Genomic DNA, 72,089 nt, shown 5'->3' with positions numbered 1-72,089 from the left:
TCCAAACAGTACCTGACACCCATTACTGCTATAGGAGGTGGGACACTGTAGCGGTACTGGAGCGAAAATGATCATTCCCAACTGATTTGAGGCATTGCAATAGGTATGTAATGCAATTCTGGGAGGGAATCAGTGTGGGGTTTTATTGTGTTTGTACACTGAATCCAGGTTAACCTGCCGGTATGTTTCCCTGGGCTTCATTGTTTTGATTAACCTAGAAAGCAGGTATTTTTAAGTTTAAGCAGAACTTTATTATTTTAAGTCTTTGTTGAGCATCTGATAATAACTGCTCATTATTCATGTAAAGGCAAATAATGCATAGCTAAAACTCACATAACATAAAACATTACCATCTTGACTCGATACATTTATTTGCAGAATGATTAAACAACCAAGATAAAATCAACATTAGCAGTCAACATCTCACAGTAAGCGTCTTTATAGTAATTTAATATTTACTGAGAAGAACCGTAATACCTATTTGAAACTAATATACTGAAAGTTTCAAAATACATTTTTTAATATAACTGACATGTATTTCTGCAATACTTTCTTCCAGGAAAATAACATCAGCCTGTTTTTTAGCATTGATGGCAGATAAACAAAAATGTTGTTGCCAAGAACTTTATTGCAAAATTAAATGTCTTGGGAAATGTATTTAATTTGCTGCTTTCCCTAATACTATGCCAAGCTCTCCTTTCAGGTACACCCATGTAAACCTAAGCTGAGTTGAGGTTTTACTAGAAGGCTAGGTTTTCTTACTTTCTGTTGCATATATACTGAAACTAAAGAAACCCATGAGCTCATGGACAAACTGAGAGAGCACTTAGGTACTTCTTTCCCCTTTCTTCCCCTTCTTGGCTGAAATGCAGAAATATGAACACTAGATGAAAAGAAAGAATTCAGAATCTGAGCGTGTTTCATGCATCCCACATTTATTTGCTTGGTGCAACGCTAGTTTTTACTTGAAAACCATCAGCCACTTCTGACTCCAGAAGGACAATAAATATTTACGATATGAAATATATAGACCTATAATAATGGCACATTCATGTTCTGTGGGTCAATTGATAGGGTTGGCCATGAAATCCATTGCAAGCAGCCATAACCTGCCCATGGTATGATGGTATGGGGAGAAATGGGTTCAGCTCGGGTGCCCAAGCAAATACAACAAAAACCCATGGTGTGAGCTGAAATATCTGGTTGCAGCTTTATTTTTTATGGTGTGCAATAACCATAACTATGTGTAACTTTGTCCTCCCGTGCATTGACAACTCAGAGGTGGCGCAACCCAGAATCACTCTAGAGGCATTTGGGGGCGGGAAGTGAGGATATGGAGCCTACCAGGCATACAGATGTTGGCGCGGCTTCTAAAGCTCAAAGTCCACTAGCTCATGGGCTTCTCATCACTGGTTCTTGCCACTGGCACAGGGTCAGCTCTGCCCATCTCATTCACTTCCAAGGGCTGGACTGTGGTTCTGCTGACAGGGACTCATCACGCTCCCCTAGGAGCTGCTTAAAAAATGAGTAAAATGTTAACATTATCCAAATGGTTTCCATCGCCTAAACACTATGGGAAAATATGAAGTACCAGCATTTTGTCAGGCAGTATCTCTGCTGGCCCAGGGCAGGCAGGGGAGGGGTAGGTGCCAGTGCAGCCCACTGCCATAGGCAGACGGCCCCAACCCTGCTCTGGCAGGGCACGCTGCTATGAAAGCACAATTCATCTTCCAGTGATGGACACTTTAGAGCAGTGTTTCTCAACTGTTTAAAGTTGAAAAAGCATCCATCCCTTTTGAAGAAAACCTACAGATCACCTTGGAAAGTGTCACCACAACTGTCTCCCTCTGCAAGCCAGGGCCAAACCTTTGTGTGCTCGCTGCTTGCCTTTGCTCCCTTTTCAAGCTGTTTGGCTTTTTGTACATGTGAGAGCACATGGGCACATTTGGTCACCCCAAACAGCTCCCCAGATCACTTCTCAATGTCATATGGCTCACTGGTGGCTCCGGGATCATGAGAAAATAGAAGTGGGCTGCAGTATTGAAAAAATTATGTATGTCCACATTTATACCTAAGGAAATCTTAGGCATGACAGACTTGATCCTTCACCTCTTTTCAGCACATGCATAGTGGTCTGCACTTATGAAAATCCAGAACAAAGTCAACATTAATGCTACCTCTCCAACGGGGTAGTTTTATATACTCAATTACCACTGCATTATCTTTCATCTCTACTATATGTGAAAACAATAAAAACCAAATATATTTCACTTACAGTTCCTTCATTCAAAAGAGTTTGCCTTTGTCTTCCTTTACCCTATTCACTGACAGCAAACTTCATGAATTAACTGGCTCATGGTATAACTCATGCATGGAAATCCAATATAACCTCTTGGCTATAAGCAGTAACACTTCACTTATTGTACACTAAAAGAATTTTTACTAGTTAATTAAGATTTGTTTGCTTAATTTTTTTCAGGCAGTTCGGGATGTTGCTGTTCTGTCATTTGGCTGGGAAAATTGTGATGTATACGCTGTATAAAAGTGCCAAAATAAGAAATGTTAGACTGCAGTGTCTATGGTAGTAAATCTTTTTTTGTAATCCTAACTTCATATTTCCATTGAATTGTTCCTCTCGAGCTGTGCAGACAGTTGAAGTATTTGAGTATAGTCACATATGCTTTGCTGCTACTAACAGCCTAAAGTTAGTAATCCAGAGGCACACATACAGTGCAGAGTATGCTGTTGGCACTCCTCAGGCTGCAAAATATTACAACACACCTTATATAGTGCTTGCTTTCGAAATTTCCTTTGCACTTTGTTTACTATATATTCCAATAGTGTAATATTAAACAAAAACAGTGTGTCCTGTGCCAGAATGATTGATTACTACACCGTGGCAAGGTCACCTCCTAGGAACAGGCTGAGTGCAGTAAGGGCTGTCTGACTCATACAGTTAACACTATATCCGCATTGTATGAATGTCACCAGCAATCCAGTGATTTATTGCTTGGAAGGCTCTGTTCAATTTTTTCTGCCTGACCAAATTGCACATTTTCTAGAAAAAGAAGCAAAAATATTTCAGCACATGGATTACCCCAAGTCCTCATTTCTCCCACTAGGTTCAATGAGTCTTTTCAAAGATGCTGATCATCAAAACCTCATATTTTTCACTTTTTTTCCACTCTCTTCTGCCAGATATTTGGCAAAAATTATTATTACACTAATGAAAAGGTGCAGCAGAAGATTAAGGGTTTTTTAATCAGATTTTGGTAACATCTGTGGGCCAGGAATAAGGGCAGCTGTATGTTCTGTTTCTTAATTTTAGTAAGATTTACTCTGGGTATAAAATGTTAGCCTCAGGCAAAATTTAACTGGCTTAAAAGAAAAGAAATGATAGTCTTACAGAAACTACCTAACTCAAACTGTTTGAAAACAGTGACTGAGATTAATCCCTTTTGCTCTGAGAAATTCCTACTTTCTGACAAAGAAGATATAATTATAGATTGAGAGAAATGACTTTCAAAATTAACATTCCAGCAGACCCCAACATAATAGATACATTCATTCCTCGTGTATCTGCATGGAAATCAAAGGAGATACATCATGTTTGAATCCGGGCTTTTATTTTTAGAACATACAGCACATTTGCAGCGCGCTGGCTCACTCGCACCCTGTGCACAGAGGGAGAGATGTAACGCAGCCCCACACCCAGTGGGGAAACCAGACTGGGGTCCCACCAGCTGGGCTGTCCCAGGCTCCGCAGACCTGGGACCGTCAAAAGGGGATGGGGTTTGGGAAGACATATATGGGTGCCTAGAAATCCAGGCAGATAGAGAAGAGGTGTGTTGCTGCATTTTCAAAACCTACCGTTTTCTGTAGGCATCTGCATCTTTGGGTGTTTCTTCCATACCTCCATACCTTTAAAATCTACTTTCTGTTTCTCTTTCCATCTCATGCCACCCTTGTATCACCAGGCCTCACAGGGGAAAAAAAAAACAAACCAACAACAACAACAAAAAAACCCAACCATCAACAGAGAATCTGAGTTTAATAAAACCCTTTAACTCAAAGAACAATAAAAAGTAGCTAGATAATGTATTTCCACAAATACGACATAATGCATCAATTAATACTGCATCTAGTGAACTGTACCTGACACAAGAACTGAGATATATCAGGTCTCCTTAACACGTTACAATTACCCCGTTCTTTCTATTATGACAATAAGTGTATCTCTACAATGAAACTCCCATTACCCACCTGCCCTTCAAAGTGCTCTCTGAACATCAGCTCAGAGACCATGATTTAGGAAGCATTGACTGGAACCATCCTGAGACATTAAAGAGTGTCTTCCACCTCTTCTAGTATGGTTTTCATGCCAGGACCAATATTTTGCCCAGCAGCCTTCTCCTGCTCTTGTTTATACCTGTGGACTAATTAAATTTTAAATGGGAAAGAAAATTAGTTTGAGGTGAAAGAGAGCAAGGATTTAAACACAGACAGGTATGTCATACCTTTGGTCTATTAAGTCCAAAAGCGTTCCTGATCAACAAGATGAGTTCATTGCTTCAGCTCACTCAATGAAACAAACAGAAGAAAGCATAATGAAACAAAGCGTAAGTCAGCTGCCTGAGCTCAACCCACCCAAAATGCTCACAGCAGAGGGTGGATCGTGGAGCCACCACACCACAGTGCTGCCAGGAGCTGATTCTGCAGCAGCTCCATTACCACCTGCACGTGACTTCAGTCATACTTCATCTTCTAATTGATATCTGCCGTTGCCTCATAACTGATGACTAATGGTAATATCTAGAAAGACAAATAAAAGCTAATGCAAAACTATACTGTGGTGCAGTTCCCTTTGGAAAGCTCTCGGGCCATTAAGAAGCAATTTGAAGTGGAGATTGATGTGCCCTGGGGGTTGCTCCCAGGGATGCGGCGTATCTCCAAACCCCCAGGGCCTGGGGGCAGCTCACCCGCTGCGCAGCTCCGGAGGAGGGCAGGCTCTCCAGCCCTCTCCAGCTGTGCCAGTCAGTGCCACACCGGAGCACAGCCAGGCCAGGGCACCTTGCTGGCTCTGCCAAAGGCAAATGCATCCCAAGACACCCAACTGCACTAAGATGTGTGGATGCCACTGCCATGCTCAAGGACGGCAGCATCCCGCTGCGATCACAACTGACTTTCTCTATTGTGGCTTTTTGTATTTGGTTTGTGTCGGGTTTTTTTAATCCATCAGGTGCTGTGCCACAGCGTAACTTCTTGCATGTAAAATATCAAGGAATTACATTCCCAAGCACTATAGACAGACAGTAACAGTAAACACAGCTTGTTTTCAACAGGTAGCTCCTTGAACATGCAAAACCATACTCAGTTTGTAACAACGTAATGCCTTGATTAAACATGCTGATTTTTCATGAGAGTCATCTACACCGTTTCAGAAAAGTTATGCTCTTTTAATTACAAAGTTTATGTCACCCAGTGCAATTTTAATGTAATGAAACATTAAACTGGACCTTGTGCTTGATGTAAGATAAAATTATTCATTGAATATTAGACCACTAGGCCACCTACTGTTCTTTTACAAATGGTTGAACTATCACGGGGTTACAGAACTTAACATGTAAATTGCAGCAGAAGTTATAATTTCTGTTGCAAATCCCAAAAGACTGTCATTTAAGTCAAATATATGAGTGAAATTTTGCCTCTGTGCCATAATAATGCAGGGAAAATGACCAAAATCTGAACATACCTAAAGTAATTATTAACCCAATAATAATGCACTTTTAGTTATTCAATCAAGAGCCTTAAAAATTATTAATAGCAAGTTCTTTTTTATAAAAATGGAGTTTTAAACACTGGCATTTAATTTTAGCGATAGCCGTACTTGATCTAGCCCATTAGTGAGATCTTTTGTAAAGCCAAGTGGTCTGCACGTTTCAGAGCAATTCCTGTTCGTCTTTGAGTTCATTACTCTCACGTAAGCGAGAACAGCTTTATAAAATAATCTTTCTTAAAGTGAATTTAATATTTAACTGAAGGCTCAAAATCTTGAGTAAGTTCAGTTAGATTAAAAAAATCAGGGGCTGATAACCCTGCAAGGAGCAGTTTTGCATGGATCCGGCTCAGAAGCCTGTTAAAATCCACCAGATCGCTTCACTTCATCCCCAAAGCGTTTGGATCGGGTGTATAAATAGGAGAGGGCAGTTGCAGGAAAATTATTCGCAGTGCCTGAGCTTGCCTCCCAGCCGCTGCTGAAGAGGAATCTGAGCAGTGACTGCATCACCCTGAATCTGTAATAATAGCACCTTTCCTGTCACTCTTTGTCCCTTCATTTTTAAATGTGATTGGGTCAGGAACAGGCAATTTACATTTTTATATAATCTTTGCTCAGGTGATTCAGCCACTCTGACGTTTTAGCATTTTGTGTGCAGCTTCGGGTTTCACCTACCCTCCTCTTGCATTTCCATATGATGGGGGTCTGCCATCCTCACAGCTGATACAGATCTATTTAGCTTCTCCCCCTTGCCATACCTGCAGCCTGTAGCAGGTTGTCAGGGAATGAATTTTCATTTTCTCCCCCGTGAGTCCATCACGTGGCTGTCACCAGAATTTGCTCTGTCTGAACTCCTCCATCCCCCTGATTTATCGCTGGTTGATGAGAGGTTGGAGGGCTCTCACTGTAGCAATAATCTGCACCCTGGTCCAGCACCCATCTAAAGTTAGGATTTTGGACCTAAATATTTAGTCCCCGCTGTATGGCAATCATTTACAAAATTATTAAATAACTTTTCGTCAGACCAAACACCTTTGGGATATTTTTCTAGGTCAATATTCATCAGCAGACCCTGAATGTAAAGGTTAAGTGCACATTTCCTCTGCCAAATAAGAATGAATTTCAAACCTGATTGATTCTGGTCATGGAAACCGTAAATACTAACTCCAAATGGTAGATAGGTTACTAAGTCCACTCATTTCCACATCTGATATCGATAATACTCTGCTTCCCCCTTATCAGCCCCTCTCATATTTCACCAAAGCGAGCGGCGCGCGGGGAGCCGGCCGTGCCTGTCGGGGCTGGCTGATGGCCCCTGCCTTCCCCCGCACCATTCTTCAGTGGTCCTTGAATCTTTCACCCCTGTCACTCCTCTTTCATCATTATCTGAGGTGATCGGTCAGCCCTGTGCCACCACCTGTCTCTTCGATCCGATGCCAACAGTGCTCCAGAAAACTGTCACTCCCGAGCTCCTTCCATTTATAGTGAGTCTCATTAACACCTCTCTTCCCTCTGGCCATGTGCCACTACAATTTAAGATGACTGTTGTTACTAAACACGCACAAAAAAATATGTTAAAATAGCGTTAAAAGCCTGATTTAAATCTATTAAAGCCTGACAATTTGGGTTTAAAATCTCCCTCCATGTCTGCGCGTGGTTAGGGGGTGCACATATTTTGTATTAATGTATTTATACCTGTATAAATATACATATATATATATGCATGTATTCCCCCTCCCGCAGTTTCCCCTCAGCCTCTGCATTGGACCTCGTCTGGGAACAAACGCCACTGCCGGCCCCCAGACACAAAGCCCGAGTAAAGAGGATTTATGCCGGGGACATAAAGGCGGCTGCGGGAAGGGAGAGGAGAGGTGGCGGAGGCACTGGAGTGCTCCTGGGGAGAGCTGGCTCCGGGGCAGCCCTGCCCCAGCCGCCCCCATCCCACAGAGCAGCTAAGCAAACCTGCATTTAAATGTAAGGATGTGGGCAATCCTGTTCAAGAGGACAACACATACAGATTAACCCCACGCGTGATACTGCCTTCGTTGCATTTTGCCTTCATTTCTCTGTCCATGAACAAATGGGAATAATAATATCTAGATAACAACCACAGTCCCAGAGTGCTTCCTGGGAAGGAGACCATGAATGTACCCAAGTTACCTTTAGAAAAAAATGTTCTTAAGCTTTTAGGCAACCAAAGATGCTTTAATGACTGAAATGATATAAGTAGTATCAGGAGAGTGGGCAACCTCTGGGCTGTGTGGGCACATGGTACACATTTTGCTGCTCCGTTTCTGTAATTTCAATCCCTTTCATGAGCTACAAGAGCTATTAAAGACCACTCAGATGTTTTTTAACCGACAACTGTTTTCACTACAATACATTCACCCTTAAAACGAGACGGGATTTTCTTCTCCCCAACTCTTTACACAGTACTGATGAGAAAAGGGTATGAGCAAGCACAGAGAATGAAACCAAAGTGTTTCCTCCATTTCAGGGGCTGGGCCAGCATTTTGTAGAATCAAGACCTGCTGCCAGCGACAGGCAACATGTGCTCCCATGTCCTTGCATGTGGATGTTTCTGTGGCTATCACTGCTGCTGCCAGCCCCCCCCAGTTAAAGCACTGCTGGGGATGCCCTGGAAATAGACACCAAGCTGGGTGAAGTGTTGACCTGCCGAGGGGCAGGGGGCTGCAGAGGGACCTGGACAGGCCGGGCCGATGGGCCGAGGCCACCGGTGTGAGGGTCACCTCGGGTCCGTGCCGGGCCCTGCCCCTGGGGCACAGCCGCCCCCGGCAGCCGCGGGCTGGGGCAGGGGCTGGGAGCTGCCCGGCGGGAAAGGGGCTGGGGGGCTGGGCAGCAGCGGCTGGGCATGAGCCCCCCGTGTGCCCAGGGGGCCGAGAAGGCCAGCAGCACCCTGGCTGGTAGCCGAAGCAGCGTGGCCAGCAGGGCCAGGGCAGCGCCCGTCCCCCTGCGCTGGGCACTGGCCAGGCCGCCCCTCGAAGCCGGGCTCAGCTCTGGGCCCCTCACTCCCAGACAGACCCTGGGGGGCCGCAGCGTGTCCAGAGCCGGGCAGGGGGCTGGGCAGGGGGCTGGGGCACAGGGCTGGTGGGCAGCGGCTGGGGGAGCTGGGGGGGCTCAGCCTGCAGAAAAGGGGGCTCGGGGGGCCCTGATGGCTCTCAGCTCCCTGGCAGGGGCTGTGGGCAGGGGGGGTCGGTCTCTGCTCCCAGGGAACCAGCCACAGGACAAGAGGGAACGGCCTCGAGTTGCGCCAGGGGAGGGTTAGGTTGGGTGGCAGGGAAAGTCCTTCTTCACCAAAAGGGTGGGCAAGCCCTGGCACAGGCTGCCCAGGGAGCTGGTGGGGTCACCATTCCTGGGGGGGTATTTAAAAGACATGCAGATGTGGCGCTTAGGGATGTGGGTTAGCGGTGGTCTGGGCCTGGCAGTGCTGGGTTAACGGTTGGACTCAATGATCTAAAAAGGTCTTTTCCAACCTAAACAATTCTATGATTCTATGACATAACCACAGACTTCTTCAGGATGACCTGGTGCTTAGGACTAAGTGCCTGCATAAGCCATGACAAGGTCTGGGGCTTAAGGAGCTTTCAGAGCTCGCAGGGTTGTTCTGCCAAGAAAACAGCATTCAGAAAGCTAAAATTCAGTAGGGCAGGTAGCCGGGGCCTGTCTGTGGCCACCTGCTCCCATGAACAGATGACCACCTGCATGTGATGTTGCACATCTGAACTCTTCTACTGCAAGTAACATTTTACATGCAAAATAACGCTGGCAAAATTTTAGTGGTTCTTTTTAAAAATATAGCCTAAAATGCTGGAAGCTTTTTAGGAAAAATCCATATTAAAGTCAAGTGATGGGAAAGTTTTTATCTTTTTTAAGTCTCAGCACACTCAAAAGCATAAATATATATAGCAGTTTGTCAACTTCAAAATAAAACACAATGCTTTTTTATTGGGTTGGGTTCAACCCAAACCCTCAGGTTTGACCACCCCAAACTCTAAGAAAGTACAAAAAGCTGAATTTAGAGCTAAAGCTAAATTTTGCTACTGTTTTTTTGTTTGGTTCGTTGGTTTGGGGTTTTTTTTACTATTCAGCAATGTTTTAATAATAAGCCTACTCCTGGACACCCAAGCTTTGATTGGGTTTAAAACATGAAGGCTCCTCTTCAGCAGGCAGCTGCCTGCAAGCAGAAGGGGCTGCCTGTGCAGAGCTCCCTGTAGATTAAGGTCTCAGTGAGGGAAGGGCAAGGAGCATCAAAAGGCAAGGAGAAAAAAATAATCTTTTATTTGTTTGAGCTTTTTTCTCTGTAATTTAGATACAGCCTAATTTTGGTATTTTGATTTGCTTTGGTTTGTGTTTTAAATCTATCAAACATTTACATAAAGATTGAGGTACTGAATGCCAAGTCTGAGTGTGGAGTGAATTGTTTTTGCCAAGTTACACACCGTGGAAGATAAACCTTTGTAGCAGAAGCACTCTTATGAGCCGCTGCATGAATGGGGCTGTTGTAGCAGCATCCTCCAGGTAGGCTTCTGCTTTTTCCAAGCTACTTTCCCAATTTTCAGATGTTCCATTCCTGTACACAGTGTTTAACTGGATAAGGTTATATCTAGTAATGCTGCTGTTAGTTATAACGCTGAGATCGCTCTCAGTGCGCAGGCTAAACCACTGGAATAAAGCATTTCCAATTCTTCCTATTTACTGTCTATCAAAATGCTTTCTCAAGCGTGGAGTTAGGGACCACCTGTGCCCACAAACTCAGCGGAGCAAAACATACATACAATGGATGGAAATGAGAGATGAGTCAAGCCACAGCTCTCAAAGTAGCACTCAAGCAATTCACATAAATTTCATCAACAGACGGAGATGCTCTTTCATACCTTCATGTGTCTCTACAAACTATGAAACTCTGCTGCCTCTGATGCCAGTTTTAGTGTCACTTACATATTTGCCAAGTGAGACCTTTTGAAAACAGATTGTGAGGTGTACTGCATCATTCAAAATAATCTTATTGAGAAATTTAAAATGTGAACGTCCAAACGCATGATTCATTTTTTTTCTGATTATTTTCCTTTTTTGATCACTTAAATGCATCTAGAAGTTATGAATATAAGCAAAAATGTTTTAATGCTTTCATATTAAACATGCCTTGTACAAAGCTGCAGCATTTCTTCTCCTGGCTATGAAATGACATCTCCAAAACATGTTGGTGTTACAGGTGAGGAAAACATGGACACTCAGAAAAGCAGCACGGTCAGATGGCACCTTAAATACTATTTCTGAGGGTACCATTCCCCATACGTACACCTCTATGCTGTACTGTATCACATGGAAGTACAAAACCAACTCTAAAATGAAACCAGAGCTGAGCACCTGGAAGCAAGGCAGAGCATTAGTGGCATCTCTGCACAGAGCCCTCACTGCACCGAATGTTTAGTGGCACCCTTCTGTCATGTTGATGTCGGGAATTGTATTTCTGGTCCTGAAGTTTGCTTTCAATGTTATTGATCATGCAATCTTGTTCTATGACCTGGAACATGTCTGTCAACAGTGTTTCTTTGTCTTACAATGTCCAAAGTTGCAAAGGAAAGTTACTGTCATGAGCCTGGGGAGAAGTCATGCTTTATGGCTACTCCAGTGCATTAAAGTGTATTAGATTTGTCCATTTGCCAATCATCACTCATTTACTTTTGTGGCATTAAATAATCTAAATGCAGTGACTACAGGTCACTTGCCAGGCTCGCGATACCTAGTTATTGTTTCCTTGGAGCAGCACAGGCGCTGCACTGTCAGCAGGGAAGCCCAGGCATGGTGGGGCACAGCAGCCCAGGCTCAGTCCTGGATTGTCTCCTGCTGAGCTCATCACAAAGGTCTGACCTGATGGAAATCAAGCCAAAAAAAGAGGCTTGAATATGCTTATAAAAAGCATAGAAAATGCTTTGTGCTTTTTGTCAGCAATGTTACTTGTCTAATTATGAACAGCATCAGTTTGCTATTTTTTATTATTTTCCTTTCATCCTGCATGCTTCATATTCCACCTTAAAAGTAACCTCTGTTACGATGCTGACACCAAAAGAAAAATCTGTGAAGGTTACGAAGCTATTGTACTGTTAGTGCTGCTTATCCTGCTCATGGGCTTCCCCTATGCGGCCCCTGTACCTGTGTGCCCAATGTGCAGGTTTGCATGTTGTCAGAAGCAGGGCTCTGCCTTCGCTGTCAACATTCACAACACATAATGCAGTGAGATCCTGGATCCCAGTACCAGTAAGTACAAAAAAACATCCAAAGCCAAGCCAACATGCAGGTACTTTTCTCACATTTCCTTTTTTTTTTTTTCCAGATACATAAGAAGTTGTTAAAGCTAAAATTGCAAGCACAAATCATTCTTCAGCAAGAAAGGAAGGAACAACAGTATTTGAAAATGACAATTTTAATTATGCATTTCTGTTGCACAGAATTCATTTTTAAACCAAGTTTTCAAGTTGCTTCTAATTACATATGTCATGTTTTAGATATATCTCAATCCAGAATGAGTTTGAAATACTGGCCTTGCATATACCAGTCCAAAACCTCACCTAAAATCTGTTGTTATATATCCTGTGAATAGTATTTTTAAAAAGCAAACAAAATCCTCATTTGCAGTCTATGGCAAAATCATCAGCAGGTGATCATTGCATACCTGTGTAAGTAAGCTCTTCTTAAACACAAATGAACACAAAAAGAGTTGCGTGAGCAGCAAACTCCAGCACTCCCATGAGCATTCATGTCTTAGTGTTTTGAGACTAAACAAGGCTTAAGTGAAGGTATCTCCCTGCCTTTACAACCTCTTCACAGGTTTTAAATAAAAACAAAATAAAAAGGTTGTGCTTGGCTCAAAATCACCTGCTATCAAAGGGCAAGGGGTTTCATGGCTGTTGGCATACCAGATTTGCACAGTCCCTCACATTAAGCTATAGGGGTGAACTGCAATTACTTTCTTTCATTAAATGGGTTATCAAGACATTTTTCCATCATTTCAGAAAAGGAATTTTCCAGTAAGCATTTATGTGATGCTTAGTGTAATAAAGTTTTAGATCCAACTGTACTACAAGTTAATATCAGCAACAGCAGTAAATAATAATAATATTCTCCACACAGCAGCAAGATCTTACTTGCCTTGACAAAAAATGTTTACGCTGACCATAGCTCACGTATGGACAATGAATTTGTTGGGAACTGGGCATGTGAGAGTCTGTCTGCAAAATTTCAGATATCTAGGAAAACGCAATATTGTAAGGTAATTCTCTAGTCATAGACTGTACGTTAACAGTCTTCCGCGAGGAAGAACTCTGAAGCAAACTCGCTTTTCTACATTTATGTTCGCGTTTTGTGCAGATTTTGTGTGGGGCCGCACGTTTGCGTGCCACAAACTGCCGCAGCTCCCAGCCCCTGGTATATGCAGGTGCACAAGCCCTGTTCACCACAACAAAATTCTACAATGTTTCGTAAGGTTTTCCTTTTTCTTTCACATTGTCTTCAAATCAGGGTGTCAGTAATGAAGCTAGGTCAAAAAAGCATATCCAGAGCCCAGCTTTTTGCAGTTTGCGACTGTCCATTTCAGTATAACATGCATGGCATCTCCACCCAACTGTGCCTGTAAACAAGGCTTCCAGGAGGTGCCCAGGGAGCTTCAGCATTGGGGAAACAAAAGACGATGCTGCAAACATGTAGCTCTAACTGGAAATTTAGAATAGAAAAAAACCACTTCGTTAATGGCACCATAACATTATCCGAAGGTGCTCAAGGGTGCTGTGCACATCGGGACATTGGGGGATGGACAGCCTTTCCGACTTCATTTGCCCTTCCTTGCAGCTTCCACCAAAGTGCCTGCTCCAAACACGCTTGTTCATCCCTGCGTTCGAGCCTCTGACCTGCTGATTTGTTTATTTTTGTGGTTGATTTGCCCATCTGCTAATGTTTGTTTTGTCATTTGTTTACTTCAAATTAATGTTTCTTTGATTTTATTGTGGAGCACTATGAGGTCCTAAATGATATGGGCATGTATAAAAATAAATGATGGCTATTTGTCATTATCATTATTGCACTTGGCCAGGCCTTTAGCTCACTAAAGACACTGCTGTCTTCAGGGCGTCTGAGATTTTACTTTTAATCTTGGGGAGATTTCTAATTTCTAGGATATATCCCTAATAATGATCTGCCTAAGAAAACTGTGATCTTAATTTTCCTGAGCATGTGTTGAGACACATTACTGATGACAGGTAGAAACAACCCAGCCCCCTAAATCTCCCATTCCAATGCAGCATTGGACTCTTTGTACCATTTAAGCTATTAATATAAAAAGCGCAAAGAGCGAAATACACATGGAATTTCTGAAAGACTTGTAGAAATTCAAGCTGCCCTCAACTAAAGTGGGAAAGAAGAGCATGGGTTAAAGAGGAGGGAATACAGTAAGTAAAGTACTTGCCTGGCACAGGGAAATGGAAGAAGGTTAACCAAGTTAATCTTCCCCTATTTCCTCCACTCCTCGCGCAAGGCCTCCTGGCTGAACCATCATTAGGAATCATATAATTGACTCATCCACAGGATTTCCTTTTTGTGTTCTGAATTATAGCAGATTTTCCACATTCTTCTTTTTTTTAATTTTAAACATTTGAAGCATTAAAACAGCAGGAATCCTTCATCTACAGGTAGAAGTTTTGTCCTATTAGTGAGAATACAAAGCCATTTCTAATTCAGGACACTGCTACCACATATTCCCCAGCACCATTAAAATCTGCTGATTAACCAATGGACCAATGGATCTCCGTGTGCTATACAGCTGTCACATCAGATGTTTTCTCTGCTACAATTCGTGTGTAATTTTGCTGGGTTTAAGTGCAGAAGAGGGGAATTTCCTTGTGATGGTACAAATAATTCATCATGGGCTATGGCTCAAGATTGTTATGAGGGAAAGAAATATCTCACAGTTATACTGTAGTTCATCCTACACCTGACAAGAGAGTGTTTGGCACATATAGTGGAAGCTTGATAAAATGTTTTAAAATCAGACACCGAAAAAAGAATTGCAAAAGAAATTCTTCTTCAAAATCATTTTGTGCTGAATTATTTCTTTTTACTTGAAAGCCCTGTTAATACACAGAAAGCATAGCAGCTCTGCTATTAAATGTGTGTGAAAAAACAGCATAATCACTCATTTCATAGAAGGATGCCTTCGTTTTTGTTTTGTTTTCCAAACTGATTTTAAAAACAGAGAGAAGCGTGTCCTATAGCAAACAGTGTAAAACAAATGTTGCTAGCTTTGCTTCATTATGTGGTACATTGTAGTTTTATGCATGTACGCTGTGTGAACAAGAGGGTTAAAAGTTAAACAGTAGCCTAGGGCTAACACACTTGCAAGCTGAACAGGTACAAAATAGGCTTTTGTTGCTTTCAAACTATTACTGTATGTCTTTAGCCGAAACTAACAGAACGGGCATCTATGTGCAAAAATGTATTTCCTTACGGTCTCAGGTATTGTGGAATGGGACTGTTTTAATGGCTGACATGCCCATATGACCTTTAATCCAAAGTTGTAAATTTGTCAGTGTCTGAAACTGGCAGGATATCATTCCTAATGAGGCTAGTTCTTAGGACTTTGTATATCAAGAGTACCATCGGAGAGTAAGGCGGAAAGTAACCTCGCGTGAATTTGGGGGTACGGTACCAGTAAATCATTAAAGGGAAATAAAAGAGAGCGCTGTGGCACGAGCGTCATTACAATTTTGCATAAAGTAACAAAGAAATAGCGAAACATGGCAAGCTCAGGTTATCCTATATTTCATAAAATGATAAATAACTACTAGTCATGTTTATGTATAATGAATTACAATCCTGCTACATTTACCTTAGTAACATTTTACAGAGGTTGTATTTTACTCCCAACTACCAATTATGTCATCATCCTGGCATTTACCTGGACGTAATGATACACAGCAAACCCATTCTTGTAACATAACTCATTGCTTAAAAGTGTTTGTAAAGCCATACGGCATCCTATATACTCATAATGACTTGGATATTGCTATTAAATTTTACAGATTAAAGTTTACTAAATCTTAAAGTCTTGCACCGGTTCCAATATTTCTTATTAATCCTAAAGGAAAAGATGCTCGCTATTTAAATGTCAAAAACTATGTAGCCCTCTCTAAAAATAAAAAGAAACAACCCAAGCCGGGAACAGGGTACTTATTAAACAAAGACACGTGGCAATGTAACTAACCCTGCAACTTCAATATTAAGCTGTACGTGAATTTTAATGGTTCATTTGACCCGTCACGGGACATTCCTCACACTATCGCTGTTGTTTCTGTGGAAAACAGGCTGGGAAGGGCTCTCACACTTCCCAACATCTCAGTGCAGGTTTCATTTCTGCAGAACTCAAAACCTCAGTCAGAAATGTCTACTGTAACATTATCTTACATTTATTCAATTTAATTTCAGTTTGAGAAGGATAGCATATAGATCTTTTTATAAGCTTGTAAGGTCACCAAATTTAAATTAAAGTGACCTCTTTTAAAGTACATTAATAAAAGTACTATGTGGAGGGAAATTTAATATGAATGGTTAAAATGCATGGAATTCAGATTTTACTGTCAAACAGCTCAATTAAACAAATTGAATTTTTAAGCAACAAAAGGGAATTGAATCAAATTAGAAACAGAGTGGGATCTGAAATGTGGACATTTATGAGTGATAGTCACAGGGCCCTCCAGCAGTGAGTTTTCTTTATTTGTTGCCTCAGCAGTTAGAAGGGTTGGCAGGCTGCAACACAAAAGGATAAAAATGTTCACCATTGAAACACAGTTTTTGGCTCCCAATAAATCATCTGTCACTTCATCACAGCCCAGTAGATAATGAGCAATAAAGTTTTCACACTCAGGCAATGAGGAAGCAGACACAAGAAATACAGCTAAAGCTGCTGTCTTTCTTTTCTGTAAACGCAAGGTGCTTTGTATAATAAATGACCTCTGGATTTCTGGAAAAGAACAATTCCAGCCTCAGTAAAATAAACTATTTGATGCCCTAAAAAAAAGCAAAATCTAATAACATTACTTAGTTCCTTTAATGAAAGAAATAATCACATTATATATATGATCTACAGCCATCTATAACAGGAAGAGATTCCAGGGTATTACCTCTGAAGTTGTCTCTCTACTGCCAGCAAAGCACACTGCTGAAAATACAATAAAGCTGCACAGTAATTTGAAGTGTGATTGTTTGCAGAGATTCAGGAGACATTTGTGTTTGGAGCCCAACCCTGTGAGGTTTTCTCAGCCGTACCTCCCTTGCAAGGCTGGATGCCCAGTGCTTCCCCGGGGCCACGCCGCACCACAAAGAACCTCTGAGGGTGCCCCAGCAAGAAGATGCAATATCATCAGGCCAAATTAATTGCAAACAGGTCTCGCCTTGACCCAGATTTTTTTTTAATGCTATTTTTTATAATATTTTATCTTACTCTAGTACTTTCTAACTGCTGATTTGGTGAGTATTTTGCAGTTGTTATGCCACAACCTAACCAAAGCCAGTTGCTTTTAAGTTCACTTTTTTGTTCTTGTTTTTTAATTCAAAGTTTCAATCCATTTCAGCTTCCTGGTAGTGCTAAGCACACTCGTAATTCAAATTGCGTATCAAAGACAAGGGAATCTGGGGTGATTGCATACAAAGCCTAGTTAACATGCAAAATGTATCAGTCAAAACATAGCAACGCAGCCCATAAACCAGGTTAAAAGTATCATATGTTAACGCACATTTTTGCTTTATATCAGAATTTGAAGGGACCTGAAGTAATGTGATATCAGATATTCTTGTCATATGCAAATAACAACTAAATATTTGCATAAAATGTCAAGGTATAAAAATGTAAATAAACTTTAGTGAAGTCTGTATTTTTATCATTGTCTTGTATAGCTAATTAGCAACTTAAATTGAAAGCTCCTCTTTTTCGAACTGTGTGTCAGCTAAAAAAAGGCTGACATTATTTCTAGAAGACTGCTTATTTCTAGACCATGTAAGATGAACAATTAACATATCCATTTTATTGAACTGCTAATACTGATCCATAGCAATAAAGGTTGTTTATCGGCTTCGGAAGTTGAATACCAGGATACAGTCCTGGCAGAGTAAAGGTCACACAAATGTAAATTAAAAAGGCCATATTCTGCTATCAGAATGGTGTAAATCCAAGCGACCTTCCCTGAGATAAATGAAAACTTGGATTTACCCCAGCGTATTGTAAAGTAGAACCAGGCTCCAAAAAACTACACAGATGGACCTTCACAATGACAAATATGTGAAAAAAGGCTTTTCAGTAGCTCAAAACCTGTTTTAATTAATTACAAGTTCTTAATACTCTGTGCGAAGGTTTATACTGTATTCTTTTTACAATATTAAGGTTGTATTATTTATACCCACTGTAGCCACACCATAGAATACATCAGTAGAGTTTGTTTAGCAACGGAGTGAAAAAATATTTGCTACAGGGGCAGTCTGGCAATATTGCTTGTTAAGGCATGCTATTTGTAAGCAAATTTATATGAAAAGTATGCAATGTCTAATACTAAACTACTCCAGCCCCAGACTGAAGGGTGATTTTACAAACGTCCTGCAGCACTCAATCATTCCTTCATTTTAATGTCTTTATTTTATGATTTTGTTGATGAAATACTACTTACCCAGTGCTCAAAATTCCTTTTAGGCTGCAGGCACTGGCTAGTTGACACGGCAAGCCATATTTTACAGCTATATATTTCAGCTTTCTCTGTCCAAGTTGGAGGACACAGTAGCCAAGATGGTTTTTCATAGTAGAAATATATTTTCATATTTATTTATTGATTTGACTAATGTATCTATTTTTCAATTCACATGCTTATGTTTCAATCCATTAAAGTGATTCATGGTCAAATAATATGTTATTGCAAGTACAAAGAGGAGATAAAACCACTGTACACTGGCTATAACACAAGAATAAAAATAATAAAAATCCATTGCATGATTAAATATAGGTTTTATTCCCCAAATGATCAAGACTAAACTGATGGTTTTAATTATTTTTCTTTAAAATTAGTTGAGTTTTTTCCAAGTGAAATGCAATTACCAATTAAATAAGTTCTCAGGAATAAATATTCTTACCCAACCTAAGTGCTCAGTGTAAAACTAACATAAAGCATCAAATTACTATCAAAATAAAAAAAGTCAAAAGTCTTTTAATTAGTTAAAATGAGAACTAAGTGGCAATTGGCAAAGGAATGCTGTGCCTGTCACCTCCAGGTCAGGGCTGGAGCGAAGCCTGGCATGGTGGTGGCCTGAAATTACAGCTGTGATGGCTGGTGACTGCTCACTACCGCACCTGAACTTGCTGAGCTTGGTCCAGTTATTTTGGAGACAGATAGAAAAGTCCACAAAAAAGCCAAATAAGCCCACCCACCAGTGCCCAGCCCCAGCTGTGGGGACATCACCAGCCTCCAGCACAGACACCAGCCTCGCCTTTGCATGACTACAAGATTTTTCTTGCTGTTTCTTTTTCACAAAAAACTTCCACCTTTTCTCGTATCCTTCACTCCTGAACTAAGAACCTTTATGGCAAGCAAAGCCAGTGCCAGAAGAGGCCTCGGGGGCTGGCCAGAGAGGGATGCTGCCTCTTCAAACAGAGGTTAGCGCGCCTGCTGCCCAGGCTGAGGAGCCAGGCTCAGCTGTGGGATCATCCACAACACAAACATGAATTTGTCATGTCAGGGTCAGGAGAACAAAACCTTGCCGAGGACATGCTCTGCTCAGACCGCCTGCTGCAGTCTGAAGAATGCAGCCACTGCAGGGTTTCGTGCTCAGGAAGGATCATTTATTCATGAATGTGCACCTTCTCCAGAGCTAGAAAATATTTTGCTTTTTCCAGAGGAAAGCTGCTGTGTTTTTCAAACCAATACCCGGAAAGAATTTATCAGCATAACTTGCAGATTTCACCCCCTGAAGCCCTGAAAAACAGCACTTCTACCAGATTAAGACATCTGCATTGTTGTTGATAGGGCTAGACAACAGAAACGGTGCTCACGCCTGTCCCTCATGTCCATGTCTCACATGGACAGTCACTTGCCTATATAAAAAAATACACAACAATAAAGCCATGTACCTAAGATAGGCTGCTGGATCCAGTATCTCTAGCATTTTATATGGAAATCAAAGCCAAGGATTGAATGCCCACCACCAGGTTTCAGGCATGCCAATGGTAGCAGACTGGCTGTAGCACCAGAGGAAAAAAACAAAGCTTCATATTTTCAGAAGAAACTAAGACTTTTGGATGTTCTGAGCCTGAGACATCGGAAAGGGGGCTCCGTTACTGAAAGGTCTTTGCTCAGCTTTCACTCAAAACCCTCTGTCTCAAATCCAAGCTTCAAAAAAGCTACTAATTATATATAAAGTAATCACTTTTGGAAATAAAATTTCCAGATTCCAGGAGGAATAAAAGAAAAGGGAAGCAAGGGAAAGAAAAGGCACTCTTTTCATCCTCTCCTCTGCATTGAAAACAAAAGAAAAGCAAAAGCATAGCAAATGAGTTTTAGGGAGTCATTTTAGAGGGAGTACGGAACAAGCTGCTGCTAATGACGAAGACAAAAAGGAAAAAAACCACCCAGTAGCCCTAAATATCATGAAATGGACCAGATAATATGCCTGAGAGAGAGCTGAAACTGAAAGATAAAGGACAGAAAAGTAGGCCCACAGAGAAGGTTCAGAGCCCATAATGAACAAGTGGGGTGACATCCTCATTTGTACTCCGACCCTTTTACACTTATTGCAAGGCCTGTGATGGCTCAGTAATTATAGATCAGCCATGGGAAATATCCCCCATGCAGGAGCCGAGGACGTTGTAGAAACAACTGGAAATGGGGACGTGGAGGGGAGGCCAGGAGGGCGCAGAGTTTGGGAGGATGGCAGTGAACATCAACACTGGGCTCAGCGGGCAGCCAGGGAACCCGCCATAATTCAGACAGGCCTCCAGAGCTGGCTGAGTTGCACCATTTCATTTCTGCACCCTAACGCTGGGAGAATGGAAAGGTAGTTTAAAGTCACCTTAGCTCCCCCTGGGAAGCAGAAGCACAGAAGGCTGTCAATGTGTTGAGGTAGAGCAGCTGAGAGGCTCTGGAGAGGGAGAGCTAAATGAATAGAAACTTGTTAAATGATGTGAGTTAATGAGAGCATTTTGGAATTAACCAGCTTCCATGACTTTAAATAAAACCCCAATGTCATTTTAAATTAGATTTTGTACATTTTTTAAACCATTATTTATTTATTTTCCACAAGGTGCATTGGTAGGAAGATGGAAGCATTAAAATTTAATATCCTCGACCCACTAGTGGTCAAATACTGGTACTTCTTCTTCGCAATGAGTTTGGAAATAACGGGGACAGTGGCAACAGCCAAGAGATTTACCAAGAGATGTGGGGATCACTCCCTCATGTGCCCACTGTTTGCAGGTGCGAGGACCTGAAGCCTACAGCCAAGTATGAGAACATAGATGATGGGGCCACCATCCTCGGACCCTGCAGTATCACACTGCTGGCTCCAGTTCTTGCCCCCAGCGAGGCTTTTGCAAAGCAGATTAACACAACGATGGCTTGACAGCCTTATCATGCGCCCTGTCTCAGCACCATGCTGTCGGCTGGGACTGGAATGACTGCTCTTGACACGAGTATACCTTGATTGTTCATCACTGTCCTTGTCCTGCTTTTATGGCACTCAGGAGAGGTGAAGTGGTTGTAACTTTTAAATATTTTTCTTGTTATTATTACTGTTATTTAAGCCAACTTCTTCAGATACTATTTTAAAAGAAAGCCTCCCACTGCCAAAGAGTGGAAGATGAGGGAACATGCTTTGAAGGAAAATCAAATCAGGAAGCACCCAAGTGCTTCCCAGGTAAGCTTGGATGATAAATGAAGCCAGTTCCTGCATCATGCTTGTGCTGTAAGCAGAAAGACTTCTAGATATATTTTGGAAGGTAATTTTCTGCACCAATTGTATATTAGAAGTAGCTATGCTTACTTCAAAACACCTTAGAAGAAAAATGGTCCAGTGGGGTAGGCACCAACCTGGGACTCTGATGGCTAAGGCTCAGATTTCTTTTTTATGCCATGCTCATGGGGAGCTGCAGATCTGATCACTTCCAAAATTTTCATAAATTCCACTTAAATATCTTTTTTTTTTTTTTCCTTGCTCTATTTGCATTGTAGTTTCTTGCAGGTACAAACTAGGGGTGCTGACCCTGCCAGACACACCAGACCAATGTGAAATTAAAGGCTATGATGATGCCCCTGGCACCACAGTAAAAGATGCTATAAAAATATTTTAGTCAAATATAATTTATGTTGTTCACAGCACAACAATGAGTTGCCCTTCTACAACACTTCACAGTTTGCAGCTTAGGAAAGAAAAAGGCTGTGATGATGGTGGCTTAACACAACCACTTCTGCAGCAGGGTGGTGCCCAGCCACATGCAGAGCCGAGACATGAGCAAGGCAGTTATTGCAGCAGACTCCCACCAAGGAGAAGATACAAGCCCCACCAGGGTGGGCAGGGAGATTCCCCTAAGGCATTTCCAAGTCATACCAACCTTTGTGATGCATGAGCACCAAAAGCATAGGCAAGTCTGCAGTACCCACAGGAACTGCTCTGGGCAAGAACCCGGTATCTGAAATAAAAAGTCACCAAAGTCTAGGGCCAGATCCTGGGTGCCAAAGGTAAACAGGGCACCAAGCATACCAGACTGCAATATGTACAGCTGAGAACAGGAGAAGAAGCTCCAAACTGGTTAAAATAGAAGAAAGAAAGAGGAAAGAAGAAGGACGGGCTGGGGGACACAACAAGCCCCACAGCTGTCCCATGCACGCTGCAGGCTGCTACCCACATGCACCAACACAGACCCACAGTAAACTTAACACCAAGTCACAATTTAAAAATTCACAGAACTTTTATATGATAATTACTGTTATTATAACTGGCCCATGAAATAAACACCTCTCCCAATTATACAAAAGGCACGAGGTCCTTGAGAGACAGAAATCTCACAATAAGATTTCCTTTCCAGCATAACGACAAAGAGTGAGAGGAGTGCAAGATGAATAATATTAATATTATGGTACATATAATGTATGTTTTAATTAGCTAAAGGTAATCAAATGAGGTTTGTCATGATTATATTAAGGTCAGGTCTCCACATGGTTTCATCAACAACATATTAAGACAAGGGAGGTGATGCCAAATTGGGGTTTAAACCTAATCAACATAATTAAACAAAGCAAGAACATGTGTTTAGAGCTACACCCATTTTACTGATCTCTCTATTTTAATTACTCTTGTAGAGTAAATATTAGTACCAAAATAACTCTTAATTAAATTTTTCCCATACAAACAAAAAACACAATCTTCTTTTAATTTGGTATTTTTTTGTAAAATGGATGTACAATATCTAGGTCTTTTGTAGTAGAAACCTTTTCAAAAGTGTGCTCAAATTATGCTAAACAGCCTAATACATTCCAATGTATTGACATACTGACTTCTAATGTGTGGGAAACGGGAAACTACACTGGCCTAAAAAAGTCATGGGAAACCATAAAAACAAACTAAGCATAATTTAAACTGATTGGATGCTTCCTTGTAAGAAGTTCTTAGTTTCGAAATACAAAATGTGGACATTAAAATGTGGTCAAGTTATGACTTAAATTAAAAAAACATGTTATCTTAGGTTTCCATCTTGCAATATTTGGCACAACTCAGACACTGGGGAAAGAGTTATGTCAGTAACATTTTCAAAAGTGCCTAAGTGGCTTTGCCCTAGGTTACGTTGAAATGGGACTTAGGTACTTGGAAGCCAAAAGGACATGAGTTTGGTAGGGCTTACAGCTTTTTAAAGCTGCCTAGGTGCTTAAGAAAGGTATTTTCAAATTCATTTAAATGCTTTTAAAATCCTAACCCGGAGGAGATGACATCCCATTCATGTCTACTCTGCATAAAAGGCTATAGATACTTTTAAAAGTACCAGTCTTTGGAATAAACCTAATCTCCACTAAGGTGAACTGTTTCACACCAGTTTAAGCCTGCTGCCTCTGGTGAGATTTCTCCCAATTCAGTTGCATAAGTAAAAGCAGAATCAGGTCTGTTAACAGAAGTTGTGGCTAAGAAATACAAACTGAAGACATACAGGTCCTTCCTGCAGCTGTGATGAGCACAAAGGTTATGGTGTACGGATGTACTTGCACCTCGTTTAGAAAGGCTAAAGCTGGAAAGCAAATTTTCACTTAAAAAGGAGAGTAACTAAACATAAACCAGGGCGGGGGCTCTTCTGCCACTGATCTGCAAAGTAGCATGTCAAGAGTTAAAAATGTAAGAGCGATAAGTTATTAAAGCCACGCGTAACACAGCCTGTGCGGTGCTCAGCCACAACGTGAGCCCTTCAGAGTACGCTGCTGGCAAGCACTGGCATGAAAAGGACCTCAAATGAGTTAAGAAGTCTTCCACTCCATCATGAAGAATTGTTCTCTAGAGTAAGTACCAGTGGGGAAATGCTTAAAACACTTACCATATGTGGCTAAGAAGGGTCTAATTTGTCCTTTTGGAAATTTTGCCTCTTTTGAAAGGATAGCTAATTTAAAGTAATTTATTTCATAGGTGAAGCTTTATTCAGAGTGGTTAATATATCAACCTTGGTTGCCTGAACAATTAGAAATTGTCACCAAAGAAAAATGTCGTAGTTCGTGTAAATAACTATTTACCTAAAGGAAATGGGAATCCACAAGAGTCAGCATACTTTAATGAGCCATGACAATAGAAAAAAAAAAAAAAAAAAAAAGAAAAAAAAGCCAATGGTACACTGCATCTGCTAAAGCTGACATTGCTTATGGTAAAAACTGGCCAAAACAACTATTATTTGTTGGGGGTTTTTTTCATGTCAGAAATAATGCAGCTTGAAATTTTCAACAGGCAGCATGCGTCGAGACCATTTGTTACTTCTAATAGCCTAATTGTTCTCCTGGCAGAAATAAAAAATTAGGGCACTTATGTCATTTACCTAAATTTCTAATTAATGCAATGGTAATAGAGAAACTGGAGCGGAAGAAAGGAAAAAAAAAAAAAAAAGTTGGGTGAAAAATGTTTTCCCTGGCTTTTCTGTGATTTTTCTTTGTCAACTTCCCTGCAATCTTTCCTTCTTAAACAGAAGGTAGACTGATTTCTGCAGAGATGTTTCATAGTTTTCCAACTGGACAATAGTACATTGGTCATTTAAAAATATGACTTCTTCCTCCTGAACCATTGAACAGATGCAATAAAAGCACCGACTGCAGCACAATGTTCTTTATGTTGCCTCAAAGGAATGTGCCATTAAAATGATGTAAGAAATATTCTTCAAAAAACAGCTAAGAAATCTGCACTTTTGGGCTGCAATTCCACCCACAAGTTTTCCACTGCTTCGTGCCCAACTGTCCAACGCATCCGGCAAAGCAAATCGTGACTAGTACCTGCCCTCATTAGGGTGCAGGATGAAGAGAAATTTAACTTTGACTTTCACACACTCTGCATTTCAAACCATCACCTCCAGAAGGCAGGGGTTATTTCTCCACTCTTTTAGCAGAAAGCAGTAAACTGCAAAGATGCTTCCAAGCCACTCAATTTTAGCTTATGTCACTTCACGTTGTTACAGAGGGAAATGTATCAAAATGCATCAACACACTTTGGAAACACCTCTAAAAGTGTCTCAAATTTACTTTGTCCATTTTGCAGTACTGGCAAATGCCCACTGCCTTCTCAATATTTATTGCTGAAATGACATGGAGGAGACTCAAGGTGATGTACATTTATGCCTACCATCAAGATATTTACATCTATTTCTTTCAAATGATGCCGTATATTAATCTTGACACCAGTAAAGCCATTAAAATATTGCTATTAAGAAAATGCACAAAAGCAGAAAACAGAGGAAATTTTAAAAGGAGCCCTAAACAACGTTTGTCCAACGAGCTCTCCAGGAAAGGTCAGGTGGAGATGGGGGTCCCATTTCTCAGCCATGCTTAGATCTACCTGTGCTTGTACCAACACGGTACCTCCTCAATGTTGAGAAAGTGATGGGTTTCCTATTATTTTACAAAACTTCCTGTGGAAGAGATATTCAAGTAGATCTGGAATTAAACCATAAGTAAACTGCAAGTAAACCACGTAAGTATACACATGTGTGCTAGTAAAATATTTTAATTCTTCTATTAGTGTCTGAGGTGCTTTCCTTAATGACCAAATGGAAATGAAGGGATACCAATAAGAAGGTGTGAGATTCAAACCTCAACCAAATGTGAGCTCCAAGTCACAGGTAAGTGTTAAAGTCTGCTGAAGGTTCCTGTGGGTAGTTCAGCTTTGCAGTGGGTGAAAAGTTTCGCTGTTTCTAACTTCATCTTAATCTGGGGACCCACACCCCAAACACATTTCCAGCATGTCTTCCCCTGAATTTTAACTGCTTTACAGCAATCTTTGCTTTAAAACGATGTGAATCCCTTATTCTTCCATGACCTGGAGTATCCCACCTGCGCCAAACCTTGATTGCCATAAGATGCCTCCATTAAAATCTGGGTGTGACATTTCAAGAGTTAATTGCAGATACAGATCCAGTGATCCAGTTGCCCAGAGCAGCTGTAGGTGCCCCATCCCTGGCAGTGCTCAAGGCCAGGCTGGATGGGGCTGGGAGCAGCCTGGGCTGGGGGAGGGGGCCCTGCACATGGCAGGGGATGGGAACAAGGTGATCTTTAAGGTCCCTTTGTTTTCTGTCATTGACAGCCCTCAACACCCCAGGTCGGAGCCAGCATGGTGACCACAGGATGGGGTCCCTCTGCAGCTGGCACCATTGCCCGGGACAAGGCTGGGAGCAGCCCCCCAGGTCATGTCCCTGCCAGGGCACCCAGCAGGCAAGCTGGCAGGCAGGGACACGAGCTGCCTCCCCATCTCCACTTTCCCACCTGGACCTTAACATTTCCTCTGCAGCCTGGGAGCCGATTTGGCATGAGCGAGGTATAAACACAGGGCTTACAATAGCATCAGGAACTGGCAGGAGCTGAACTCCAGCAGCACTAGCAAGTATTGCTAAAATAAACATGTTATAAGCAAAGGTCATGATGCCTGTTAATATAAAGACTGCATCTTGTATAATGCATTCAAATGCCGGAGTGAGAGAGGGAGATAATATGATCCATTTGCCAGATTCCTCCTTTTAGTTGTAACACGAAGCCATTCTGGGCTGGAATGACCCAGAGATGATAATGAAGCGGATGATGATGCCATTGCCTGTGATAATGGTGTGACAGGGAGAATACCCTGGAAAACTGCACGAGCTGATAAGTGTAAAGGTATAAACAAACCAAAACAATATGGACTTATAGACATTAGTGCAGAACAAAAGAGAGGAGAAAAATCAAAGCCAACCGATCAACATTAAAAAAAAAAAAAAACACCAGACTTTGCAAGGGTGACTTTTTCAGCAATTTTCGGTAGTTTCATTTGCAGTGCTTTTCATTCACAAGCCCTTCAGCGGCAGCTTCCCGAAACCAAGCCCTTCCCAGCCGAAACAACAGAAGGCAAACTGTCTCATACTGTGGGGGGACCGCCTCTCCCTGCCCAGAAACAGTTTATAGCGAACAGTCCACGATATGAAAATGTATTTAATACAATTAATAATTTAAGAAGTGAGAGCATGTGCTCTTGGAGAGTTAAATGCTTGTCAGAGTGATAGATGCACGCTTCACCACCAATACATTTCGTATGAAGAGCAGAGGGATTTTGCAAACTTGTGTTGACCTTGGGTTGCAGTGTATAGGAGGCAGAGCGCAAAGGCAGGCCTGCTTATGGTAGGAGAGTGCGTCAGCTCTCAATTTACAGCCCTTTCCCCAATTAAAGGACTGTAAAAACATTAAAATTAATGCAGTCTTAACTCCAGAGCAGGCTCTACTTTCTTAATTAGTGCATAATTATTCAGTTTTTGATATCCTGGAAAATTATCACATGGAAATTATTTTAGGCACAGTAACAATAGCAAAAATATCTCTACCCCCCCAACTCGATTAACATGTGGAAGTAATTAACACTTTATTACAGTGAAAATACTATTACTGCTAATGTTTAATGACTTTTGCCATTGCATCATAAGCAGGAAATTTAGAACACTACAGAGCAATGGTCTGCTATAAATATAGTACAAAGATTATAAACCAGAGTCAGATGATTCGCACTAACAGCGTTTAAGACAGGGATATGACATACAATATGTTTCCAAAATGTCATATGCAGGAAATATAATTTTCTTGATAAAGTCCACTCCATACAGAAAAACAGCTAGTGCAATAACGTCGGATGCGTACAGTATAGGCAGCAGTGCTAGAGCCCTTGTAAAAGCCTGTTGTTAATCAAATTGAAACATAAAACCTGAAGCTTAAAGTTATTTTCTCATAACAGTTTAATAGAAATTTCCAATCAAACAAAGGCCAAAAAGTGTTATTACAACATGAAGTTCCTTGTATAAACAACTTAAAATGAAGTAGGGGAAAGTTTCATGGGATTTATGGATTTCTTTATTTTTGTTATTTGGAGTAAATGTCTACTGTAGATCTCCTATAAATGTCTCGAGAAATTATGCACCAGCTTTAGATGATTCACACTAACAGCAATTAAGATGCTGAGTCCACAGAAGTGTCGAAGAGGTCAGTGATTAGGAAATATCATTTCATTTCATCTGGTGTGATGGAGCCAAATGTGCCAGAGACAAAAGGAGACCAAAAGGGATGGAGACAGCTTTGTCTCTACCTGGGCTTCTCAGCAGCTGTGACAAGGGTGCAACATATGAGTAGAACTAGTGTGATGTTCAGTAAAATATTTCACGATCAAAATGTAAATAGAAGATTGTATTTAGTATCCAGCACAGACTTACAGAAATTCCTAAACAAACAGCAGCATAAATCAATGCAATAAAAAAGCTCTGTTAAAAAAAAAACCAAAAAAAAACCCACCAAAAAAAAACCCAACAAAAAAACCACCAACAACAAAAAACCAAACAAATATAGAAGGAAACAAACAGAAAACAAGGCTGACCTTAAGAACCTCAGAAAAGCTGTGCAAAGTTCTACTTTGCTTATTTGCTACTGCTTATTTTGTTTTACTGAGAATTAATGAAGATGAACTCAAATCACCATTTAGTCCATGGAATTATTTTAAATTTTAATATTCTATGTGCGTATTTCATTGGACTTTCCCCTTTAAAATATTTTTCTTGATGCATTAAAATGCATTCTTTGAACTGGACCTGTTTCAATGGCTAGCTAATACTATTCATAAATTAAGGAAACTTGCTTTAGAAACATCTCCTTGATCCATTGGCCATGGATATGGAGAGGAAGAATTTGGCACAAGGATGCTGAATATAAATTGCTATTTTGGAAGCACCTCTTACCAGCCAATGTCTGGAGCCAGCATGCAAGAAGAATTCACCTGAAGTGGACATAGCTATTCGCTCTGGGATTAACTTGTTGCAGTTGCAAATGAATCATGAAACCAGCTTTGGCAAACCTGAGCCTGGATCCACAGTGGAACTGAAATAATGTATGTGAAAAACCTGAACTGGATTATGAGGCCATCTGGAATGCATTCGCCGTATGCATTAGGAGTAGCAGTTTCCTTGACAGAGGTTGTGAAATATTAGAATTCCTAATGGAAGAAATATGGTAGTGCAAAATGACACAAAAATCACACAGCCTCATTCCCTGACACGGAACAGTGAAAATGCGAATCTTTCTCTCAAGGGTACTCTATCAATCCTTTGCAAACAAGGCACTTCAGCAGGCAGGGGGGGGGCTGACAGGGGTTAACCCTTCCGCACCACCACCGCCACGCAGGGCGAGAGAGAGCTTTCCTCTTTGGGGAGGCCAAGGATGGCAAGAAATAACAACAATCATAAATCCATACGGCGAACTCCTCCCAAAACGGGGGGTGCCTCCAGTGCAGGCAAGCCAAAGAGCAGTAGACCCCAGGAACAGACTCCTGCCACTCTTGCACCCCTCTAGAGTAATGTTTAGATGCCTCTAACCCCAACCCCTCAGCAAACTCTACCTCTGGTTTATGCCAAAGGCAGGGGGAAACAATGTCAGTAAGCCTACGGACAGCACTGACCAAACACCATTGGGGAGATGCTGCTACTAATGGCAGCAAACACTGCAGTCTTCCCCTCAAAATACCTTATTTCAAAAATCTTCCAGTACTGGCGTTCCAGGACTAAAGGGGGCTTATAATAAATATGGGGACAGACTTTTTGACAGGGTCTGTAGAGACAGGACAAGGGGGAATGATTTCAAACTAAAAGAAAGTAGATTTAGCTTAGATATTACACCGAAATTGTTCCCCGTGAGGGCGGTGAGGCGCTGGCCCAGGCTGCCCAGAGCAGCTGTGGGTGCCCCATCCCTGGCAGTGCTCAAGGCCAGGCTGGATGGGGCTGGGAGCAGCCTGGGCTGGGGGGAGGGAGCCCTGCCCGGGGCACGGGGTGGGTCTGGGTGGTCTTCAAGGTCCCTTCCAACCCAAACCATTCTAGGATTTTATACTGACCTACCTGGTGGTAGGTCAGTCTGGACTTTGGAAGACTTGACTCACAATAACAGTTTGCTGCACTAACGTCCATGCCACTTTGGTATTAACATTCAAGTGATGAATATTTTCTTACTCATCATGATGTACCAGCAAAAGGTCTATGGCTGGGACCCTCCTGAAACATGACTTGCACATCTTGGGCTTCCTCCAGAGCAGCTGGCGACATCCACCTAGGAAGCATCTCCAAATTCTTCATGCTTTATTCTTAAAATCACAGTGCGCCCACAGGTCAGGTGTCCTATACTACAGTAATGAGTGTCTCCAGAGGTACTGAGGTAACAGATGATACCTCATAGCACATGATGGAAGTTGATCTATTATTTTACTCTTTGTTTAGTAACAAACTTTGTTAATTTGCACTAATGACTGAGAAAGGGACCACAGGTTATCAGATTTTGTGCATTAGCTGGGAAATTATACAACAAAACAATAAATAATAAAAACAACCACAGATAATACTCTGAACAAATTAATTCGGCCACCTCACTCAGCAAGCATCATTTAGTTTAAACATTAGCTTATTTTAACTTCAGACAGAGAAAACCAGGTAAATCAAAACCTATCATTTTCACTGCTACTTTCTAGAGATGTAGTTGTTGGCGAGGAAAGGAAAACCATGCTGGGGTTCTGCTCAAGTGTGCAGACCCAGGACCTCTTTGGGAGCAAGGTGGCAGGGAGTGCAGAGCTGAGATGGGAATTGGCACATGGACCACCATCATTGGCATGTGTAAGGGCAGCCGCCAAACCCTTGTTTGATGGGATCTGTTCAACAGATTGATCAGGCATCTTACACTTGTGTATTCCCAAGAAGAGGCATTAAAACCAGTAGGTCTCCTCACCAGATGTATGGATCACATTTATTCTCACTAGCTCTGAGTGAGTACAATAAGACTCCGTTTGGAGGGGGCTGCAGACCTGGCCATGTGTAGGAGCAGATGCAGAAATCATCCAGCATAAAATGAACCTCACTACAATAGAGAAAATGTTAGATGAACTTGGGTGTCACGGCTACATTTCTGCCAGGGCTTTATAGCAACGGCCAGGCCAGAGATGCACTCACCCTCTGCGCAGATTCACTGGAGTCATCTTGGATAATGTACATCTTTAGAAGCACCTAGCTGATTTAGGAACCCCAACATTTTCAGTTTCAAGTACTTTCTGAAATCCCGTCCCTAGTCTCCCTCATTGTCATTTATAAGGCTCACAAAGCTACTGTTTATTGCTACTTCCCTGCAGAGAAAGGAATAACTCAAAGATAGATTTTCTGTTTAGGAAATAGATCTGGGTTGAATTATTCAAAAAGGCTAACAATATCCAGCCCCAGAAAACTAAGAAAAAGCATAGAAGGCTCTAGAGCTAAGGGGCTTTTATACAGCAGCCAATTGTTATGACTCCTTTTAATTAAATACAAATGAATTAATTGATATGAAGTACTGCTAGGCAATTATTTTGCTGACATTTTGTCTCTTTTGAGACACATTGTTTACTGCCTCTATCATCTGCCAAAGCCTACTACCGTTCTGCACTATTTTAAACATATATTTAAAGAGTTAAAACTAAGTTTGCACTCTCAGAAACTTTTACATTAATTTCATATTTGTGTTAATGGTACGCACATTAGACCCAATAGTATTTACATTTTTTAATCCATCTCCCATCCCTAGGCCATCATTGTACATGAGATATTGCATCTTAATGATTTTTTCTGGTTAAAGATTTTTAAATAAATGAATAAATAAATAAGTAATGAAACACTGATTTTTATCTCACTGTACACAAGTTTACTGGTTGATTATTTTTTTTTTTTGCCTTCTGGTTTGCAATGAAATATTTTCATCATTTTCCAAAGATATGCATGAAAGTACAAAAATGATGGCTGGCTTTGGAACAAACCTGCAGCAGCAGCAGCAAGCAGTATATTAGCCTTTAAACAGTAGGTAAAATTGAAGGGTTGTCTGGAAAACCATAACTGGCCAAAACAATTTTATGTCTTCTGATTATTTTGGGGAATTGCTGTGCTCGAGCTACTGCATGACGCATCCTTCAGTATGCGTGTGATCCATTTTCTCAAGTCAATGACATGTCCCCCAGTGATTCAAACATGCAGAATGAGCCTGTGAGTGACTTGAACCCTTTAGACAGAAGCAAGATATATTTCAGTGGAAGGAGGAGAAAAGCATTCACAGGACTTTTAAATTGGTTTTGGTGCGTCATGGGCTTGGTCCTATGATAGTGAGCAGCTCCCGCAAGCAGCAAGCCCTCAGAGAGCTGCTAGCTGTGAAGCAAGTTGTGGATATCCAGGACACCCAGAAGATGAGGCCCTACCTGCCAGAACAGTAATAATGTAAGCTGGCATGCTGTGTATCTGCCTATCTATATGACACTTTTCTGCTGTGTACTTTAAAATAAACAGCAGGCTGGAGAGTAATTAATTTACCATGGGTGAACGAAATTAACCTACTGGACCACAAAGAGCCTTCAGAGAGAGGTAACCTGGAACTTTGCACATGCACGTTGAAAGAGTGGAGTATTCAGAAATGCCATCGCAACAAATACCAGTTGACTTAAAGTCACTACATATGTGTCAAACTCCACTATAGGTTAGGCTGAATGCAGACAGAGCAGTTATTTCCAATAACGCAACTCTATTCCTAAATAAAAAGAGTGAGGTGGTCAGATATGGTCTTCTACCCCAACATGGTCTACTACCCACAGCCTTGTTAACAAATCAGTAGGGTGTGCTGAGAGCCCCATATAGTGTAAAAATAATGAGATTATTCTTTACAGCACCACAGCAATTATGCAATCAAAAGCAATGCATATTTTCCTGATTTTTTAATCATAGCTACTATGGTATTCTGATATCTCACCATTGAAAAGCCATGAATCAGATTCTATGAATTATGTAGCTGCAGGAGATAAGAATGTACCCGCATTGGATTGTACAAGTTTTACAGAACGGGTCATATTTTTCAGCTTCTTCAACTGCTAAGGCTGCAGTATCACTTTCTCTAGGAGAGGGGACTTTCATGTACTCTTACAACTTCAGGGAGTGGGACTTTTGCATGTCTTGACCATGTCTGTTTTCTCTTATTCAGTGGTCTGGGCTATCAGCAAGCTCCTGTAACATTTCCTTCTGATCAAAGCACAGGAATGGACATACAAAAACTGGCTTGAGGAGAGTTCCTCTGTTTTTCCTATTTACCTATCACCCGACTACCCATTTTTATGTATTAATCATACTTAGAAGACTTGGCAAAAGCCATCAGTCATGTAACAAGCTGTCCCATCTTTATCTGGAGGTAACAGATGACTGCTGACTATCTGTGCCGGCTAGACAGACCACGCAAAGTTCCTGATGAAAGGCAGCATGCAACCAAAGTTACAGGCGCAACATGCAAAACTTGGCACCGCTTTGAGCAGCCCCGTAAATGAAGATATAGGAAGAGGTGGGTGAATGGAAACTATACAGACATCCACCCTCCACATGTCCCCAGGGACCAGTGACAATGACCAGCTTTCTGGAAAATTCAGGCACTAGTGATGCCTGCCACTACCTGGAGAACAAGGCAAAGCAGACTGCGTTGATAATGCCATGCCTTTTGCACAGCACAAGGGTAACTGCACAGAGCTCCACCTTGATGCTTCAGAAACAGTCCTACAGCATCTTTAAGGGTGCAAAGCATGGCCCCATGTCCTGCTTTAAAGTAAAAGACTTGTTGCGTCATTGCCTTCTCCTGACCTGACTGCGTCAAACACCAAGCTTTGCTAGATTACTTCCACTGGCTAAGCTAGCAGTGCAGTTTCTTTGGCTCACCAGAAAAAAAAAAAACAAACCCAAAAAAACCAAAAAGCAACCTGGTGTTTCTGAAGCTGAAATTTCATAGCAAGTCTCCTGAGATCCCATGCATGAATAATGAAATAATTGTGTGTCCTTACTCATTGCTGTAGCATGTTGCCATCTCTGCCAGTGCTGCTGCTGTTCCCATTTTCACTGAGGTAGCAATACCTGCTGAAAGATGAGTTGTCGTGCAGTGCCAGTCCTGGCAACACCATCCAGAAACCACATAATAAGGAATGACAAGGGAGTTGAAGTCAATCTCCCAGCAAGACATCGGCAAGATATTTCAGTAATTTCTTTTTTTTTTATTTTTTTAAAATTTAACTCACCCTTTTCCACCTTATGCTGTTTCTTATGCGCTAGAAACAAAGCAACCCCATTTGTCCCAGCTGAGCCTCTGAGCCATGTGCTTGAGCATGCTAGAGCAAAGTTAACTGCACAGATTCACAAGCATTTGTAGACAGTGTTTCTGCACTGGGATTTTCTTCTCAGACACTCCCCGTCTTCCCCAGTGCATGTTACTGTCACATCCAAGAGCAAGACAGTCCTGTTAATCAATCATACCTTGGCACTGCATCTTTATGTGTGTATTTCAGGGCTTTACAATACAATAAAATTTACAGCTCGTATAATTAAGAATATGCCAGATTAAACAAATTAAAGCTCAGCTTTAAAAGTGAAAGCTCTATCAGATCAAGACATTATGCATGAAAGAAATTTCAAATTCAAATCAACAACATCTGAAGGCTCAGAACACAAAAGCTGTATAGGAGTATCTGGGAACTACTACGAGACCTATTTCCTAACCTCAAGGAACAATTCATGGCATGGGGCGTTAGAAGGTCACAAAGATTAATTGAGTGCAAGGGTTAGTTGGAGGTTTGTGGGGAAGTCACATTGTTCTTGCAATCCTTTTCCGTGGTGGGTTTTTTTTTTCCCTCTCCATGAAAGTAAAAATAATAACTTTTACTGAAATTTGCATTCAGGAAAGGCTCTTTGTCTCTCTGTTGTATTCCTGGGACTGAGAGCATGGAGCAGAGGAGAAGGGAAGCCCAAGCACCCATCCTGTGCAGGCAGCTTCAACAGCAGCTGTTGCCCCTGGGAAGAAGCCCTCAGGAGGGATTTGGAGAGTCCCACCACCCAGGATACTATGTCTTGCTCGGCCCTGTGTGATGTTTGGCTCCAGGAGTACCTCCACAAATAAACCCAACTTTACATAACCACTTCCCAGCAGATGCACATTGGGGTAAGTGACAGCAGTCTCAGCTGCAGGACAACAAAGCAGGCATGGAGGGGTCGACAGAGGCAGGAACCTCTGCAGGAGCCAACCCCTGAGAAGACCCCCCAGCTGGGCAGGCAAACGAAATGTGTAGGTAAAGCACAAGATTTTGGCATGGTGCTAGTCACACGTGCTTGGAAAGACTAGATAGTTTGGCAGAGGATACAGTGACAACCAAACCAGACAAAAAGATGAATAATGGAATCATAGAATGGTTTAGGTTGGGAGGGACCTTGAAGACCACCCAGTCCCACCCCGTGCCCCGGGCAGGGCCCCCTCCCCCCAGCCCAGGCTGCTCCCAGCCCCATCCAGCCTGGCCTTGAGCACTGCCAGGGATGGGGCACCCACAGCTGCTCTGGGCAGCCTGGGCCAGCGCCTCGCCGCCCTCACGGGGAACAATTTCTGCCTCACAGCTCATCTGCATCTCCCCTCTCTCAGCTTAAGGCCATTCCCCCTTGGCCTGTCACCACGTGCCCACGTACAAAGCCCCTCTCCAGCTTCTTGCCGGCCCCTGTAGGTGCTGGGAGCTGCTCTAAGGTCTCCCCGGAGCCTTCTCCTCCCCAGGCTGAGCAGCCCCAGCTCTCCCAGCCCGGCTCCATGGCAGAGGGGCTCCAGCCCCCTGACCACCTCCGTGGCCTCCTCTGAGCTCGCTCCAACAGGTCCGTGTCCTTCTCATGCTGGGGGCCCCAGAGCTGGTCGCAGCGCTGCAGGGGGGTCTCACGGGAGCGGAGCAGAGGGGCAGAATCCCCTCCCCCACCCTGCTGGCCACGCTGCTGGGGATGCAGCCCAGGGCACGGGGGCTCTCTGGGCTGCGAGCGCACATTGCCGGGTCACATGGAGCTTCTCAGCCACCAACACCCCCAAGTCCTTCCCCTCGGGGCTCTTCTCAACCCATTCTCTGCCCAGCCTGTAACTGCACTTGGGATTGCCCCGACCCACGTGCAGGACCTCACACTTGGCCATGTGGAACTTCATGAGGTTCACATAAGCCCACCTCTCAAGCCTGTCCAGGTCCCTCTGGATGGCATCCCTTCCGTCCAGCGTGTTGACCCACCACACAGCTTGGTGTCATTGGCAAACTTGCTGAGGGTGCGCTTGATCCCACTGTCCATGTTGCCAACGAAGATGTTGAACAGCACCAGTCCCCATACTGACCCCTGAGGCGTGCCACTTGGATATTGAGCTGCTGCCTTCAACTCTTTGAGTGCAACCGTCCAGCCAAATCCTTATCCACCAAGTGGTCCATCCATCAAATCCATGAAAACACAGAAGAAATAGGTTTTTTTCAAGGTTCATGTCCCCATTTTTCCTCTACTGTATTTTGCTGTTTTTCAGATAATAATTATTATTTTTTGGTCCCAGTTTCTCTTCTCCCACACCAGAAACAAGCTTTTTTAAAATTTATAATACGAAGTTTTCAGGGTTTTTTTCCCTTATTAGATTCTGCACAAGAACATGAATAACAAACAATATGAACACCAAGTCTTGGAATTCAATACTGAATATTGTATTGCATATCGTATTGTATCGGACACTAAGAAAAAGAATCTTGCTTCATAAAACAGGACACCAGTGACAAAAACAGAAGATTGCAAAGAGTGAGCACAATCCTGTATCCATGCAAATGTCCCCATCCTGTACAACATCATTCTTTGATCACATAGTTCAATGAGCAAAAAGTTATGCACTACTGCAAAATGACTACTATAGATTTTTACAGTTATCTGAGAAACTTACTTTACAAAAGCTCTGATGTCAACAGCAATCTCCACTTTCCTTTTTGTCTCAGAAAAGCCGTGCTTGACATTGGCATCAGGTATTTATATTAGTGAGTACATATAAAAATATTTGTTTCTGTTTTGAAATCAGGTTTCATATACAGTTTGTTCTAGATTTCATTAAGCATCTAATTAAGATAGATTCTTTTTTTATTTGGTGCTTTTGCAAATTTTATTTATTGGAGCTGCATCGAGTACTACAGACTACCAAACAGCAACCAAAGCTGCAAGTTCGGTAGAAAGATATTTTCAAACAAAAGGGGCAAAAGTGGGCTAAGACAAATGTTGAGCTAAGGTACAAATGGAGCAGGCATTTTTATGGCATTTAAAGATGCACATTGCCAGTAGGTGTTCAGCATATCTTCAGCAGTGATCACACACCTAACTTGTTTTTTATGAAGCCATTTTCATTAGCATGGTGCTAAGCTACTTCTGAATATCCCACCAAACAGTTTCAGAAAAAAACCTTTCCACGTTTCTAGGCATAGTCACTCATATCAAGCTTCAACAGGCTTTCCCCTTGCTCCCTACTGGAAGTTATGAAAGAGGAGCCACAATGTGCACATGGCAGCAAACCCAACAACGTAAATGACATGATTTGCAAATCACGAGCACATCTGACAAAAAACACAAAACCCAAATCTTGGATTTTTGATGCTTTAGAATTGGCTTTTCTGTTTTAGTTTGGGAGTGGAGTTACGGAGATTTTGTGTTTGAAACTCTTCATATTTAAGTATGGCAAGTGTGAGTTACACAAATTAAAAAATGAACTGCTAATATTAAGCACATTGTTGTCCTTGTTGACAAAACTAGCAAGTGTACTAACTGTAGCTAAAATTTTCAGAACTTAAAAAACTCTGTGACTCATAATGTCTTTATCATTTTATAACACTCAGGCTATTTTTCCCATCATTTAAACACAGAAAGAAAATGTCTTCCTTCCTTATTTAGCAGACTTAGGAAACCATTATCAATCATCAAAAATATGTATTAGATTTGTTCCCCTGAAAAATTTATGCCAGAAAACTGGTAGACTTATTATAGAACCTCTTCTCACAACAACAACAAAAATCCATAGTTTCATGTGCTTCTCTCTCAGTCTTAGAATTTGGGAAACAAAATCTTTATCCAACAGCACACCCCTTGGAGCCAATATCTGATAGTTTTCTGAGAAAAATCTTTTCTCTGCTAGGTTCATATATTGAAAATATCATAAAGGTATTATTATCCACTATGACTATCTAAAACTCTAAAAAAATAACTGTATTAAATGGATTTTTTAATCCCCATATGCTCTAGTAATCAGTAAAGCAGATTTAAATCTATTTTTCCTATCACTGTTGGGCGAAAGGAAGAGTCATAAGGCACACATTTTAAGGATATAATTTATTACAAAAGTTTCACTGTGGTTTTGTTTTGTGGGTTTTTTTTCATCAGCGGTAAATCTCTGCTCATCAGGATTTGTAATAATACACTTATTGTATCTGATGTTAGGAATCCATCCTTTGTAATACTTCTTGACATAATTGCAGCTTTTGACATACTCAATCGTGGGATCCTTCTAAACCATCTTGAAAAATATGTTGGTCTTTCAGGTTCGGTTATTCAGCAGTTCAAATCTTATTATAACCATCGACTACAGTTTGTTAATATAATTTCTTTCCATTCCTCCTCTTACATTGTCATCTGGAGTCATCTGTTACAATGTCATCTGCAGTCCCACAGGGAACTCCTCCTGGTTCCACATGCTCCTTTATATACCTGCTGCCTTTAGGAGCTACAAAACCCTAGCTACAGAGACATGGGCTCTCTTATCACAGTCCTGCTGTCATTCAGCACTTTATTTTTCTATTCCTTGTGCCTATTTATTTGATCAATATTCTAATGCTTTTCCCTCCTGCTCAGCTATTTAGATGAGACCTAGTTAAAAAAAAAAAAAAACCAAACAAAAAAAACCCCAACACAACCAAAACAAAACAAAAAAGTTTATTAAACATTTTGAAATTATACCCCAGGCAGACAGAGGCAAAACAAGTTTTTGATTACATAACTTTTTCACAGCCAGGTGATTTATATTATTGTGGTTTTCAATTCCAGAATTGCTTTATTTATTTATAAATTTCCACATATTTGAGCATGTAAAAATGCCAAACAATACCATAAAAACTCAACTATAAGCTATAAAAAGGCATGAAGTAAAGAAAAGGAGTGAAGCAAAGCAAGAGAAAAAATCAGCACTGAATTGCATCCAGATTTCACCAGCTAGACTGCTATTTATGATACTTCCTCTACAGTATGGTACCAGTCAATCTGAGTTACGGTATCAGAATCTGAACTTTAATAGATAACATTACTACACGTTCCCCATAAAATGCATCCAGGAGCTGCCACTTCAGAAATACCGGGTACCTGTAGCTCCCACAGAGTTTGGTGGGTTATACCAGACACCCAGAGCTTCAAAACTCCACCCCAGTTCTCGATACTTCTCCTCCATCCCCACCAGCAGTAAAAGATTAGCAGGGAAAAAATATCCTAGGCAGTCATAGAGAAGTATCCATCTCCTTCTTTTCCCCTGCAACAGCAAATGGGCAATTTCTGTTTTTTCAGGCAGGTAAATTGTTGCAATGTCATATAGGGCCTGGTTTCTGTTCTTCCAGCATATATCTGTCATTCTCAAGTTGCCCGGATGCAGCGAATCTCCCAGTCTGAAGAAGACAACTGGGAATGCCAACACCAAATTCCTTCTTCTTCTTCTTCAATAAACCTAATTCTAAATCTGTGAAAGACACACACACACACAAAAACAAAAAAACCCAACCAACAAACAAACAAAAAAACTAGAAAAGAGCTGGGCACTTACAAAATAATGGTCATTCTTCTTGCCAAAATCTTACATTGCTACCAAAACCACAGAATAACATGCCCTTACCCAGAGTATGGGATGGCAGAAGTGCACACAGCAGTGTACAGTAAATTAGCCATCGGCTTTATTATTCTACGAAAGAAAGCTCACAAAATACCTGTATGGTCTCTACACTGAGTTTCTCTTCTGTTCTTACAGAAGAAATGAGCACAAGAGGATACAGAAACTGCCTGGAACATGGCACTGGGTCCTGCTTGCAGAAATACAACTCAAAGCTAACTTTACTGAACAAAAATGAAAAACACTTGCACAAACAACATTGAAATCAAGCCAAGGAAATTTAATAGGAAGGATCTTTGGCCATTTACTTTAGGCAACTATTAGTCCTCAGCTGTGGCCTTCTTACAGTCCATTTCTTCTGTACAATCTCTTCACCACCTGTCTGAGAGATACTTCACTACACATGTCCTGTTATCCCCCTCAAACTCATAACCTGAGTTACTTTATTCATCTCCTGCTCATACTCACATTTTTCATCTCTAATACAGAGGAGGCTGTTGCAAGGACATCTGCAGAAGAAGGGAGATGGTATGGAAACAGAGGTTGAGGGGAAAGAGAAGGTAAAAATGAAAGTGGAAAGGCACGGGAGATCTTTATAAGATTTAACATAATGAGTCTGGACAGAAGGATCACTAAGAAAACATAAAGCATTTCAGCAGATTGTGCTTTTGGTATAGTAGGAGCCTCTTCTCTCTCCCTGGAGCTGTGCTGGCTGGCAACACCATGCCCCATGTGCTGGTGCCATGCCCTAGGCTGTGCAACAAAAGCTGCTGCCTTGGAGGTGCCCATGCATATTTCCACAACACAGTGGGACGGTTCCTTGGCACCAAGGGTTTGGGAGAGCACATGTCTTCTGTTTGTCCAAACCTCCCACAGTTTCAGGTGGCTCCAGAAAGCCTCTTCATTGCTTTGCCAGACTGGTTCTGCTGTGTCTGAACCATGGCTGGCTCCTACCTCGGGGACGGGTGAAATGACTCCTAGAGCTTGCAGGATTTTTTGGGGATGTTTCAAAACAAAAAACACCACATATGTGTCAAATATATATATTATTATTAGCCAATCTTCCTGTTTATTGCAGCAGACACTTTCAATTTATGGAAACATATGGCAGTGAGATTAACTCCTACAGAACTAGAAATTGGCCGGTGTCCATATTCCAGGTTTGAAAAACCAAAAACCAAATCAGAATTGCTCTGGACCACAGCTATATTTTATTCAAACTAACAAATTCTAGCAATAAGACAATTTGAGATAAAGGGTTACAGCTTTAATCAGCTGAAGAAAGAAGTGATGACTGATTCAGTAGTACAACCTGCATGGCAGCAGAGACAAACCAGCACAACCTGGTTTTGAAAATCCCAAACATGGCTTTACACTGAAGGACAGGAACTCTTCAGAGCTGTTTCTTCTTTTTTTTTTTTTCTTTCCACATAATTTCAAAAAAATGTTTAAAAAAACTTTTTGCTTTTATTCTATGCAATGACTCACATTAAGCCCTACTACACGCAGGAAGCTCTCGAGGCTTAAATGAGGCCTTAGATAAAATCGTCGTGGCAGAGATGAAATGTTTATGGTCAAGCCGAAGAAGAGCTGTGGCAGACCATGGAAGAGACGAGTTCTTTGTCAAAATACCTCAGACCTCTGAGCCCTCCACTGCCTTTCCATGGGGGATAGCGGTCCATGCGCCTCTACAAAACATGGCTTCAGTGGTGGGAGCGCAGTGCAAGACAGGGTGGTGCAAAGGTTCCTTAATTTTCCCTGAATATATCCACGCATGGTAACAGCATCCATTATCAATCCATGTAACAGGTGCTCCTATACCTCAACATATTGTTTAAAACCTGCTTTGTTGAAATTAGTCTTTTGTCAGCTTTACTATGTTGTTAGGAATATTTCCATATTTCAGAGTTTAATGATTACATTTCATTTCTGCTATCTTCTACTGTGTACAAACTCAGTAGGGCTCTTGGGAAAGATGGTATAAAGAGAAAACTTATGAATTAGGTTGTTTATCATATGCTTTTTTATAAATTCAGTAGTTTAAAAGCAACATCAAAATAAGAACGCCATAAACATTGGGGTGGGACAGAAGGGAAAGGAAAAAAGCAAACATTGATTATATGCAGTAGTATTTTAAAGTTATTTCCTTTTATATCACCAGATTGTCTCTTTATTTCAAATTCCCCAATTATCACCAGATTTTGGAAGTTTCTTGGCAGAGCAAGACCTTTAGTTATCTGCAAGATTTCCTGAATTCCATTTGACTACAATACTAATATGTTTAATTTCTGTGTCTAACTATATCGTAGTAAGGAAGGTTAAAAAAAATCAACATAGCCACACACAATCTTCTTCAAACTGAATTTTAAATTCTTTTCTTGTTGATAGTAGTGGTGCTGTCACTGAGCAACCCTAATGCAAATTAAAAAATTAATGGATCGGGCATGAGAATAATTATTGCAGAAAAGGCCTGGACTGTTCCTATTCCAAGCAGACGACGCAGGATTGATGCAGAAATGGCCCAAGTGGGCCCTACTAGCTCAGTCAATAAGGGTCCACTCAAATTCCATCTGTGAACATTTGGTCAGCCCTTTTATGGCAATGAGGCTTTTCCTCCAAGTTCATATTAATTTTTGTGCACATCTGCACACTCACCTAATCCCTACCCACATGCCACTTCAACTACAATTAAAAGAACAAGTTAAATCTTGGGCAAGTTTCAATCACAGTTAAGTCTGTAGGATTATTTAAAAAAAAAAAAATCTATGAAAAACTTACTTCTTTCCCCCCCACCCCCCCTAATTTCAAGAAGAAACTAGTTAAACTGGTGGGTCTCCAGCCATTGGCCTCATGGTTTTGATTTTGCCTTGGATGCAGAACAACAGGCACAAGCATCACTTGACTTTTGGAGCTCTCTGAGTTCAAGATGGCAGCAATCGACTGTGTGTGAGGGTGGCATAGTATTTCATTGCACAAATATGGAGTTTACTCTTAGATCAACAAGTAAATTACCGTTTTCAAGCTCTTATTGTGATCCCTGAACGCATACAATCAGTATCATTATTTTAAGCAAACAATTGCAAGGGCTTTAAATAAAAAATGCAGTACACAGAGCATTTACATTTTAAGCATAGCATATTAATAAGAAGGAAGAAGAGAAAGATGACAACTAGAAATGTCAGCTGGTTTAATCATACTTAATATGAAAAGACTGCTATAACTTTAAGAATGCAGCTTAGCTGACTTTGGAGCTTAGGTTTTTATTTTTCTGCTTTATAGCATGCTTCAAAACTACTTGGACAAATACAAAACAAGAATTACAGTGCACCATAAGTTATTTTAATATCCTGTAGTGGTGTATACTTCCAATGAAATCCCAAGACTATTATTAAGGTTCTGTGTTTGTGTGAAAATGTCAAGTTGTTTCGAGTGACTACATACTCTAAATTATATATAACTGTTACTTTATAGCTAATAGGCACTAAAATTACTTTAAAACAGAAATGTAAAGTTATATTTTCATCCTTTTTGACAGATAATAAAGCTTATTTATGAGATACATTTTCTCAAGTATTAAAATATATAATGTTTACAAAAACATTAAAAATACCAATACTTGATATTTAAGCAAGAAACAGAGCCATCATGAAGATATGGATACATCTGGATATATCCAGCATGGAGTCAAATAGATGATAACACAATAATTTCACTTGTGAAAGTCATTTGTTAAAACAGTAAAAAATAAAAAAAGGTTGTGTCTCAAAATAAGATTTAGATGCTTTTCCTTTCCCCGCCTGTCATTAAACTGCAGGTACGAAATCCTTGTGTATGTCTTTTAGATAAAATGATGCCACATGATATACTCTCACCCTTTATTTTAAATTGCATCCACTAAGACACATTGCTTAATTGCTTTGTTGTTGTGTCCCTACCTGAGGAGGCAGAGGGAAAAAAAGTTACTCCTTTTTACAAGCGCAATGGAAAGGGACATTAGCACGAGAGTAATTTCTTCCCTTGTAAACTCCAGTTAAGATGGAGAATTTATGAAAGGGAAGATTACTGTTGGCGTGATGTACACTTAAGTGTGTACACCATCTCTAACCCACCAATTATTCAAGGTCTAAAATAAAAAGGCTTCACATGCAAATTATCGTTGTTTATTCCTCCCGAGCACTTAGTGAATAAAAACATATAAACGTCGGGATCTATCTTGTTATCTGCGAAGTGTGAGGGATATCGGTTGGCATTAGCCTTGATGCATCCCAGTTTGATGGCAACCTTCACAGAAGGTTGCAGCACGCTTGTTGCGGAGTGGCAGCGGGAGCTAATTGCTAACACTCTGCTGTGATTAGGATTACCTCTTCTGCTGAGGGGCTGTGGCTAAATTTATGCTTCGTAGTTCTGCCGCTCTGCTCTACAATATTATGCCAAAGCATGAACAAAAGAAAATTACCCTGAAGCAATGGAGTGCCACAACGCATTGTCGCTATTAATCTTTTAGTAATGGCAATGCTAATTTGACATGATGCATAGTAATTTATTAATAGAAATATTTGAAGTCCTAAACCTAAAATATTCTGTGGGAGAAAGGACAGCTCTGGAAGCGGGTAGGGGGATACAAAGCCTTTCACCTCCAAGGTGCTGCCACTGCTTCAGCCCCCATCACACCAGCAGAAAGGTGTGCCCCGATGCTAGGCAAGAGACTGAGACCCAAGTCTTTTGAGAGGAAAGCAGACTACTTGTTTTGTAATGGGAACCCAAATGCAACCCACAAGCTCTGTGGGGCCAAGACCCCCGTGCTGGGCATCTGCCCTGGCCAAGCTCCATGCTCCTGTGGTCAGGGAGAGGAAGGCCGATTAACACTGGGTACTTGGCAGAGGCAATTATCGCCCGGCACTGGTCGGCAGGGGATGCTCCTGCATCAACCAGCTTGTTGCTTTCTGGGAGAGGGGGGCAGCTGGGGCGCAGACCCCGGGGGCCCCTGGCCCCCCACACTGAGCCCGCTGCCCAGCCTTGGTCTCGGCAGGAGGGCACAGCAGGCTGCTCCCGGGCATCAGCGCTCCTACAAACTGTTTGGCCGTGTTTATAAAAGGGCTAATCCGTGTTCACATGGTACAGGCTTTGTTCCTTCTCCTGAGCCATCATTAACTATTAATCGAGGGTGGGTTTCTTCAAAGGTCTGCTCCATTTGTTGTTTGCTCTCAGAAAACAGGAGCCCATTTAGGATTCAGGAGAGCGCTAGGAAGGCAAAGATATTTGTAAACACCATAATGGTCATATTAATAGACTAAATGTATTTCAAATAAAAAACAATAAAGGGAAAAGGAAAGTGTGGGGGGGTTTGTATTGAACCTCGCCAGAATACTGCAGAAGAAATTCATGATTTGTTACAAAAGCAGCACTGGAAAACCTGGAGAAGCCTTAAATTCCACCTGTCTGATTAATGTCAAGGTTACGTTCGATCTACATTGGTAGCACACATGAATTTCATGTCCCAAGACCTTAGCAGTAGTCGATGCAACATGAGCCATTATTTATTGGTGATAATAGCCACTAGCCAAGGTAAAACCTAGTACAATACATTAATAGCATCGCGTTGTCTTGGGAAAATGAGGCCATTAATGCAGGTCACCTGCACTCTATAGTGCAGACTGGATTCAGGTGGAAGCCATCAAAAACTTCTTCCTAAACTGGAAACAAGCTGAGCTCAAACCTTGCTGTATCAATTAAGAGAAAATACTTGCAGGTCTTCTGTGCCTTCCCATTCCCAGCCCCCTCTCAGAGTAATTTCACCTTGACCATCCTTGCTTTCAGTTTTTGCAAGTTTGTTTTCACCTTTTCTACAAAATGGTAATCCTTGGTCTGGCTAATCTTGGAATGGGAGATGTTTTAGTACATTTTTCAGCAAGACTTTCTGGTAATGTGCTGCTTCCTTCTCTATGAACCACAGAATTGAAAATGATTACTCACAATTATTCCCTACTGTAAATAACACTGTTGAAATGCATTACTTCAGAATATTCATTGTGTGACTCCAAAACAAGGCCAGAATCTTGCCCAACAGATGCAAGGCAACTGCCAGAAATTTGTTTCTATTAAAAAAACACAGATCCCATCATCATCACAAACACAGCACCATCAACACCCCCAAAAAGGTTGCTCTGTGCATCAACATCACACATTGCACTGTGCGCTCCTGCGGCCAAAACCACTGGAAAATTCCCATTTACCTCCTGTCATATTCTTTGCATCCTCCCCAAAGGGTGGGGTAGGCTTCAGTTCTTTAAACAGGACGTTGTCATCACCACCCTGTTGGGCGATTTATTTGTTTTTTAAGAAGTGTGAAGTGCCTGTGGATACTTTTTAACTTCAGGCACTGGAAGAATTCATTTATAACCTGATATCTTATTACTTGACTTTCCTAAACTCTCTTTTCCTTTTGTTGTTTCAATTTATCTTATATCACCACTCAAGCTAGACAATGATAAAAAATAAAGGTGTTTTCTTTTGTCATGTAGAAAATGTGATTCATTTGTTGTCTTTAACAGGCCGTCAGACCACCAGACATATGTTCAATGTTTGGCAGCAATAAAAAAAAAACAACCAACAAAAGCAGCTAAACAAGTATATATATTTGTAAGGATTATAAATCAGTGCAAGTTATTCTGGCACTACTTTATATAAGACATTAGTGGGAGTATATTTGAAATATTGTGTGCAATTCTGGTCACTATATTACAGACAGGACATTGTGGAGATTGAAAAGGTGCAGTGGAGGGCAACCAAAATGATTCAGGATTTGGGAGATATGAATGATGAAGACAAATTAGCTGGATTCAGGCTGTGTTATTTAAGGACTCGGTTCTGCAGGATGCTGGGGGGGTCCTGCCTAGGAACCCCTCCGAGGGTGCCCAGCACCCTGATCTTCACCTGCTCCGACAGCACAGAGGCAACCCCCCAGGACAGCGGGTTAAGGGGAGCTTCTCGCACGGCTACCGCTCAACGAGAAATAAGTGGACTCTCAGCTACAAGTTGCAGGAGTAGTAAATAATTCAGAAGCATGAAAAAACTGACAGGGAGGAAATTATCCATCCATTCATGTACTGAATTTAAGATTAGAGGAGCTAAAAAACGCTGCACATAAAGTAGTGCTAAAAGCAAAATATTGCCTTTCAGTAAGGAAAGCATATTTTTTCTAACTTTTTTTCTTAAGATGGGGAAAATGAAAGGCTTCTTTTTGCACCTGCAAAAAATGACTTCTGTTGCGTGGGAGGGGGGGCGGGGGGGAAGTTATGCCATGTGCAAGAGTGGAGGGGGATGTGAAGGTGAAAGGGTAAATTCTGAACATTGCAAGACATGCTGCTGACCTGGCGGTTACTGGTATGGCTGCACCACAGGAACACCATGTCGAGGCTGCATGGACAAGCCAGCAAAGAAAACTTCTCCTGGAGAGGAAGAGAGAGAGTTAGAACCAATCCCTTCTTCTCAAAAAAGTCAGTAATTCCCAGCATTAGATGCACTCCATATATCTTTTCCCCTCATTTTGTTCTGGAGCTCAGATAGATGTCTGAGCAGCAAGGAGAACAAAGTTCAACTAAAATAGAGGAGGAAGAGAAGATGTTAACACAAAAAAGTCTGTAGTTTTTGCTGTGTACAAGAGTAAAAGTTCCCACACTTCATCCAAAGTAAAGTATATTCACACTATCCGCTCGGGCATAAGGGTCTGAGGAAGTAACGGTTTTAGGGGAGGTGGCAGGTGGATGGAGTTCTTCTAAAGTACCTTTTTATTTTGCCCAAAAAATTAAGGCATGGAAAATATGCATAAGTGTTTGTTCTGCCATGAGGTCTCAGTCTGCAAAATCACTCAAGGCTCTCCTTAATTAAGCACATTTATATGCTACAGATTGCTGTTTCCAACACCTGACATACTACAAAGTATTTCCATCTACCCTACGCGGGGCAATCTCAGCATCTTACTTGTGGAGTCAGATATTGCTAAGGCTAAATCAGTCCTGTGACTGATGTTCAGCAGAGGCTTAAGACATTTAAATATAATATCTGACTTCTGAGGGGATAAGTATTCCACGTCTTGATACTGTGCGCTATTCAAAATGCAGAAAACAGGCATCCGCGTGCTGGGAAACAGGAGGCAGGAGCCTGAGAAAAAGAAAATTACTTCAAGGAGACAGGAGTGTGACCTCGGCGTTGGCCAGTTCAGGTAATTTTCACCCTCCTGCAGAACTGCACCATGTCAGAGGCCAAATTACAACCCATCTGGTCAGTGAGACTTGAAGCTCAGGAGATTTTGTGAAGAACAGAAAGCTACAAGAGCTTTATATATCTGTCAAGGGCTAAATTACGTTATGGATGAGAATGGACTTCAGTTTGGGACAGTTCAGAGATCTTTAAGTGAAATTTTCCTACCTAGGCAACACCTGCTCAGCTCCAATTCTTTGGAGAAAACTAGAGCTACAGATCTGAAGGCAAACAAAGCCCGTTTTTGAATACCACATTATTTCCTTTTTTTTTTTCATGTAAGACAAGAAAAATCCGTCATCCCAGCCATGCTCACTTAAGAATTTGAATGTAAGACATCATTTATTTTCCTTAAGGGGAATTTTTCAGGAAGATGCATAAGGAATATTCATACCAAGAGTAACAGGATCTAATGTCTTAATGCATAGCCAGAAAGCAGCCCAGAAATTCCTGAAGTATTTACTAGACCCCAGGGATGGGTGATCCTACTAGGATAAGATGTTTCCTTCTCAAAACCTGAACCATTCTTAGCAAGAAGCTCCATGGGATTCTTTTACTCCAAGATCTTTCATCTTACAGCTCATATTCCTCCATACCAGTAAGAAACACAAGGAAATAGTTCATGATTTAGCAAATGACTGCTCAAGGGACATTCTAGCCTAGCTGGAAACCCATTTATGAGAAACATGGCACAAAACACAGGAGCCTGGTCCATCAGAGCCCCAGGAAAGGATCCAGCCATAGGGTTGACCCCTACGTGTTCGCTCCTCCCCAGATTCCTACTCTTGTTCAGGAGAAACCTTGACCCAGACAGAGCTTAAAAACTGCAGGACTTTTGCAGAAGGGATCAAAACCGTTGCAAGAGAAATTTGTCTATTCAGCTATCTCCAAAACCCCTCATTGTATCACAACTACATACAATGCAAGTATGCTAGGATCTCATTCCTGGAATGTTAGAAAAGTGTAAAATGGGCTATAGGCATCTGACCTGCAATGTTGCTGCAGCCTCCACCTGTGCAGCCAAGCACCACATCGACCAGACCAGCCTTTGCCAGTCATACAACTTCCGCTACAAAGCTCTTTTGACTTCAGTTTCCACCTTCCAGGTTTATAGGCAGAATTACCATGTATGCCATGGGTGAGACCCTTGAATAGTTTAAACTAACCTAGCACAATGTAAAAGTAAATCAGTAATCTCATGTGATATTTAAAAGCTAAACTATATTTAGGTAATGTTATTTAACTCATGTAATATGCCAAATATATTTGAAGAGTATATTTATACTGTAACTCCATTGATTTCCACAACAGGGATGAATTAGGCTTGCCTCTCTTAAGCAAATAAAATAAACATTGTACTCAATCTTTAACTTTCAAGCTAAGTATGTTCCAGCTCAAACATTCCTGTTGCCTGAGCAGCCTAATAGATTTATTCTCTGATGTCATTTTTCTCATGTCATTTTGGAATTTGATTGCAGCATATTTAAAATGTTGGTTGCAATCATAACAAAGTGTAGCATTTAAAATGCATTCAAGACACACATTGTCCTTGCAGAGAACGGTTATTTGTCTCTGTCCTCTGAGGAAGAACATGGTATGATGAGCAAAACCTGGCGTAATAAAGAAGAATGATGTGTAAAACCCCACAGAAAGAATGGCTCTTTATTTCTTAAATTAAATGTGTTGGGTTGTGTTAAATATCTTATTTGATACAGTTTGAGCAAAACTTTTAGACAAATAAAGGCATGCTTGCTATTCCATCCAACAAACTGTACAAATATAGAAAAACCTTCATGTATGAATAATTGATAAAGGATTAAAACTGTTAAAAGCATATATTTTCCATGCACCAAGGGTACTTGCCTAATAGGTTTCCACTGTGATAAACAAAGTACATCTCCTGCTTCATAATTTCAAGATAGTTTTTCAAATATTAAGCTAAGATGTTATATTGTTTGCAATTATTTGCAATAGGGCAATCATCATGATAGCATCCAGGTTCATTTTGCTAGGAGTAAAAATGGAGAGAAAAATAAGCCATGGCTTCGGGAAGGGTGACAAAGTCAGAAAGGGAAACCACCCATTGAGGGGCAGACACAGAGGGAGCATTGCGGCACTGCAAATAAGCCATCACAGCTGCTCAGTCACGTCTACTTGAATGTAGTTCTTTGATAAAGCAACAAAGTGGCACATTTTGTCCTAAAGCATTCATATGACTCTACCATGTTGGTAGAATTTAATAAGCAAGAAAATAAGTTTGTGAAGAAAATCTATGATTAAGCCAAGGTGGTTAGCAATTATAGTGCAGCAATTATTGACACATTAAAACCAGAGAAAATGAAAACATTTTAGCAAACTCAGGTCAACACTGTTAAGAGAGATTCTGCTTCCCTTAATCACATAAGTACTAACCTGACTGCGTTCATGGGATTTAGCCGCTACAATTGTTTTCCACCTTATTTTAAATCAGCTAAAACCAGGATCTAGTTCTTTATATTTCAGGGATATCAGCACTGATCATCTCCTATCGTGGTGCCCACTGGCTCCCCAGTGCCACCAGCAGCAGTTCTGCAGAGGGTATTGCTGTTCCCAGCCCTTGTGTGAGCACAGAACTTCTCTCTGAAGCTGGATGGTAATTCCCATGAGACAGCTGGCTGCTCTTCCAAGGCAGAACACGCCTTATCATACCTCCACTGCCGTACTGGAATCTGACATAGGAAATACTCCGCTGGCCCCACAGTCCACTGGACTTTATTCCCCTGTATACAACATTACTGTCTTTGTAACACAGCATGTTTTTATTCACTCGCTACCAAAACAAAAGTGGTTGCACTGATCTCACAAGGCAAAAATAGTTATTTTCCCATAACCATATTTGGACACTAGCAGAAAATCCTAGAGTGCTTGCTATTATTAGCAAGATATTTCTCTGAATTTTGCATTGACAGCTAACAGTAAAGAAGGGTCAGAACGCTGATGTTATCCTATTTAGTGGGTCCCAGCAGTAAGTGTGAATTCAGGTGATTTGGTGATGAGAGGAGAACCGAGGGTCACAACTGGACAATGATTTCACAGCCCTTCAGCTGCCACACTGCTTAAACAACTCATGGGCTCACCATCACTGCAGAGCGTGCCTATGATACTGCTTTATCTACGATCACCTTACTACTCAAATAAGCACTAAGTACCCAGAGACAGCAAAGATGATAACAGCAGGTTTGTTTCAAGAGACTGTAGACACCAAAACTTTTTCCCAGACTGCCATCAGCCCTGCAAGAGAAGAATTCAGATGAACTGGAAATGTGCACTGCAATCTGAAAAGCAAAAAGATAACAAAAATATGCAGTGCTTATTCTTATAGCTTACACTTTTAAGGTAAACTTTGCCTTGATTTGAAATGCATAAAGAAAATAAATCGTGAGCCAATATTTTAATTGCTAGTGTCTATAAAAATGGGTTAATGAAAATTGTCATGGACTTTTGGACTAGTGAACCCCTGAAGAACCGGCAGCAAGGTGTATCCTGGAGCTGGGAGGAGCAGGGCTCTGGCAGACAGCTAGGAAGAGCACAGGGGCACTGGAATAAGAAAGCCCTGCCCTTGGCCCCTTAAGACTGCGAAGTGGGAAGCAACAGCAAGTGCACCCCAACCAATTTTAAATGCAATGACAAAGAACACATGTGAAAGCATGTGGAAAGCCCAATGCAAAAGGACAGATTGCAGGATATGGGCAATTCTGCAAAGCATGAGGAGTTGGCTTGCTGCTTCGCCAAGTCATTCCTCCTTACCCACAGCCAGGCAGGTCCCGCCACCTAAGCCAGGATACACACAGGAGCTCCTACACCCCTTGTCTGCTGGAAACACCTCCAGATTTTTGGTGTAGATTAAGCATGCAGTGTCCCTTTAAAAATTCCAACTTGTCTTTCTTCCAAAAAAAAAGAAAAAAAAAAGTAACACAGGAGCCTTCAACTATGGAACTGTTTGTTGTGCACAAGTCATCCAATACTCCTAAAAGGCAGCTAATTTTTTTAGCATCCTTTGCTTTCAAAGCAACCAACTAAATGCAGAAAAGTGGGCCCTCCCCAAGGGACTGCCTCCTCCCTGTGATGCAGATCGCCTGCAGCTAACATGCAAGTAGGACAGAAACAGAACTTGAAAATACTCAACCCTACAGACGACTCCATGAAAGACAAAGAAAAATGGTTATTTGGCATGCAAAAACTGGCTCCTCATAACTGCCTGCTACAGCACAGTGTCTGGGAGGGCTCCCCTGCAACTATTCGTTAGTGGCAACAGCAAATAATTTGTAAATAGGACTATAAAGATATCTGCAATGGTATTAATATGTATGTATCAAAACTGAATGACCTTAAGCACTGTATATTTCAAATGCCACAGAAAAGTGAGGCACTTAACACATTACAGCATGGCATTTTCTATTGGGCTTTCTGTTAACTGCTCACGCAAGTATAGGGGAAGCAGAGTTTTTTGTCTGTCCACAACACAACAGCTCGTTTCCTCCTCAACGGTAAATTACATAATCACTTGCTATCAGAAGTGCTTTTAAAAAGACAGGAAAAAGAGAAAAGGCAGAAAAAGAAAGAAAATAAAAAGCCCTGCTACAAAATATATGCAGAATTTGTTTTCCAATGAAGGTCTAATAGGGCTACCTCTTAAGTCTGGATATGTAAAAAATTGCCCTTTTCACAGCTGATAAAATACAAATTAATCCTTAGAGGATTTAATATGTGCCTATTTATTACTTTCAAGTATGAAAGTACTGCTGCAATTAATATAGCCTACACTACTGTATGTGCTGGTCTGTAGCATTGTCTTTGAAACAAGAAATATATGCAAAGCTTTTATATACAGAAATGTAGAGAAACACACACACACACACAAGATGAATATATTTCTCCTTAAAATCTGCAAGAGTAGGTGTGATGCTGTGCCTTTTCAAAGGCTGAGCATCCAGCATGTCTCTCCTGTTCCACTGCTGCTGCCGGCATCAAAGTCAACTCCAAAGGTTTAAATTAAGGTGTCTTATGGGTATGAGATAATGTTATTTGTTTGCAACTGTAACTTAGTGTTATTCCAAGAAATGCAAACATTTGAAAAATTAAAGAAACCTTTTCCTCTCTTCACAGACAAATGTTTATTTAACCTCCTTCCCCCCCCCCCCCCGTTTCATTTATTTGCTTGTTTCCAAAATTAACTCTTGGAATGCCAGTTCCAAATTCCTATGCCAGTTCCAAATTCCTAGTCAAACAAGTGTGCCTGTCTTCAGTCAGCAAAGAGTTGTCATTTTAGAAATTTCTGATTCTATTTGCAGAAAAAATATTCTTTACTTGCCTGCTTCTATGCACATATATTTACTTTTTCCATCTGTTTAGCATATATTGGCCCGGTGACATGTTTCTAGTACTTTGCACACCTTAAACATCTGCTGACTTTAAAGTTAAAGTGGTTCATATCCTAATACTTTTTGAAAACAATATTCAAAAATTGTTATTGCTCATGCAGATGTGTATGCGGGTACGTGTGCCTCTCATATATATAAATATATCTCTGTGTGTGTGTGTGTGTGTACATATATGCATTTAAATAATAATAATAACCTTCAGGTTACTCATTTATCTGTCATGGCTTCAAAAATTTTTTGGTGGAAACGGAGAAATGAAAATGATTCCATTTTTATCCTTCAGTAATGAATCCCCCAAATTACCATAAGCCTTGTTCTTTAAGTTCAGGGTAATGAGTCAGATTTTATTCATATTTTTTGAAGGGTCGAATATCTGTTTGATAGTCTCCCTTTCTTTATTCATCGCCAAAGTCTATATAATTTCCTGCGTAGTCGGCTGTTCATTTACAATCTCTCCAGTAGTATTTATTTAGGGTAAAAGACCACCTCGGCGGGAGTGGAGGAGAGCAGCACTTCTGCATCACGCTGCCTCTTCCGTCCCATCTCAGCCCATGGAGCTCTTTTGACAGACAGCATGAAAAAAAATCTGCATAAGGAAAAGTAACTGACAGCTGGGGTCAGACTCTCTCTGTTTAATGACACTGCCAGTTACACATTTTGAATTGTTTAAATATGAGTCTACAGCTTCAACGATCATCATCTCACTGGTTCCACTTTTCATACCCAACAGCCAGGAAAGTGACACGTAATTACACACTTACTGATGGTATCGCCGGGGCCGATAATTAAAACTGCCACGGGAGGATTGCTATTGCTAGTCTACAGCTGGGATGTTGTCAAGAGGTAGAAACTCCAGCAGCTTTTAACGCTATCTTCTTACAGGTGGACCACGGACGCCGGCGGTGAAGTAATAGAAAGGCCTCAGCACATCATTCACAATGTCTCGCACAAATGAAGAAAATCTATTAACAATCCAATAAGTGAAATACAAACACACTGACCCAAGGGTTAAACTGTCTGGGTGGACGCACTGCTCGCCGCTGCTCTACATTGTTCTTTTTTTCCCCTTTTGGACATGTTCACAGGAAAAAAACAAACAAACAAAAAAAACCAACCCAACAAAAAGCAACCCATGTTAGGAATATTTTGCCACTTTTGGTAGCACAAAGGGATGCCGGGAGGGCAGCACCGGCAGCGCTGCACAGAAACAAGCCCTGTTTACTTCCAATGAGCTCATCGCTTATCGGTGACTAACTAAAACTCACCGACAAGGAGCAAACGTGCTGCCAAAGACAAACATTTGAGGAAACATGGAAAAATTTCATTTTGCACTGTAGATTGTGTTAAATAACTAGCACTTGGAGCATTGCACCAGAGATTTGCGTCCTGCCTTGGCAAAGACAGGGCTGACAGTGCCAAACCAGCAACATAAAGCTGGAGTAATCGGTGCAGCCTAGGTAATGGAACACCCGTTGGACAGCCCAGATGTGAGCCAGGCTTGATATTGGTTTGATGCTTGACTACTGGTAAACTCCCCTGGTTTTCCTCTTTTTCTCCTCTGATGAAATAGAGATTAAAATATGACCAAATTAGAGGGGAATTGATATCTGCATAGTACTTGGTAGATGCTTTATTTCAGATTTTCACAATGCACTTATCAAGCTTTTCTGAAGAATTCTGTAGGATAAAGCCAGCTAAATACCTGACCTTGCAGTGCGAAATGCGATTACCAGCACCAAAGTCCGCCAGCAGTTTTCTCATGTCAGTCCCCTCACACGCAGCCACGGGCAGCTGGGATTCACCGTGGCCTTGGCTCTGAGCCGCACCGGCTTGACATAAGGTGTGGTTTGGCACAAGAGCAGCTCCACATTTGCAGGTTTGATCCCCAGTCACTGAACTCATCTCAAGGGCTTCAGCTGGGCTGTGGCCAAGGCAGTCACAGCTCCAAGCTTCCCACTAACACCCTCCCTGCCGTTGGAGATGATGTATACTATCACATGCCATCACAGGCAGCTCCTTCATGCCCTCAACGCCACAAGAACTCTCCTGGCACACTGCATCCTTCATCCTGCTCATGGCCAGTCTCTCCTTTCCGACTGCCTGCGTGAAACATCCCTGGCAAACATCAGAAGCAATAACAAGGACATGTATCCCCAGGCAGCCTTAGCATGCCTCTCATAGCTTGGCCTTCGAGAATTTATAGATGCACAGAAAGCCTGGAAGACTGAGGCAGTGAGTCAATAGGGTGAATACTCAAATGCCAGAGGAGTCAGGCTGGTAAGAAGCTCCTTTTCCTGAGTCCAAAATACGTAACTTTAAACTGTTACTTTGCCTTAAAACATAAAATCAGCGTGAGCATCACAACCAGCCAACCACCCAGCCAGCCAACCACCCACCCAACCAACCAGCCAGCCAAACATTGCCCTTGCATTTAAGCAACCTCTTTGGCATATTAGGTCAATCGATTAAATCTGGTCTGTCTGTATCATGCAGGCTTTGACAGGAGAGAACTTGTTCCAATTCCTTCTTCTTTCCATGTCTGTAACCCCGTAGTACAACATGTGGCATAACAAAAAAAAGGGGGGCAGATGACTTCTGCATGGCTGCTAAATTACCCCTAGCATTTTTTCTGACACCATACAAAATTTAAGGACTTATGGCACACATCTTTCACAAAAGTCTAAGTGTATAGTTGGACAAAGCAGGTATTTTGGTAGCAGCTGCTGAGACAAGGGGGCGGTGGATGCCCACCAGGAAGTTCTCCTGAAGGTCCTTTCCTCCTCAATCAGACATGCCAGTCACATTGCCTACATTTCACTGATGTATGTTGACTCTTGCATTTTCAAGACTTTTCCACTGTCTGCATCCATATATAAAGTCTAAGCGTCTTTTACTATTGAATTATCTAATTCTTAAATAAGGTATACAAGACTTTGGAAATTAAGATCTTAAAATGTATTTGATTTCCCTGAGATGATTTATTTTTTTTTTAGGCATCAGCTTTCTCTATTTAATTTTGGGAACTTAACGAAATACTTCTCCTAAAATCTTTGCTGGGAATTTCTGAGTTTCAGACCACTTTGGGTATTTTAGAAAATTAGATTAATAAAGAACCTTGAGTAATTTGAGTGCTATAAAATATTTTTAACTAGAAATTATGACAAAATTAAGCATAGAGTTCTCTGTGATTTGAGTATTTGCCAGTGAACTAGCCACAGAAGTCAAGCTGTTGTTAAGTAACATTAATGCTAAGCACTGCAAAGTACTGAAATTCAACACATGTATTTTGGTAGACATTTTCCCTCTGGTTCTGAGTTTCATATACTTCTTTAAGGACCAGTAAACTACCTTTATAAAGCACTAAAATCTAAAGGAATAAATATTACCTTATTTCATTGAAGGTAATTCATCTAAGGTAAACCAAAATATAACTATAATTAATATTTATCAAAGATTTTTCAACTACATGAATGAGGCAATAACCTAAAACAACCAGCCAAGCGATGGTCAGATCATGTGTGTTGCAATATGCTGATATATTTACTCACAACATTTCTTTTTTCTTAGAAATTTAGCATCTGAAATTCTATCCTGTCGAGGTGAGTGGATGATTTACCATCAATTTAAACAGCAGCATCATCTCAATCTGCAACGCCTTTGCTAACTTAAGTGGCAGTTTCCTGATACAAAAGGCCTCTTCTCAGTTTTTTGTTTTAAATTCACTCAATTGATTAAAACCATTCTGTCTGAATCTTCGATAACCAGCCCGTGCGGGCTACAGATAAATGTTATTCTGCAGAATAAATGAGTCAGGTTTTCCACTCTACAAGGACAGTCAAATGCCTGGATGCTTTCACACACGTAGGCAGCATGTAAACGCATGCAATGTTGGAACAGACAAAGTGAATGTGGATCCTGGATAAACCCAGGTATCACTAAAACTTGCATAGCCCCACCAAGTGCTTTAGCATCTTCACCTGGTCCATATAAAAATATCAAACCTTGGTTTCACTAAAAGTCAGAGAAAAAACACAAAAAAAAGGATTTGGTCTACATAAATGTCAGAGTGCTTGCACTGCACATGGAAAAATGCTCATCTGGAAAAAAAAAAAAAAACCAAACCAAACCAAACCAAACCAAAAAACATTAGCTGCTGCTATCTTTCCTGGACAGAAAAGTCAGAGAATCAAGAGATGGTTGCTCTGGCTGGCACCATAAGGACTCCTTGCAAGAGGTAAAATTGAACACTGTCTCCTCTCTTCATCACTGCATCTTCACAGTGCCATATCTAAAAAATGACATTGAGAAAACAGTTCAGATTGAGCCTTTCCAGTCTCAAATACACCTAATTCACACTTGAATGAAGAATGACAGTGGCGAGCCATTTCATGTAAGGCAGTGCAGGGTGGTACCCTGTGGGTACAAGTGACTCTGGAGAACTGGTGCAGTGCAGATGTGCCCATGGACAGGCAAAGCCTCTCTCCGAGCTGCGGAGCAGCATCGCTGCATGTGCAGCTGCAATAGACACTGGAAAGAGCCTAAATCACTGCAGTCAGAGAAGAGAGAGGGGATGCAGGCAAGGGAAGGGAGGAGGAAGAGAACTGTTGATCAGTTCCAGATAGAGTTTATGATAATTAATAATAAACTCTGCAGGGTTCAACAAGCTTGAAATATGCTATCTATATTTTTAATTGGGAGTTTTAAGATACTGTTAGCAACAGTATTTCAAACTAATATTTTACAGTAGTCTTGACCAGTGAAATTTGAAAATTGATGAAAATACAATTGTTGGAAACACATTAGAGACAGAGGAAAAAAGAGTCAACTTGAAGGAATAAGAAAGACATAGAACCTGTGTGCCAGAGAGAGCATCTTGCTCCAGTCACAGATGAGAAACAAATTAAAGATCAGATTAATCTCTGAACCCAGACTAGGTCAGTAGAAGAACTGAGGACAGGCAGCTTCTAGCTCTCTGTTTTTTGGGGAATGTTACATCAGAGCAAAGACACCCAAGAATTGCCTCTGGCAGCTGCTCTGACCTCTCCAGATGTGGCAGGATGCTCTCAGCATCAGCACACACAGTGCTTCACATCACCATCCACAGAGCTCCTGGGGCACAAGACAGTGACTGACGTATTCCCAAATGGCATGAAAAAGGGGGGCTACTCTGTGTGTACATCCCCATGCACACATATAATGCAAAGGCCAGGACTTCACCAGGTGCAAATCAGTGCAGTGCCATTGCATACTGCTTCCTTGGAGCAGTGCCAATTTATAAGTCCTAATGATCTCTGCTTTAACATAATGCATGTTTTATTCTTAAGTCCTGAACTGTGCAAATTCAATAATCTTTTCCACAATTTTGGTGTGAAAAAGGCATACAGTACAGCAAAGCCAACTTTCCTCCAGTTGGGTTTATTTAGAAACTGAAAGTACCGGGGTGGCTAGTACAGGAGGAACAGAGCCAGGATCAGGATAGTGTAAGCAGTTGCCTGGTGAACTTCCACCCACGCCTCTGCCAATACATCTTCATCTCAACTGGCAGTGTCCAGTGCTCCACCCCAGCCCTGGAGCGTTTCTCAGCAGAATTGGCAGTCATGCCCACCTGCATAGCAGTTTTCGTGATAGACAGGCATAGACACTCAAATGAAGTTCCCAAATCCAATTTTCACTTGTGAATTGAGCCTCAGCTTGTACCCGGCTCTGCAGAGGTGAAAGGCTAACGCAGAGCCCCGGCATGCCATGGGGGCTGTGCCATAGCCTGCTAACGATGTTTTGCATGCCGCACAAGCCTGCGTCGGGAGCCGGCAGTGAGCTCGGGCTGCCTGGGGGAGAGATTCACAGCCAAGAGGAGACAGGATGCCAGCCTGACAGGCAGCTCAGCACTTTGCACTGGCAGATCCAGCAGCCGTTGAGCAATGCTAACAATTCTGCTTGCAGACCTGCACAGCCAACCCCAGTTTTCAGGGTACCCAGTAAGGTCACAAAAAATTTTGCACAAGCAGAACTCACACCAATGTTTTGCAGCTCCATGCAAGACCAGCCACTAGCAACTCACAATAATGCAGCCCCTCATGTACCTACCCAAGAATACCGATCTTGATGCAAGTTGAAGGCTGTTTAATGGGTGTCTCAAGGATTAATAAGCACCTGCACATTTATGAAGGTTTATTCCTGAACCCCTGCTAGTGAAAGCCGAGTGCTTAAAGCTCAGCATATTTTCTGCTTTCTTAATATAACAACTCTTCTCTGGCTTGTCCATGGAGCTCAGTGGATGAGCAATAATAAACACATGCTCAGTCTTCAGTCCATAAATATAGGCTTCTTTCCAATCCCTGGCTTAGAAGTGTACCTCAAAAAGAGCAGGTAATTTTGCTTTACTGTCGTCCGTATCATAGCCACAATGTGCCAAACATCACAGCAGTATGAGAGGATATTTTATTAGCTGATAAGCTGGACTAGTGTTCACTGAGGAAGAAGATTATCAAACAAATTACACTGAGAACCAATAATAGGGGAAAGGTTAATGATTTCTGTAAGCCACCAAATTCGCCCGCCCCTGTAGTTTACTAAGAAAATTAGGGTTTCTTCATGCTGAGCTTATGGGAACACTTTAGCCATATTTCAACCCTTCTTTCCTCGGAGATCTTTGACATCGCTGCTTTCTTGCTTGAGAATTTACATTAAGGACAATTATAAAACAAAAATATACCACCGTTCAGGAAAATATACAACTTCTTATCAGAGGGATGTGGATGTTCTTCTTGCCAGTCTACAGACATGGAGATTAAATTTCAGAGAGAGATTTATTTTGTGCTATTGTCCTGTTATTCACCAGAGGATTGTGCAATGCAAGTAATCTGATCAGAATAATGCATAGGGACATATTTCAGAAAACCAATAATTGTGGTAACGTTGAGCTCTGCAAGGTGCCAAAATAAAGTCCAAAATCGCTCTCACTCTTTTTCACAATTCCTTAATCATGGCATCATAATGTGCTGCTCTGTTGTCCATTAGAGCCTCAAGCTTGAAGTAATCAATGCTGGACATTTGGAGATTTATTGTAATTTTAGATCTACAGCACTTTTGCAGGCTGAAAAGCAAAATTATAGTTTATAGGTGTGCCATATCTTACATTTTACAGCTTTTACTTCTTTAAGCCAGCTTGGTGCAGGTTTTTGTTGTTGGTTGAGGGGTTTTTTTTTTCTTTTAACCTGAGTGCTGCAGGCTTTTTTATGATGTTAGGAAGCAGTTAAGGCAAACAACAGAAAAAATTACTGAAACTGACTGTATTTAAATTCTGTTTACTTCCTTAACCTTTTGACTTACCTATACAAAAAGTAATCTTTCATAAACAAGTCCCAAACAAAATCATTGCCTATTTTACTTTCCTTAAACCCTTGTGGAATAAGCAGAAATTGTAACAAGATCCTTTTGACCGTTTTTTATTCTGCTCATATTTGCAATGATTTTATAAGTGATGCTTGGTTTGCCTTTCCACATTATCACAATCAGTGCATCCTGGGATTAAAAACCATTTAGGGCCCAACTCTTAAAGAAACTCCCCACACAGCAGTATAATGAACACTGTTCCTTTTTATTGTTGCTAGGTTTATTGGTATGCCAAAGACACTGCAAAGCTCAATTCTCACTCTAAAAACAAAGGAGTGACCCACTTCCCAGCATGGCTCTGGTACAGAGACGGCACAAAAGGCTTCAAGGAAGGTAGCCCCGAGTTCTCTACATGGCAAATGTGCCATTACAGTGGGGCTGGGTCAAAAGTTTCACTTGCCTCAAGACAAATGCTCATGAGTTTTCTTTCATTTTTAAGAATCTGTTAGCACCTATTATCCAAATATGAGCATTTGGATAATTAATTGTGTGGTCAGTATTATCAGAGGGGTAGAGGGGCAAGGCAATCAAGCAGCATCCGTAGGAACTCACCCGGTTGCTGGTGCCATCCCTCTGATTCTGCTCCAGCCAAGATGCTGCAGATGTTGCCAGACGCAGTGCTTCAGTTCACCACTGAGAAAACATCCTAGTTCAGGGCATTACAGAACTATGCCTTAAACTTTAAGCACACTGTAAGAACTGCTATAGGCTGTTCTGAATAATAAAGGATTCACCACGTGCTTACACAGAACAGACTTGGGCACATGCTTAGACATCTCTGTGAACTGGGGCTCACACAAGTAGGGCAGTTGGCATTTGATGCTCTGAAACTTGTTGTTCCAGACATGCCAAGGCTAGCTCATCACAAAACGTGGCAAAGATCAATAAAATATTTTAGCTAATAATGTGTAAACATGCAGCCCCTTACTCTGAGTAGCACCTTTCAGCCAAGTGGAGCTCAGATCCATACGAATGAGGATTCTTTACTGACCACTGAAACATTAGAATTCATGTGAAATATAGCAGTGCCAGCACATAAAATAAATATGTGACTCCTTGTTAGGAAACAGTGCAGAAAATATATTTGATTAATGTATTTTAGAAGGGTGAATTATGGCTTAGCCATGTTGAAATGTGACCAGACACTTTGAAACTGCCACTGGATCCTGTTAGAGAGCACAAATGGTCACGTTTTACATTTCATGAGAAAGGCAGGCAGTCCAGCCAGCGAAGTCACTGAGAAAATAGTTTGCCCACTGAATAACACATGCCAGCTCCTGCAGCAACTCCTGTTTCTGTGGAAGACCCCACTTCTATAACCCACCTTGCAAAAGTGCCACTTAGTTTTCATGGAGGGAAGAGACCTCAGCTGAAGTAACAGACCTCCCAAGCCAACAGGAACAAGACTAGAAACTCTGTAATTGGATAACACACAAAGAAAAATTCCTAAATTCCTAGTAACTTCCTATGCAAGCACCAAAATGTACATGCTGTGTGTCACAAGACAAGAATATCAGACAGAGTAGATCCTGCTAAGAACAGATATTCACAAAACATATGCAAATGTGTCCAAAACCAAAGCCATGAGGTCTTTTGTATTCTCAGTGACCTGCAGGCTCTGATCTCACACTGTTGCAGGGAAGGGGAACACAGCCATTGATTTCAATGAGTGCAGGATCAAGACCATAATGCTTATAGCAGCCATACACATCAGTGTAAACCTATTTGTAACAGAACCTAAGGGCACATTTCATGTATGGTTGGGAGGAAAACCCACTCACAATGGAGGGCAGGAGTGTTCATGTAGAATTTATACTACAAAAGAAAAAGGAAAAACTTTCCTCTATGCCTCTATGTGAATTCATCAATTTAACTTACACTTAAATGGAAAATCGCTATACAGAGACCATAAAAACGTATTATGTTATCAATTGAATGGTTTACACTGCTGGCAAGCTCAGGGAAAACATACCTTTTCACTATCACCAGCTTGAGTGAGCCGCATTATGAAGGATCCCATATATATCTTTAACTTTTGTACATGGCAATTCTCTTCGCATGTGCTCTCCTTATCTTAAATCAAGTGAATGATGAGAAGAAGGATGAGCATGGGTAGAGAAAGGAGGAAGATGTAAAGAAAAAGAAAAGCTGAGAAGGAAAATAAAGAGAAAATAAAGTTAGGGATGAAGAAGAGACAGAAATGGAAAACAGAGCAAGAAAAGGGCAAGGTGTTTCTCAGGAGTCCAGGATAACAAATGCATCTCAATAAAGGCGAGTTGCTCTAAAAGGAAAACAATTCACACATCTTTCCTTCCCAGCGTATATTCTAGTTCCGCATGCCAGGAGGCAGAAGCACAAGAAGAGACCAGAAAACAGGGAAAAGAAGACATGGTGCTGGGTAGTACCTTGACTTAGCTAAATATTTTCTGCAAGACATACAGCGTTGATTAGTGCTAAGAGACAACACTTTAGGCCTATCTCATTCTGTGACAGTCACAGACAACAGATGATGGTGCTGGGGAGCTCTCCTCTGGCCCAGAGCCCAGCAAAGCTGTAATGACCGCATGAAGGGACATTCAGCAGTCCTCTTGTTCTGCTGCTTTCCCATACATTTGCAGTGAGGCAAACATGGAGCATGCTGTCACGCGGCATGGCCACGCATCCCTCGGAGGTCAATGCCCGCAAAGTCATCGGTGACACACCTACGGCTGTATCACCAAACTGCAGCTCTGACAGTCTAACAGCAGCTTTTCCACTGCCAGAACTGCAGATATATATGTATATAAAACATTTTATGTGTACACACATATATATGTAGGAAGTGGTTTCTGAAAACCGAAGGTTCTCAAACTCTTGTGGATAATTTTATTTTCTTTTTAAGTCAGTCTGCCAGAACACAAAGCATAGTGGTGGGGCACGCTGACGTGCAGCGTGGGATCAAGTCCTGCACATTGCCTCATCCTGATCCATTCCTCTGCCCCACCTTGGTCAGCGGGGCCCAGCAGGAACAGACACCGTTTGGACGTCACACTAACTCAGATTCCTGCCAAAGCCCCTCATAATGAGTGGAAGTGATGGTGATATGCAGTATTCCAACGCGGGCCTGTGCTTGGGCAGTGCGAAGGACTCTTGGCACGCAGGAGAGTTTCCCCAGCCCTGTCCTCTCCACCCACGAGTCAGCCAGGTCTGACCTCTCCAACGTGTCAGGTTTCAGGCCGCTCTAAAAAATTTTATAGCATGAAACTGCAAAGGGAGTAATGAAACTCTCACCCTTCACACTGCACTCCCAGGCGGGAGAGCAGGCGCAGAGTTGCTGAGAAGGGCAGGGGGCTGCTTAGGTGGTTTTCTCCAACTGACCATCCCCTGTGGCCCACCTCCCTCTCCCCTCCTCTCTCATTACTATGTAAAAAAAATCCCCTATTGCAAAGAACAAACATTCCTCCCAAACTAGGCATAGGAAAAAAATTAAACGTAGGAGATTTGGAAAGTATCGTTATTTTTGTTTTAAATCCTTTGTGGAAAGTTTGATTGTCTTAACTCATGAACAATCCAAAAATGATTTTACTTTTTATTTCTCTTCTCTCTTCCCTTCCCCCATAGAGTAGTTCAGTGATTATTGAACAACTCTATCACAGGGATTACTGATGTTAATCAGGACCACACAGTCACATTAGAGAGAAGTTTTTGTAGGAACTATCCTAAAGAATATAAATTAATGATGGAGGTTGTTCTGGACTGCTGACTGCAGTGTTGGTTACTTCGTGTTAAGAAAACAGCATTGTGCAAATCCCAGGAGCTCAGAGAATGATGACAGGAAAGATCAAAGGAGGGCTGGAAATCTGTTTATTAATGAAATATAAAGAGATTGGTAGACAACGATTATACCTTAGAAGGAAACCCATAAGAGAAGATGTGATGCGGTATAAAAAATACTGATCAGCGTAGATGAGCCAGATCAAGAGCTTCTGACTCAAAGCACACAATCAATTAAATGCTCACAAATTCAAAGCAGATGAAAAAGAGATTTTGTGTTGCCCAGCCTGAAACTCAGACAAATGAACATCACTAGGATTGACATCACAGCAATATTCAAGTACAGACATTTATGTATCACAAAGGAGCAGAATCACTAATTACAAACTCTGGAAGGGGCATTACACATCAATCTTCTGACTGTAAGCCCGTCTCCAACACTGTAACGGGAATATGATTTAAAAAAGAAGATAATTCCCAAAATCCATTACTTCATATGTCAGTGGTGGCCACAGTAGGACACAGAGCACTACTCTAGGTGAGCAAGGCAAGGCGCAGCAGCTCTCTGATGAAGTATCTCGTAGACACATTTACTGTGCGATCGCATCTCTGCATTTTATGAAACTCTTGCTGTCCAACAACGAGCTGAAATCACACTGAAAAAAAACATTAATTGTGTTGGAAGCCTGTGCTTATAATTATGACCCACCTGATCTCATTGACCGCAAGAATCATTCTGGTGGTAAAACTAGGCAGTAGTGTTGGAAACCAGTGTGCATCGGGTTCTATTCAACTCCAGCCATCTGAAGAACAGCCACATAAAAATGTTGTTAAAATAAACTTTGGTAGACAGAGACCTGGTGTAAAGCAAGTGTAAACTCTGAGTGGATTTTTACTACAGACCCATAAACCTCTGAAAATAAAAGTTTGTAGTGGAAATCGAGAGAGACATCTATCATGGGAACACTGGGTGCTCCCATGGTTTGCAGGTACTGACACCCCCCCACCGCAAATCTCACCTTCTTTGCCAAAGCTTGTGCCTATAATTGACACTCCTGAAACTTCACTGCTGCCTCCTCTATCACAAAATTATTTCAATGCTGGCACCCTTCCAGTCCCAGGCCACAGCCGGCAAGGCAATTCTTTTCCTCCGCTTCTTTTTTCACATCCCTCAGGAAAACCTCACGGAAAAGACACAGGATTTGTTGGCTGTAGTACATCAAGATCCCAAAATTGCTACTAATTGTAACATTTGTAATTACTTCTAGCTTTTATTTTTTATAATGAGTCTTCATGGTTCTGTTGACCAGAGGGAAATTTTAGTCCCAAACGTGCCCAAGTGTCAAGATTTCCATTACACTTCAGGAAAAAAAAAGGCATTTAAAAAGTCATAAAGTTTACTTATTGAAAATTAGAAATGAATATTTATTGTCAGATTTCCATCGGAGATTGAGACCTTTTATTTAACACTTGCTGGAAGTGTAAATTATTCAAATGTTTACATTCAAATGCTGCTGTACTCTAATGATTCCATTTTCTGCAGTGTATTAGTGGTAAGATAATGAAAAGCTTCATCAGAGTGTTAAACAAACATCCAGTTACAACTTTTCATGGCAACTCAAGAGGCTCGCTGGCACAGCGCTAGGGCGGCCTCGCACTCCTGCAGCAGTCAGCAGGGTGAAATGAGGTTCTCCAGCCATAGTCCTCTGCTTGGCCATGGTGCTGACCTACACGGACAAAATAATCATGTACTCATTGCCTCTTCTGTAGCATCACGATGCCCAGCTGTTTGTTAGTACGTAGTGGGTTTTTCCACTATCCAGATGCAAGTGTATTTCAAATCTGCACAGGCTTCAGCTTGGCCAGCAAAGGGGTTACGCAGCTACGAAGGCAAGGGGCATGCTTTGAGGTTGATTGATTGGGGTGTTTTTTTAAGGAGATGTCATGAAAGGGCGAGGGGGAATGGCCTTAAGCTGGGAGAGGGGAGATGCAGATGAGCTGTGAGGCAGAAATTGTTCCCCGTGAGGGCGGCGAGGCGCTGGCCCAGGCTGCCCAGAGCAGCTGTGGGTGCCCCATCCCTGGCAGTGCTCAAGGCCAGGCTGGATGGGGCTGGGAGCAGCCTGGGCTGGGGGGAGGGGGCCCTGCCCGGGGCACGGGGTGGGACTGGGTGGGCTTCAAGGTCCCTTCCAGCCCAAACCATTCCATGATTCGGTTAGATGAAGGAGTTGAATGGAGCAAGCAGGTAAATTTGGAAATTTTTAGCACTGGGCTTTACCTTTACTTAATATATAACAGAAAAGATATGTATTTCACTGTTTTTCTCTAGAAGACCTCTGTCTCTACCTAGTTTGTTCTCAGCCTTTTATGAAAAAGGCAATGCCTACTCAAACCCACCCTTGCACCATCCAGCAGAGCAGGATAAAGGGCCACTGTGACGCCGAGGGAAGGCCAGAGACCACCATGAGCCTTGTGCCAGCCCATCCATCCCATCCCCACCCTGAGGTACAGGGAAGCACCTCAGCCCCAACACGTCCCACAGAAGAGTTGTTGGTTTGGGTTGGCAAACAGATAACGTTTTCTGCCTTAACTGAAATTTTTCTGAACTTCAGCTGTTGCATTAGGTGGTTAATATTTTCCCTTCTCTAGGGTTTTCGTGGGATATCCCGTTCATGCATCCAGAGCCTAGTATGCAGGTAACTGGAGTTTCTCATATTTAAAGAAAAAACAAAAAATGCACGCACGCAAAGAGAAAAATGGTTTTTAAACTGTTAAGACAATTTTTTCTACCTCATAAAGAACCAAAAAGAGGCAAAAGCCCAATTTTCCCACCATTACAACCTCAATTCCAGCCCTCACCTGTGTCACTTCTGTTACGCACAGTCCAAGGCACTGCAGCTGCCCTTGTATTTTCTGCCAGTATAATTTTTTAAATACACAAATATTATACTCCAGGGCATGTTTTCCTGGGCCAACAATACATGCCTCACTTTTATTGTGAGGCACAAGCCCTTCGGTTTCATGTCTTTTGACCTCCCAAGAAATGTATTAATGACCCTATAAAGTGCTCTCTGGCACATATTCATATTAATACAATACACTTCTTTGTTTTTATATTGCATAGTAAAAGGGGGGTGGGGGAAAGAGAAGGAAAAAAAGACAGTTGTTTCAATATCCTTCCACCCCAAAACATAGTTCAGAGGGAAAAAAATTCCAACAGTGAACTGAAGAGGGATAGCTGACATTATTTAAGCTATATTTTAGCCTGGCTTCTTCCTAGTTCTATTTATTCCTGTTACCTTCAGTTATGACTCTACTCAGTCCAGTAACAAAGTCCAGCTGCTGCTTTCCGCAGCTGCCCGCAGCGAGCCAGGGATGCCTCCCGCTCACTGAAGGAGTGAGCTCCTTCTGCAGCCAGCATCTTGGGGCAGCCACAGAGAAGGGGCCAGGGAGCATATTTAAATAACAGCTTCCCCCTCCCTCCGCCTCGCTCGTGATCCCAGGCACAGCGTTTGACAAGTTTCTTTCAACCTTGAGCTAGCAAGTGGCAAAACACACCCCTGAAGGCTTAGGGTGGAGGGAAGAACTGAGGGCGAGCCCTACTCTTGGGTCTCCCAATGAGAACACATTTTGTGCCTTAAAAAATAAACAAATTACAAAACCAACAAAAATGCTGGGGAAATAATTTCTGCCACCATTTCCTCTAATTATTTTTTATTCCAACACACTTAAAATTAATTTAAGAGGCTTAGTTCAACAGTTAGGCTACTCCTTCGTTCTAGTGAGCACGCTGGGAACAAGGTTTGCCATAACCAGTTCATTTAACCCCCTGTACGCATATTAGGAAATAATGCTAGTGACAAACAGTTTGCTCAACATTGGTGTAGTATCCACATAGCAAAGCATAGCATATCTTCGACATTTTCCAGTGCTCCAATTTTGCTTTTTGATATAGTGGCTATATTAAAATCCCTATCAAAAACTCCTATCTAATATTGCCATGCCATTATCAGTCTCTCATTTGCACAGTAGACATAAATATATATCACCCCTTACAGATGGCAAAATAGGCTTAGCTAGGAAAATACCATGCTATCATTTATGTCTAACTGATACGGACAGAATATGTTTTAACTAACCTTTTAATTAAATCAAATAGTGGATAAAATCAAATATAAACCTCAAAATAAGTACACCAAAGGATGTCCCAGACTTGTGAAGTAGACCGCAGTGCTCTGAAACCATAAAACAACCAGAGCAATTATTTTTTACTACTTATGAGACAAATCAACTAAACCCTAATTTCTACTACAGTGTCCTCAGCTCTGCTACATGCATGGGAAAGGAGGGAAAATCTGGTTTTACTCCTACTTAAGTCTGGGAATTTTTCCTCCTACTCTGAAGGGAAAAACATCAGTTCATAAAGCGTGTCCCTTTTGTTAATGCAGAACTACTTTTTCCCTTCTAACACTTCAAAAAAACACTTCAAAACTTAACAGAAGTAATTTAGCCAACAACTCTTTCAAAAGGAAGTCTTCAAGCTGATCTCCAGATTTTGATAAAGTGGAGAAAGTGTCACCCAAAAAATAACAGAAACCACTACACAAAACCCATGCACATAACAGGGGCAGGGCATTTGCCAGTATTTTTAACTTCCTAACAGCATGTTAGCTTTTGTTTATCTTTGATATTTAAGGCAGAATAGATGGAAATATTCATAATTAATAATGACTAAACCAAAAAGCTTATTCTTTTTATTAATTTTCAAATTTAGAAAAATATTGAAAAACATGAAGCTGAAGTTATTTGGCAGGCTCCTTGCAACGCACATAAATAAATCTCCTTCAGCAACTCTCCAAGGGTTTTAGGCAAAACTTTGTGAATGCCAAGGAGGAAATCTAAAAACAATTTCTGGCCTGTTTGTTGAGCCAAAAAAGTGGACATCACATCCGAAGTACAATTTGAAATATTATTTTTTGCACTAAAGAATGAAGTGATGCATGTTTTCAGCTCAGGACTGTCTAAAGGAGCTTTCCAGTGAACCAGTGTCACAAAGATTTTAACTCTTAACACCAGGCTCATTTTAGGGCTTTTATTACAGTTCTTTCAAGGGAGAAGCAGGCTGCAAGGCAGACTGGGATTATTTATTTGGTTTGGGTGAGCAAAATATTTTGTCAGACCTACTCCAGCCATTTTTAATATAGGTCAGTATGTGGAAAGGCACGAGTGGTCTAGAGCTGATTCACCAGTAGCCTGGTTTATGTTAATCTGTCCGTAGAGGCTATCCAGCTCACTCCATAAGGATCCTACTGAAACCTTTGAATTGCCTTCTCTAGCATGAATGAGTCAGATTTCAGGGCAAGCTGAGAAAGCTGTTAGAAAACAGCTCTGTGCTGAAGATGTCACAGCGCATTCGTAAATGAAAGTCATGAAAGGTTCTAGAAATAAAAATCTCTCCTTGCTCCTGATACTCAGAACAAGGTCACCAGGCTGGAGCTGGGGAAACTCCTGATGTGGTTCATCTGTTCTTCTTTCGCCTTGCACAAGTAACATAGCAAGGACGTGCAGACCAGCCAGCATTTCCCCCATGCTCATTAGTGTGCAAGCCTCCTTATCAAAATTTTGCAAAAGTCTAAACTTTGTGTGTTGGGTTATAATACTCTTCTTCTAACAGAAAAAATTCTTCACGGGCTTTATATCAAATTGGCACCACAGGCTGTTAGAATACCTATGCGAGAGAAAGTTCTCCAAATGAAGGCTGTGGGTTTTTAACAATGCATTCATCATCCTTCTTAGCAAAGATTTGTTCTGTTTTGTTTCAGTTGGTGACAACTTTTAGTTACAAATAAACCAGAATTTAATCTCTTAACATGCTGTCATTGGAATTTCCACACTATGCTTCTGCCAGTGCCCTTCCCTTCAGCCCATTTATCCCGAGCTTCGGCACGCAGGGGAGCGTGGTGGAAAGCAGTTGGGGCCAGCCAGAAGGGATTGCCAGAGTTGGTGTGTAAGAATCATCTACACAATTTTCACAGATGCCTGATCCAAAAAGCATCCACTGAGCGAGCACAAACCCAGCAAATAGTTTTAAGAATGCCTATACTTTTGCTGCCATTTCCCCTGATGCAGAAGAGCAGTGATTTCCTGAACACAAATATAAAAAATACTATATTTTACAGACTACCACTCTTGCCATTCTCCTTGCAGAATAAGCTATAGTTATGGGAGGGACATACTTGTAGGAATCACATGCAGGCTTCAACTGCCTGTACATGTTGGTTGTCTGCCGTATCTACCCCTGCAATGAAATTTGCATCTTCAAACAAAACATCAGCAGAATTGACAGATTCTTTGTTTAAATAAGGTTTGCTGCAGCTTTGAGATTTCTAACTATTGATATCGAAAATACAAATGAAGGTTTATGTAAAGCAGATATATTAATTAATTCCTTCCCCTGATTAAAAATATTGTATGGTTCACGGAAAATCTGAAAGTTGTGATTTTAAAATTCCTGTAGACATCAGCCTCTAGCACACTGTTCTTTTATACATCACGTCACTTCCCAGTTGCCTTTTACTGCAAATGAATATCACAAAATCATATATGCCAGCTAAAAATTCGACTTCAAATATTCCTTTGTCATAGCTGGTTTTCAAGTGAGTGATTCTTAGGAAAGAATATAGGTGTATTTTTGAAAAGGGCGCACATTTGTATTGCTCAGGTTGTATGACAGCATATTAAAAATCCTTGCAAATGTTTCTCTGCCAACAATGAAAAGTTAAAAACCTTTCCTGAGTTGGTTGTGTGTCAGCATCTAAACCAGAACCCTCTGAGCCTTGCTTTTAGCTTCCTACCACAGAAATGATCACAAACTTTAATCTTTCATCATCAGTGACCTTGATTTGTGCAAACTGGTGGGATTGGTCAAGCTTGTTTCTGATGGAAGCCTTAAGGTAGGGTTCAGGAGGT

The sequence above is a fragment of the Falco rusticolus genome, chromosome 9, assembly GCF_015220075.1.
Source record: "Falco rusticolus isolate bFalRus1 chromosome 9, bFalRus1.pri, whole genome shotgun sequence".
Classification (NCBI taxonomy): domain Eukaryota; kingdom Metazoa; phylum Chordata; class Aves; order Falconiformes; family Falconidae; genus Falco; species Falco rusticolus.
This window is presented reverse-complemented; position numbering follows the sequence as displayed.